Below are 72089 nucleotides of genomic sequence, written 5' to 3' on the forward strand. Positions count from 1 at the left end.
GACAGAGATTCCTACAGACAGGTAAGGTTTATACACTAAACAAATGTAAAAAAAAGAAGAAAAATATTTTTGACCTAAAATTATGTTAAACACAGTCCTTTTTACATGACTCTGCTCCCTTAATTCTTCCTAAGCTTCCTGTAGACTTGCACAGGTCACCCCTCATCTTGTCACAGTCCACTCATTCCTCAGCCCATTGTACAATGGCTTCTGCCCACTTCTCCATGGAACCTGCTCTACCAGTAACCTCCAGGCTGTCCCAGAAAGCAGTCATGTACTTCCTCCTGCCTCTCTGATCCTCACCCATCAATCCTGCAGAGTGACCTTCACCAGCTCTCCATCGTGGTCTCTGACTCATCACCCCATTCCACCTCAGCTCAGGACCACCTCTTTAGATCTCTGACTGCAGCTATCAGTAGGTCCTGGCTGTGTGTCGGAAGCTGATGATCCCTGAAAGGAAAGTGACCACAACACTCGGAGCGACCAAGAGATCTATTTGCAGCAGTGCAACAGAGGAGAAACGAGAGAGAGAGAGAGAGAGAGAGAGAGAAGAAGAAGAAGAAGAAGAAGAAGAAGAAGAAGAAGAAGAAGAAGAAGAAGAAGAAGAAGAAAGAGAGAGCAAAAGCAAGAGCAAGAGAGACAGAGAGAGTGAGAGAGCAAGAGAGAGAGGGGCCCAGCAGGAGGGAGTTTTTATAGCCCAAATCTAATGGTGCCTCTGGGTCTATAAGCTGCCTTGTTGGCACAAAAGGGGATTGAGTGTTCAGCCTTGAGTGGGGGTTGAATGTTGAGCTTTGACGCAAACAGGTGATAAAGGGCCAGACAGAAGGAGGTTTGAGTGCGTGGGCCATCCTGCAGCTAACATTTGTTCAGCCTGCCCTGCAGATAACATAGTTCAGCCTGTTCTGCACCTAACAATCCCAGCTTGCCTGCCTCAGGTCTGGATGTCTTCTTAAACTTTAGGATCCCTCTGCCCATCTACCTGCTGACATGTTTTCCTGGTCTTCCGCTGACCCCTTCAACTCCTGATGTGTAAGATGGAACCCTCACCTGGCTAGGCACTTGACGGTCACTTCTAAATTGGTGGAACTAGAAGCTAGAAATTAGTCAGGCACAGGAATTCACTGAGGGTGGGGGGAAAGGCAAGTCAAGGAAGATTGATGGTGATTTTTAGAAGGGAAAGGAGACAATAATGAGCTGTGTCTGGTATCTGGGTGTGGGTGGGTGAGGAGCCAGTGGCCAGGAAAGAGGTGAAGAAGAAGAGGTGGAAGTTAGATGAGGTAGAAGTTAGATGAGGAAAATTTACCAGAGACACAGAAATAGGAAATACATAAAGGAACAAATCACAACTGCCAAAGGAATAGACAGTTAGTAAATTTCCTTGTTCACAAATTTCCCTGGTATCTGTTACAGAAATCTTGATTTTTGCAGCAGTAGGAAGATACCTTAACCTGCTCATAATACAAGTGTGAAGGAAAACAAAAATTCTGACAGTCCAATTCAGTGTGATCATGAAGCCATCCATCTAGAAGACAAGAGCATTGATACTTAGCACCGGAATCAAAGCTTGAGGCTCACAGTAAGAAGACCTTCCCCCCAACACCAGACCTATTCACCAGAGCATGACCATATCCACCTCCCAGCAAGGGTGATCTCAAACTGGTATGATGGAATTACCTGTCTCAGAGAAAATGAAGATATTCATAGTTCTGCATGCAGAGACAGAGTTCAGAGTGCAGTTGCCCTTGCCTTTCAAACAATGGCCTTCCTTAAAAGAGCTGCAGACTGTGCACATGAGAGCTTGAGCTAGGGAAAATAAACATGAAGGCTTATTCCAGGATTGAATGGGTTGGAACCAGGTTGGGTGGGAAAACATTGGGGTCCAGTGACAAAACATTGCCTTAAAGTTCCTCAACATATTCTCAGTGGCCAGAAAAGTTCCCATCAGATTGGATCCATTGGTTCCTTAAGAAGTGTTGGTTTCAACACTGTAATTTTGATTGCATTGAAAATAAAGTGAAAGGTAGCACCCTGCCTATGATGCAATAAACAATAAGAGCATCTACCTATAGCAACCCTGAGGCCAAAGGTATCTTTAAAAATGGATGAGACCAAAAAAAAAAATACCTTAATTGACCCCAAAGAAGGAAGGCAAGCACAGAATTTCCTACCACACCTTCCTTCTGAAAAAAAGGCATCTGATACCCAAATTTACTTAAGCAGAAAGTTTACTTGCTATGAAAAAAAATGGTTGAAGATAAGCCATTCAGTGACCTCTTCCTGCTACATGGCTAGCCTAGATATAGGAAAGTCTTAAGCAATCATTGCCTGCCTCTTGGGGTCAGCCAGGCAGACTCTATGCCCTAAATTGACAAGAACATCCCTACCCAACCTCTCCTAGGGAGAGAGGAACCCCCCTCTGAGATCTGGGAAAGAGACCTCAACTCTGCCCTGCTAGGCATCCAGGTGAGCTCAGCACACACAGAGACTTCCATTTCTTGATGGTCAGATCATCACAGAGTCCTGCCCTTGGCCTCCTCCCCTCAACATGCACTAACTGCCCTGCATAGTCAGATCATCATCCTGAGTCTGCTCCCCAGCCACCTTCACCCTCTGGACCACACCTTGGAAGAACACAACAGGCAAAGGACCCAGCATCAGGAGCAGGAGAAGGAACTTGTCCATCTCAGTCTGGGATGGCAGAAGATGCAGCTGGGCAACTGAGAGTGGGCAGCCAAGTGCCCAGGAAGGACCAGGAAAGCTGCTCTTGTGCACAAGCGAGAACTGGCTGGAGGATCTGCTCTGAGCTGCTCCCAGGCTGTGGGCAGGCACTTCCTTTTACCCCCTCGCCAGTGGGTGTTTTGCCACCACCCAGGTTCAGGAGGTTCAGGACAGCTTCCCACAGAGCCAGCCCTTTTGGAGATTCTGAGGACAGAGGCTGTCCTGGAGCCCCTTCCTGTTCCTTTGTAGGTGCAGGCCAGGGTGTTCATTTCCGCTCTCCTCCCTAGGGTTGAGCCCATAGTCAGGACCATGACCCTCCCACTCCAACTTGGGGTTGGCAACTGTGGGGGATCCCAATAGCAGACTTTGCTCTGTAGTTCCTATAAACCAGAATCTGCATCCACTGCCACCGTGCAATATCTCATTTATGATGAATCTTCAGCCTGTCACACACAGTCAAATGAACAGCAAATAGCATCCAAACAACAAATGGAACAGGGACCTGATAGGGCCCAGGCTATTTTATAAACCAGTCCTTTGGCCCTTATTTGTCTCCATGTCAAACTCTCAGATGCAGCTGACCAAAGTGAAGTTTGGTTGATGGAGGTTCTTAGCCAGAGCTCTACACTCAACAGAAAGGCTGTGAGTTTCCACACACACGTCCTCATAGGCCTGGCCTAAGAAGATGTGGCACCCAAATCACCCAGGGTGTCCAATATGTTTCAAAATGTTTAATTACAATTTTCTACTGATATGCTCTAAAGTGTCTTCAGACTCCTCATCATGCTTCATAAAATAACCAAGACCCCAGGCTCTCAGCTTGCCTGGTCATTCAGCCAGCGGAGGTGAAAGACCATGGAACAAGTCCACAACTGTGCAGGCACCACAGAGCATGTCCCAGCTGGCAGGGGCAGTCTTGTGTCACCTCCCTCCTCTTCCCTCTAGACGACCCTTTATGGAAGGGCCCTTCACAGTCAGGCTCACCTGTGAGCAGAGCGCTCTGCCCAACACATGCCTGACGGACAGACGGAGGACTCAGTACTGCTTGCCAACTACACAAAGACAATAGGACAGATGGGTGAGTGCAGGATGGCTTGTGGCCAGGAAGCTACCACTGGAGAGTGAGCACCAGGATCCCCCATGCATCACTGCCTGAGAGTCTGGGCGCACTCCACACCTCGAGAGCACAGCTCTGGTGCACGAAAGCTCCCCTTCCCCACTGTCCCAAGACAATGGTCAATAGTGTGCAGAGCAGACACTGCAGGAGTGGCTGGGGGCATGAGTGGGGTGCTATGATGGCATGGTTTACCCAGACCCAAAACGGACAGTGTACTGTCACCACTCACCAGTGTGTTCAGCATGTGCCTCCAACAGTGACTCTGGAATTCCAAGGGTTCTCACAGTTTCCATTCCTGTCGCCACATCATAATTGTGCCATAAAAGGAGGTACAGAAATAGAAAATAAGAGTAAAGGATGTCAGCAAATTTTCATCGGAGCTACCAGTGAACAAACTTATTCCGTGAACATCAAGTTACTAACATTCTCTGAGGCCTTTGCAGACAATATATTATTGGCAGAATGTGTGTTGAGTAGGAATTGTTATGAGCTGTAAAATATGGGAACAGATCTTTAAAAAATAATATCTTCAATATACTGTGGAAATGCATGCTCATCCAACATCATATGGTGTCTTCTAATGAAGAAACATCATGGGTCCCTCACCGTGAATATTTTGTCATAATGTATCTATTGTGTCCAAGATGCTGTTAATTAAAACAAGTTGCACTTATACATTTACGAGGCATGGTCTTGGTCTGACTAGAAAAGTCAGCAAGAAGTACCTCAGGACAGGAACATAAATTGGTCATAAACAAAGACCATAAAATCTCCACTTACATATTTAATTTACTGGGCGCCCAAGAGGGGCTGCCCCCCAGATTCATAAAGTGAGTTGGGATCTAACATTCTCACCTCATGATTTTACTCCAAATTTAATTACTAATAAAGCCCCTTTTACTCCCACAGAGTGTCTGAGGCCCAGAGCAATTACATTGCCAGCATATTCAGAGGTTATGAGGCATAATCTGCTCTCCAATCCAGGAAGCTCTTCCTCTGACCATCCCAGAGAGTGGGTGGCCAGAACCACCACACACTTCCAGGCCCACGCCAACCCCATTAGATCTTCCATGATGCATCTCAACTGAGAACCACCAAGGGGAGTGTCCTGGTCAGAGCATAGACTCCTTAATCAGACATGTCTGCAAGAGGTGGAACCTAGTAAAGACATTGAGGTATTCAGTACTCACCCATACAAGGGATCACGCTGGTCTCACAGAGTGAGTTAAATTTTCCAGAGAATGGGTTGCGTTTTTTTAGTTGGCAATTTTCATGTGCTACAGACTGAACCCAGGGCCTCACATATGTTAGACAAGTGCTTTCCACTAAGCCATATCCACAACCCCAGAGTGGTTGTTTTAACATAGGGCTACCCAACATGCTTTGCACTTTTAAATCTCCCACCATATATTTTTCTCTCTCACTCAGTTCTACCCTGGCACCTGCTGGCATTATCCAGGTCAAAGACAAAATGATAGCAGGTGCAAAAAAATAAAAAAGGAATATGCTATTTTATGAGCAAATGATCAGGCTCCTCTCAGCACTGGCCCTTCACCAAATGCCAAAGTATCACAGTGAACAGGCATCCTATTGTAATGTGTTTGCACATGAATTTTGTGTAATTTTCATCAATTATGCACACAGAATATTCTCATGGGACCTGCTCATTCCATAAAACTGAATTAAAATATGTATGAAGATGTAAACAATCAGCATCTGGTTCTCAAATCCCTCCTGTCTGGCTCCCTTTACCAACCCCTCCAGTACATTTTCACTCCACCACCACCACCTAGACCTCCAGTGGCAACACTGACCAGACACCAGTGCTCCATGCGTGTTCCACCTGCATCCTTTCATCTGTCACCTCTTAGAAGCCAGGATTTTTAAAATCACATATGCCTCTGCAGCATGGATGGAGTGTGTGTGTGTGTGTGTGTGTGTGCGTGTGTTGGGGAGAGATATGAAACCAGGGCAGAATCCTGGGAAAATCAAAACTCTTGGTATCAGTTTCTCAAATGACTCCATTGCCTGATGTATTCGAGCCAAGCAGTGAGCATACTCCACAGCATGCTCGCCCTTCTCTACCCCTTGAGCATCATTCGCCAGACTCCATATCCCTTCCACTGACAGAAAGGAAGGACCCACAGTGGAGATACACTCCCACCCACTTGACTAAAGAAGTTGCCATCAACCCCATGCAATCATCAAAGTTGAGGTCAGGATCTAAGTGCTCTCATCTTGCCATAGGAATGAAAATTGAACTGTTCTGCCAGTGCTTAGTCTGCTACCCCCCCACACACACACACACACAAAACACTGGTGTGGACTAAGGCTGATTTCACAATCCACTGACATGGACTATGATGGCTGCTGGATTACTGATGTGCATGAGCGATACCCTCTGTTCTGTATACTTTCTAATAAACTATTGCTGCAGAAGTCAATTGTGTCTTGTGAATTTGATAAACAATCCAAACCTGAAATTCATTCAGGTAGTTTTTCATTAGGATCCTCCTTTGGGGGGGGGGGGCAATGTTAATGGAATGCATTAAAATGTCCTCAATGAAGACCAAAGTTTACCATAAAAATTTATATTTGACTAAAGGGGTTGGGAGATCTTCACCAACATAAGTAACTTTATTCTAGTTTTCTTTTCTAAGAGATTTTTGTTTTTCTTCTTATAGGTTTTGAACTTCAGGATAAAATATTTTCTTTAACTGGGATGATATGACTTATGTTCTTTAGGATATTGATGTAGAATGAATTGATTGATAGGCTTTCTAATATTGAACCATCCTGGTACTTCAGTTAAAATCTAAAATCCATCTAAATGCACATGTGTACAATTTGTATTTAATTCTGTGGCTAATATTTCAGTGGTATTTTGAATTAGAATCATAAATAAAAGGCCTTTATTTTCTCTTTTCTATAATCATTAAAATCAAATTCCCGCATAGATACAGCTTTGATTTCTCAGCATAGTTTTCAAAAGATAGTAATGAACCCTTTTAAAAAATTGTTAGAATTCACATATAAAGCCACCAGATCAAGATGGAGGAATAGAGAAGGTCACTATCCTGGCTGCTCCATGGTGTGAAAACAAGAAAGCAGACAGGCAGCTTCTTAGCCAGGTGGGTGGAAAAGCAGGGGAGGGAATACATTGGGACTTAATACTGGAGATCCAAAGCTGATTGGAAACTTAGAAGGTTGGATATAATAAAATAAGGAAGAAATCTCCAGCACCATTGCCAGGATCACAGCCGGCGGCACCAGGCAGAGGGGCCCCTCCATGAGACAGTGGAGGGATAAGGAAATTAAAGGAACCTGCATTTTTAGGAGACCTGAGGAATGTCTGGGTATGGAGAGTTTAAGAGATCAAAGACACTGCCCGACTAAACAGAAAGGCATTCAGCACAATATCCTAGTGCGGGAAAGAGCCATATCTCTCCCCTATGCTTGCAGAAGACAGAGGAAAGATCATTCTGTAGCCATGGAGCAGGGGCCAGCACTGGGGGGAGGCAATTTCTGGCAAACCCAAGTTTGGTCCAAAATACAACCCTGGCAAACCCACACTATACAACATCAAGTGTGCCTAAGTGACCAGGAGAAAATCAAATGTGGAGAAGGGTTTACACAGGGTAATACTGGTTGTGGAAACCTACCCAGCTCTCCCCCTCACCCTCCAATCAGGCTGTTTGCAGGACTGGCTGGGAGAGATGTGCCTAGCTGGGAACTTGAAAGGGCAGGGGTAAGAGAGGTTTAGTTTGGAGACTGAACCCAAGACCAGAAAATGTGGGGTCCACAGGTGATGGATTGGACTAAGAATTGGATCCTCCACCACATAGTGAAACCCAGGGGAGATTCCTGGGTGAAGTCTAAAGCATGGATTGGTAATTTTGGGACCCTGGGGGTGAGCTGATTTAAAATCCCCAGACCAACAGGTATTCAGTAAACAACCTGGAGCCTACTAAGCCTAAACCCCACCCCCAAAATTAAGACTACAGGGTTACCTCTCTCATTACAGCAATCCCACCCTGACGGTGGAGCAAGCAGCACACTGCTGACCACTCCACTGAACGCTGCTGGGAAGGGAAGCTGAGAATCTTATGAACTCCAACAGAAACAATTCTTTGACTTTTCATTGAGCGAGCTTCCCCCACCCCGCATTAATTGTGACCTTAATGGTTCATGGACATTTATACATGTTCATATTTTTTTTCTAATTTTTAGCATTTTTGAAGCCAGTTATTTTTCATGAATCAGTATTTTGAGAACTAGGATGTTGAATTAGTATATTTCAATTTTGTATTCCTTTGGGTTTTTTTATTTTTTATATATTTTCTCTCACTTATCTGTTTCCCTTGATTTCTTTCTCTCTTCTGCTAACAGCTGATCTCTATTGCTCTCTCTTTCACTATTTTTTTTACTTCTATCTTCTCTCCTCCCTCATACTCATCACATCCTACATCACTTCTGTTCTCTCCCTCTCCACCTTTCAAAATTGTAAACTCTTTGGCAAACTATTGTTTTACCATAAACAATGACTGATCAAATCATTTCTGTTTATTGTGGCAATTAGCATTGTAGATGTCATAGCAGGAACTATTTGTTTAATGCTGTATATTGTTTTCATAAGTTATTGTTATTATTTGTCTCCCTTAAATGGTGAGGTACTGGAAAACTTCAGGAACATAAGCCCACAGGGTAGAAACTCTACTGCCTCCAATCCATACTATTAGATGGGTAGACACACAAACAACATGAGAAAGGAAGGGAACAAGTCACCCCCAAACAAACCAAGATACTTCAATAAGAGAATCCATCAACATCAAAGTGGAAAAAACGTCAGAGAAGGAGTTTAGAATGTACATCACTAAACTGACCTGTGAGGTGAAAGATGTTGTAAGGAGTGAAATCGGAGAGAATACACAAGAAGTGAAATATCACTTCAATAAAGAGAGAGATTCTTTAAAAAAATCAAGTAGAAATCCTCAAATTATTAAATCAATAAACCAAATTAAAAATTTAATGAAAAGCATCAATAGACTAGACCACTTGGAAGTCAGAGTTTCAGGCAATGAAGACAAAATGTATAATCGTGAAAATAAAGTTGACCATGAAGAAAAGATGTTAAGAGACCATGAACAGAACTTCAAAGAAATATGGGATAGCATGAACCTATGAAATTTAAGACTTATCAGGATAGATGAAAGCTCAGACATACAAACCAAAGAAATGCAAAATAACTTTTTTTTTGCCTAATAATCTTTCAGTGAAATAATATCCCAAAATTTTCCAAACCTAAATGATGAAATGGAAAATCAAATACAGGAGGCTTATAGGATCCCAAATAAACAAAATTACAACTGACACATACCACAGCATATTGTTACAAAAATGCCTAATATATAGAATAAAAATAGAATTTAAAATCAATCAGAGAAAAACAAGAGTTCACACTTAGAGGGAAACTAATCCGGACCTCAGCTGATTTCTCAATGCAGATCATCAAAGCTAAGAGGTCTTGGAATAATATATACCAAGCTCTGAATGAAATGGATATCAGCCAAGAATACTATACCCAGCAAAACTAATCTTTAGAATTGATGATGAAATAAAAACCTTCCATGATAAGCAAAAGTTAAAAAAAAAATTGCAACTAGAAAGTCTTCACTACAAAACATACTCAATAAAATATTTTATGAAGAAGAAATGAAAAATAAAATTGAAAACAAGCAAAGGAAAGAACTGTCCTAGAAGAATAGACAAAGGAGAAGCTAATTCATATTTAAATTGAGAAATGATAGGGAATAAAAATTATTTCTCAATAATAACATTGAATGTAAATGGCTTAAACTCATTCATTAGAAGACATAGACAAGCAAATTGGATTAAAAAACAAAACCAAACAATATGCTATCTCCAAGAGACTCACTTCATAGGCAAACACATCCACAGACTGAAGTTTAAAGGATGGGAAAAAAATATACCATTCACATGGATAAACAAGCAGGAATTTCTATCCTTATATCAGATAAAGTAGACTTTAAGCCAAGTTAGTCAGAAGGAACAAAGAAGGATATTTCATACTGCTTAAGGGAATTATATATCAACAAGATGTAACAATTATATGTAAATATTTATACCCCCAAACAATGGGGCATCTATGTACATCAAATAAACCATTCTCAATTTCAAGAATCGAATAGACCACAATACAATAATACTGGTTGGCATTAACATACCTCTCTCACTACTCAATATAGCTTCCAAATTAAAGTAAATAGAGAACTAAATAGAACTAAAAAACTGTAATTAATGAATTAGACAATAGACATATATATAGAATATCTTATCCATCGTGACTGAATCCCTTTCTTCTCAGCAAAAGACAGACCCTTCTTTAAAATAGACAATATCTTAGGCCACAAAACATCTCTTAGCAAATGTGAAAATTAGAGATAATATCTTGCATTCTATCAGATCATAATTGAATGAAATTTGAAATCAATGATAAAATAAAAAATAGAAGCTACTCTAACACCTGGAGACTAAATAATACACTATTGAATGACCAATGGATACCAAAAGAAAATAGGGATGATATTTTTAAAAGTACTTAGAGGTAAATGAGAATATCAACACAACATATCAAAATATCTGGGATACTATGAAGGCAGTTCTAAGAGGAAAGTTCATTTCATTGAGCTCACTTGTAAAGTAAGCAAATAAGTAACATAACATTACATCTCAAAACCCTAGAAAAAGAAGATTATATCAACACCAAAAGCAGTAAAAGAAAGGAAATAATTAAAATCAGAGCCAAAATGAATGCAATTGAAACTAAAAAATCCCCAAAATTAATGAAACAGAAAGTTGGTTCTGTAAAAAAATAAATTACATTGACAAACCCTTAGCCACACTAACAAAGAGAAAGAGAAAACTCAAATTACTAAAATTCATGATGAAAAAAGAAACATCACACTGAACACTGCTGAAATAATAAACTGTTTTGAAAATCTATAGTCTAATAAAATAGAAAATTATGAAGACAGCAACCTATTTCTAGAGGCATATGACCTACCCAAATTCAATCAGGAGAACATAAAAAATTTAAACAGATCAATTTCAAGCAATGAAATTCAAGATGCCATCACAAGCCTACCAAAAAAGAAAAGCCCAGGACCAGATGATTCTTATTCTCTCAGGACCAGATCTTCAAAGAAGAACTTAACACAAGTCCTCCTCAAATTATTCCATGAAATAGAAAAGAAGAAAACACTTCTAAACTCATTCTATAAAGCTAGTATCACCCTGATATCAAAACCAAAGACACATCAAGAAAAGAAAACTCAGACCAATATCCCTGATGAACATACATGCAAAAATTCTTAATAAAATTCTGGCAAACCTTTAATTTCTTTCTTCTTTCTAATTGCTCTGACTAGAGTTTCAAGAATGATGTTGAATAGAAGTGGTGAAAGAGGATATCCTTGTCTTATTTCAGTTTTTAGAGGGAATGCTTGCAATTTTTCTCCATTAAGAATGGTGGTGGCCTTGGGTTTAGCATATATAGCTTTTACAACTTTGAGGTATATTCCTACTATCCCCAGTTTTTCTAGTGTTTTGAATATGAAGGTGTGCTGTATTTTGTGAAATGCTTTTTTGGCATCTATTGAGATGATCATATGATTCTTGTTTTTAAGTCTATTAAAATGATAAATTACCTTTATTGAATTCCATATGTTGAACCAACCCTGCATTCCTGGGATGACCTCACCTGATGATGGTGCACTATCTTTTAAATATGTTTTTGTATGCGATTTGCCAGAATTTTGTTGAGAATTTTTGTGTCTATGTTCACCAGGGATATTGGTCTGAAGTTTTCTTTCCTTGGTGTAACTTTGTCTGGTTTTGATATCCGGGTGATAGTAGCCTCATAGACTGAGTTTGTAAGGGTTCCCTCCTTTTATATTTCATGGAATACTTTGAGGAGTATTGGTGTTAATTCTTCTTTGAAAGTCTTGTAGAACTCAGCTGTGAATCTGTCTGCTCCTGGGCTTTTCTTGGTTGGTAGAATTTTGATGGTGTTTTCTATTTCATTACTTGAAATTGATCTTTTTAAAGCATGTATGACCTCCTCACTGGAAAAGAAGAACTCAAACTATCACTCTTTGCTGATGACATGATTCTTTATCCACTGAAAGAGAAATTAGGAAAACTACCCCATTCACAATAGCCTCAAAAACAAAACTGGGAATCAAACTAACAAAAGATCTCTACAATAAAAACTACAGAACACTAGAGAAAGAATGTGAAGACAACCTTAGAAGATGGAAATATCGCCCATGCTTTTGGATAGGCAGAATCAATATTGTCGGCGCCTGCCAGGTAGGCGGAACTGTGACCACCGACAGAAAAGGCCCAGTGGCCCGCGGAGGGGCAGAGCTTCCAATCACTCCTGCAAGGTAGGCAGGCCTGCGACCCACCGGCAGAAGAGGAGCAGCGGCCTGCTGAGAGGCAGAGCCGCCCCCTCCCCCTGCGCCGGCAAGGTAGACGGAACTGTGACCACCCACAGAACAGGCCCAGCAGCCTGCTGAGGGGCAGAGCCGCCCCCCACCCCCCCCCGCCTGCCAGGTAGGCAGAACTGTGACCACCGACAGAAAAGGCCCAGTGGCCCGCGGAGGGACAGTGCTTCCAATCACTCCTGCAAGGTAGGCGGGCCTGCGACCCACCGGCAGAAGAGGAGCAGCGGCCTGCTGAGAGGCAGAGCCGCCCCCTCCCCCCGTGCCTGCAAGGTAGACGGAACTGTGACCACCCACAGAACAGGCCAGACCTGCAACCGACAGACAGAACAGGCCCAGTGGCCTGAGGAAGGGTAGAGCTGCCCCCCCCTCGCCTGCAAGGTAGGCGGACCTGCGACCCACTGGCAGAACAGCCCCAGAGGCCTGCAGAGGGGCAGTGCCGCTGCCTGCGCCTGCAAAGTAGGCAGAACTGCGACCACCAACAGAACAAGCCTAGCAGCCCGCAGACGGACAGAGCCGCCGCCCGTGCCTGCAAGGTAGGCGGACCTGCTACCGACCGGCAGAGCAGGCCCAGCGGCCTGCCGGCGTGGTAGGCACATTGCCCCAATTGGAGGAGGGGCAGAGCTGCCGCCCGCGCCTGCGAGGGAGACTTTGCAACTATACAAGACCAATATAAATATATAGGGGGAAAATTCAATAGCACAACAGTTTCACCAAGTAGAAAGGAACGCGAACAGTATGAAGAGACAAGGAAAGAAAGGACCACAAGCAATGCAGGTCAACTCAACGTTACAAGAGGTAATAGCTGCAGCAGATGGAATGTCAGATAAAGAATTCAGGATATACATGCTTCAGATGATCTGGAGTCTCAAGGAAGACATCAGACAGCAAAATCAGACAATGAAAGATCACTTCAACAATGAATTACATAAACAAATCCAAGAAGCAAAAGATCAACTATACAGGGAGATAGAGGTTATAAAAAACAAACAAACAGAAATCCTAGAAATGCAGGAAGCAATAAACCAACTTAAAAACTCAATGGAGAATACTACCAGCAGAGTAGAACACTTAGAAGACAGAACACCAGACAATGAAGATAAAGTATTTCAACTTGAAAAGAACATAGACAGCTCAGCAAGACTGTTAAGAAACCATGAGCAGAACATCCAAGAAATATGGGATAACATCAAGAGACCAAATTTAAGAGTCATTGGGATACAGGAAGGGACAGAGTTTCAAACCAAAGGAATGAGCAATGTATTCAATGAAATAATACGAGAAAACTTCCCAGACTTGAAGAATGAGACAGAATCCCAAATCCTAGAAGCCTACAGGACGCCGAATGTGCAAAATCATAAGAGACCCACACCTAGACACATTATAATGAAGATGCCCAACATACAGAATAAGGAGAGAATTTTAAAAGCTACAAGAGAAAGGAAGCAGATCACATTTAGGGGTAAGCCAATCAGGATAACAGCTGATCTTTCAACACAGACTCTGAAAGCTAGAAGATCCTGGAATAACATATTTCAAACACTGAAAGAAAATGGGTTCCAACCAAGAATTGTGTTTCCAGCGAAATTAAGCTTCAGGATGGAAGATTAAATTAAAACCTTCCACGATAAACAAAAGTTAAAAGAATTTGCAGCTAGAAAACCATCTCTTCAAAACATCCTTGGCAAAACATTACAGGAAGAGGAAATGGAAAATAACAATGAAAACCAACAGTGGGAGGTAGGACAGTAAAGGGGGGAAAATAATCAAAGAGGAAAACAAACCATGTTTAGTAACATAAATAAACAAATATGGCTGGAAGAACAACCCATATCTCAATAATAACCCTAAATGTTAATGGCTTAAACTCACCAATCAAGAGACACAGGCTAGTAGAATGGATCACAAAACAAGACCCAACAATGTGCTGCCTACAGGAGACGCATTTGATAGGAAAAGACATACATAGGCTGAAGGTGAAAGGTTGGGAAAAATCATATCACTCATATGGACTTCGGAAACAAGCAGGAGTGTCCATACTCATATCAAATAAAATAGATTTCAAGCCAAAGTTAATCAAAAGGGATAAAGAGGGACACTACATACTGCTTAAGGGAACCATACACCAACAAGACATAACAATCATAAATATATATGCCCCAAACAATGGTGCAGCTATGTTCATCAAACAAACTCTTCTCAAGTTCAAGAGTCCAATAGACCACCATACAATAATCATGGGAGACTTCAACACACCTCTCTCGCCACTGGACAGATCTTCCAAACAAAAGTTGAATAAGGAAACTATAGAACTCAATAACACAATTAATAACTTAGACTTAATTGACATATATAGAATATACCACCCAACATCAAGCAGTTACACTTTTTTCTCATCAGCACATGAATCCTTCTCAAAAATATGTCACAGGGCAACTCTTAGACAATATAAAGGAGTAGAGATAATACCATGCATCCTATCTGATCATAGTGGAATGGAACTGAAAATCAACGATAAAAGAAGGAAGGAAAAAGAATACATCACTTGGAGAATGAACAATAGATTACTGAATGATCAATGGGTTATAGAAGACATCAAGGAGGAAATTAAAAAATTCTTAGAGATTAATGAAAACACAGACACAACATATCGGAATCTATGGGACACATTGAAAGCAGTTCTAAGAGGAAAATTCATTGCTTGGAGTTCATTCCTTAAAAAAAGAAAAAACCAACAAATAAATGATCTCATACTTCATCTCAAAATCCTTGAAAAAGAAGAGCAAAACAACAGCAAAAGAAGTAGAAGGCAAGAAATAATGAAAATCAGAGCTGAAATTAATGAAATCGAAACAAAAGAAACAATTGAAAAAATTGACAAAACTAAAAGTTGGTTCTTTGAAAAAATAAACAAAATCGACAGACCCTTAGCCATGCTATCGAAGAGAAGAAGAGAGAGAACTCAAATTACTAGCATACGGGATGAAAAAGGCAATATCACAACAGACACTTCAGAAATACAGAAGATAATCAAAAATTATTTTGAATCCTTATACTCCAATAAAATAGAAGATAGTGAAGGCATAGATAAATTTCTTAAGTCATATGATCTGCCCAGATTGAGTCAGGAGGATATAGACAACCTAAACAGACCAATATCAATTGAGGAAATAGAAGAAACCATCAAAAGACTACCAACTAAGAAAAGCCCAGGACCGGATGGGTATACATCAGAGTTTTACAAAACCTTTAAAGAGGAACTAATACCAATACTTTTCAAGCTACTTCAGGAAATAGAAAAAGAGGGAGAACTTCCAAATTCATTCTACGAGGCCAACATCACCCTGATACCTAAACCAGACAAAAACACTTCAAAGAAAGAAAACTACAGACCAATATCTCTAATGAACCTAGATGGAAAAATCCTCAATAAAATTCTGGCAAATCGGATACAAAAACATATCAAAAAAAATTGTGCACCATGATCAAGTAGGATTCATTCCTGGGATGCAAGGCTGGTTCAATATACGGAAATCAATAAATGTTATTCACCACATCAATAGACTTAAAAATAAGAACCATATGATCATCTCGATAGATGCGGAAAAAGCATTCGACAAAGTACAGCATCCCTTTATGTTCAAAACTCTAGAAAAACTAGGGATAACAGGAACATACCTCAATATTGTAAAAGCAATCTATGCTAAGCCTCAGGCTAGCATCATTCTGAATGGAGAAAAATTGAAGGCATTCCCTCTAAAATCTGGAACAAGACAGGGATGCCCTCTCTCACCACTTCTGTTCAACATAGTTCTCGAAACACTGGCCAGAGCAATTAGACAGACAAAAGAAATTAAAGGCATCAAAATAGGAAAAGAAGAACTTAAATTATCACTATTTGCAGGTGACATGATTCTATACCTAGCAGACCCAAAAGGGTCTACAAAGAAACTATTAGAGCTAATAAATGAATTCAGCAAAGTGGCAGGATACAAAATCAACACGCATAACTCAAAGGCATTCCTGTATATCAGCGACAAATCCTCTGAATTGGAAATGAGGACAACCACCCCATTCACAATATCCTCAAAAAAAATAAAATACTTGGGAATCAACCTAACAAAAGAGGTGAAAGACTTATACAATGAAAACTACAGAACCCTAAAGAGAGAAATAGAAGAAGATCTGAGAAGATGGAAAAATATACCCTGTTCATGGATAGGCAGAACTAACATCATCAAAATGGCGATATTACCAAAAGTTCTCTATAGGTTTAATGCAATGCCAATCAAAATCCCAACGGCATTTCTTGTAGAAATAGAGAAAGCAATCATGAAATTCATATGGAAAAATAAAAGACCCAGAATAGCAAAAACAATGCTAAGCAGGAAGTGTGAATCAGGCGGTATAGCGATACCAGACTTCAAACTATACTACAGAGCAATAGTAAAAAAAACAGCATTGTACTGGTACCAAAACAGGCGGGTGGACCAATGGTACAGAATAGAGGACACAGAAACCAATCCACAAAACTACAACTATCTTATATTTGATAAAGGGGCTAAAAGCATGCAATGGAGAAAGGATAGCATCTTCAACAAATGGTGCTGGGAAAACTGGAAATCCATATGCAACAAAATGAAACTGAATCCCTTTCTCTTGCCATGCACAAAAGTTAATTCAAAATTGATCAAGGAGCTTGATATCAAATCAGAGACACGCCGTCTGATAGAAGAAAAAGTTGGCTACGATCTACATACTGTGGGGTCGGGCTCCAAATTCCTCAATAGGACACCCATAGCACAAAAGTTAATAACTAGAATCAACAAATGGGACTTACTTAAACTAAAAAGTTTTTTCTCAGCAAAAGAAACAATAAGAGAGGTAAATAGGGAGCCTACATCCTGGGAACAAATCTTTACTCCTCACACTTCAGATAGAGCCCTAATATCCAGAGTATACAAAGAACTCAAAAAATTAGACAATAAGAGAACAAACAACCCAATCAACAAATGGGCCAAGGACCTGAACAGACACTTCTCAGAGGAGGACATACAATCAATCAACAAGTACATGAAAAAATGCTCACCATCTCTAGCAGTCAGAGAAATGCAAATCAAAACCACCCTAAGATACCATCTCACTCCAGTAAGATTGGCAGCCATTATGAAGTCAAACAACAACAAGTGCTGGCGAGGATGTGGGGAAAAGGATACACTTGTACATTGCTGGTGGGACTGCAAATTGGTGCAGCCAATTTGGAAAGCAGTATGGAGATTCCTGGGAAAGCTGGGAATGGAGCCACCATTTGACCCAGCTATTCCCCTCTCGGTCTATTCCCTAAAGACCTAAAAAGAGCATGCTACAGGGACACCGCTACATCGATGTTCATAGCAGCACAATTCACAATAGCAAGACTGTGGAACCAACCTAGATGCCCTTCAATAGATGAATGGATTAAAAAAATGTGGCATTTATACACAATGGAGTATTACTCTGCATTAAAAAATGACAAAATCATAGAATTTACAGGGAAATGGATGGCATTAGAGCAGATTATGCTAAGTGAAGCTAGCCAATCCCTAAAAAACAAATGCCAAATGTCTTCTTTGATATAAGGAGAGTAACTAAGAACAGAGTAGGGACGAAGAGCATGAGAAGAATATTAACATTAAACAGGGATGAGAGGTGGGAGGGAAAGGGAGAGAGAAGGGAAATTGCATGGAAATGGAAGGAGACCCTCAGAGTTATACAAAAGTACATACAAGAGGAAGTGAGGGGAAAGGGAAAAATAATACAAGGGGGACAAATGAATGTCAGTAGAGAGGGCAGAGAGAGAAGAGGGGAGGGGAGGGGAGGGGAGGGGGGATAGTAGAGGATAGGAAAGGCAGCAGAACACAACAGACACTAGTATGGCAATATGTAAATCAATGGATGTGTAACTGATGTGATTCTGCAATCTGTATATGGGGTAAAAATGGGAGCTCATAACCCACTTGAATCAAAGTGTGAAATATGATATATCAAGAACTATGTAATGTTTTGAACAGCCAACAATAAAAAATTAAAAAAAAAAGAATCAATATTGTCAAAATGGTCATACTACCAAAACTGTTATACAGATTTAGTGCAATTCCTATTAAAATTCTAATTACATTCTTCATAGAAATAGAAAACACAATCATGAAATTTATTTGAAAAATAAGAGACCCAGAATAGCAAAAGCAATCCTTAGCAAGAAAAGCGAAGCAGGAGGCATCACAATACCAGAATTTAAACTATACTACAGAGCTATAGTAACAAAAAATGGCATGATACAGAATAAAAGACAGAGACAACCCTACACAAATACAGTTATCTCATATTAGACAAAGGTGTCAAAACGTTCCCTGGAGAAAAGATAGTCTAGGCTCCCATTCGCCTGCGTCTTGCAGACAAACTGCTGTGACTCAGCACTAAACGATCCCAATCCCGCTGAGACAACTTGTCGGATTTTCCTGATCCTGCAGAGGTTAATACCAACCGAGCCTCCATAGGCAGTGGCCACAGGATTGAGACGGGGCTTGGGAGAGCCAGTCAGGACCCACCCGTTGCATCAGTCACCCAGCAAAGGGAACGATCTGTTGCCATTCGCATGGGATATCACCATGGCAGAGAACTGACGTCACCAGAATGTGGTAGAGGAGATAACTTCATTGAAACCAGCGGCGGCAGGTGTGTAACCCCCTAGCCCCCCCCTCCACACAGTGGGGAAACCTCAAGGGCCCATCCCAGCTCTCCTGTGAGCACGATAGTCAGACCCAGGGAACAGCGGCACGGGACCCGCAGTGTGGGACCCCCGGCTACCGCTCCCACCAGCGCTGACAACTGAGGTCTCTTGCACCAGTTACCGGGGCGTGGTTACCGGAGGGCAAGCAATATACGCCGTAGGGCTCTCAGCCCCATGCTCCACAACCTTAGGGTCTGAGGGACTGGCAAACAGGGAGAGTGTGCCCAGTTGTTCAAGAAAATAGGGCTCCCGGGAGCAGCAGACCTGGCGTGTAGCCAGTATTGTGGTGAGCATCACCGATGAGCAGGACCTGGCTGGAGGAAAAGTGGGGAAGTGTCTAGACACAAGAAAGGGCCCTAGGCACTCAGGATTGGAGACCCCCCCCCAGTCGGGGAGGAGGAGCTGCTGAACAGTGTTTGGTTCCCGCATATTGAGAGGAGAAGCTTGGCCCAGTGGGCACAGCTCCACCTACTGGAAGAGAAGTTAATTGAACTCTAAGACTGCATTTTTAAATTTTTTTTATTTGGTTATTTTTTAATTGTTTTTTATTTTTTATTTTATTTTTATTTTTTTGATTTTTTTAAATTTTTTCTTTTTTTATTTTCTATTTTTTTCTTTTGTCTTTTCATTTCTTTTCAATTTCCTTATTCCCCTTTCCTTGAATTCTACCTGTTTACTCTCATTCTCTTTAGTGACTTCTTCCCTTCCCTTATAATACCTTTCCTCCCATGCATCATGATGCTGTTTATGTGTAATTTACTAAATATGTATAGGTAAATGTTCCAAGGCATTATATAGTGCTATCAAGTCCCTAGCTACCCCCAAATACTCCAGACCATTCTCCTGTTAATATCCCTCATCAGTAGAGCAACCTTCCAAGGTTGCCAAGAGATACCAACCTCAATACCATCACATCATTCGACCTAAATATAAGTCCCAAGACCAAATTGCAGACTGCTATATGCCATAAGAATCCTTACACAGTTTAGGAAACGAATGAATCTGCATTAAAGTGCAACAAAACTCATCATCTCTAGTCATAGTCTCCCATCACAAAAGAGAGACTCCAGAGACACACAAAACCAAATAAATTTATAACAGTAAACAGTAACTCAGCAGTCAAACAGAACAAGAAGTAACATGAGCAGCATGAAAAAGCAAGGAAGAAAAGGAGTACAAACAATGCAGAAGAGCCTAAATATACAGAGGACCTAGAGGCATCAGAAAAATGGTCAAATAAAGAACTCAAGGAATACCTTAGACAGATGGAATGGAATCTTAAAGAGGACATGAGACAGCAAATTCAAATAATGAAAGAACACATTGAAAATGAATTACATAAACAGATAAAAGAAATAAATAAGCATCTTTATCAGGAGATAGAGATTATTAAAAAATCAATCAATAATTCTAGAAATGAAGGAAACTATAAACCAAATTAAAAACTCAAATGAGAGTATCACTAACAGAGTGGAGCAAGTAGAAGCCAGAACATCAGATAATGAAGACAAAATATATCATCTTGAAAAGAGTCTAGCCAACTCAGAAAGGCTGGTAAAAAATCACGAGAAAAACATCCAAGAGATATGGGATAACATAAAAAAACCAAACTTAAGAGTCATTGGGATAGAGGAAGGTATAGAGGTTCAAACCAAGGGAATGAGCAACCTGTTGAATGAAATAATTATAGAAAACTTTCCAGATATAAAAAAGGAAATGGATGTACAAATTGTAGATGCATACAGGACACTGAGCATACAAAATCATAGTAGACCAACGCCAAGACACATTATTATGAAGATATCCAATATACAGAACAAAGAGAAAATATTAAAAGCTACAAGAGAAAGGAGGCAGATTACATTCAGGGGTAAACCGATAAGGTTAACAACTGATTTTTCATCACAGACGCTGAAAGCGAGAAGATCCTGGAACAACGTATTTCAAACAATGAAAGACAATGGATGCCAACCAAGAATTTTGTATCCAGCAAAATTAAGCTTCAGGTATGAAAACGAAATAAAAATCTTTCATGATAAACAAAAGTTAAAAGAATTTGCAGCCAGAAAACCAGCATTGCAAAGAATCTTGAGCAAAACACTACACAAGGAAGAAATGAAAAACAATAACCAAAACCAACAGTGGGAAGTACTCAGTAAAGCGAGAGGGCGGAGGGAAAGCTAATCATGGAGAAACAAACCAAATTAAAATATATAAAAAAAATATAGATAATCAAACATGGCTGGAAGTACAAACCATATATCAACAGTAACTCTAAACGTTAATGGCTTAAACTCACCAATAAAGCGACATAGGCTGGTAACATGGATTAAAAAAACAAATCCAACAATATGCTGCCTCCAGGAGACACATCTGATTGGAAAAGACATACACAGGCTGAAGGTGAAAGGTTGGGAAAAAACATACCATGCACACGGTCCTCGTAAGCAAGCAGGGGTGGTCATCCTCATATCGAATAAAATCGACTTCAAGACTAAGTTAATCAAAAGGGATAAGGAAGGACACTATATACTGTTAAAAGGAACCATTCACCAAACAAGGCATAACAATTATCAATATTTATGCACCAAATAAGGGTGCAGCGACGTTCATAAAACAAACTCTCCTCAAGTTCAAGAATCAAATAGACCACAACACAATAATTATGAGTGACTTCAACACACCTCTCTCACCATTGGACAGATCCTCCAAACAAAAGGTGAATAAAGAAACTATAGAACTCAATAACACAATCAATAACGTAGATTTAACTGACATATAGAATATATCAACCATCATCAAGTGGATATACTTTTTTCTCAGCAGCACATGGATCCTTCTCAAAAATAGACCATATATTATGCCATAAGGCAACCCTCAGTAAATATAAAGGGGTGGAGATGATACCATGCATTTTATCTGATCATAATGGAATGAAACTGGAAATCAATGATAAAAGAAGGAAGGAAAAATCCTACATCACATGGAAAATAAACAATATGTTACTGAATGATCAATGGGTTACAGAAGACATAAAGGAGGAAATTAAAAAATTCTTAGAGATAAATGAAAATACAGACACAACATATCGGAATCTATGGGACACAATGAAAGCAGTTTTAAGAGGGAAATTCATTGCCTGGAGGTCATTCCTCAAAAAAAGAAAAAACCAACAAATAAATGAGCTCACACTTCATCTCAAACCCTTGAAAAGGAAGAGCAAAACAACAGCAAATGTAGCAGAAGGCAAGAAATAATTAAAATCAGAGCGGAAATCAATGAAATTGAAACAAAAGAAACTATTGAAAAAATTGACAAAACTAAAAGTTGGTTCTTCGAAAAAATAAATAAGATCGACAGACCCTTAGCCATGCTAACGAAGAGAAGAAGAGAGAGAACTCAAATTACTAACATACGGGATGAAAAAGGCAATATCACAACAGATGCTACAGAAATACAGAAGACAATTAGAAATTATTTTGAAACCCTATATTCCAATAAAATAGAAGATAGTGAAGACATCGATAAATTTCTTAAGTCATATGATTTGCCCAGACTGAGTCAGGAGGATACACACAATTTGAACAGACCAATATCAATGGATGAAATAGAAGAAGCAATCAAAAGACTACCAACCAAGAAAAGCCCAGGAACGGATGGATATACAGCAGAGTTTTACAAAACCTTTAAAGAAGAATTAATACCAATACTTTTCAAGTTATTTCAGGAAATAGAAAAAGAGGGAGCTCTTCCAAATTCATTCTATGAGGCCAACATCACCCTGATTCCAAAAACAGACAAAGACACTTCAAGGAAAGAAAACTACAGACCAATATCTCTAATGAACCTAGATGCAAAAATCCTCAATAAAATTCTGGAGAATCAGATACAAAAACACATCAAAAAAATTGTGCACCATGATCAAGTAGGATTCATTCCTGGGATGCAAGGATGGTTCAATATAAGGAAATCAATAAATGTTATTCACCACATCAATAGACTTAAAGATAAGAACCATATGATCATCTCGATAGACGCAGAAAAAGCATTCGACAAAGTACAGCATCCTTTTATGTTCAAAACACTAGAAAAACTAGGGATAACAGGAACTTACCTTAACATTGTAAAAGCTATCTATGCTAAGCCTCAGGCTAGCATCATTCTGAATGGAGAAAAATTGAAGGCATTCCCTCTAAAATCTGTAACAAGACAGGGATGCCCTCTATCACCACTTCTATTCAATATAGTTCTCGAAATACTGGCCTGAGCAATTTGACAGACCAAAGAAATTAAAGGCAGAAAAATAGGAAAGGAAGAACTTAAATTATCACTATTTGCAGATGATATGATATTATACCTAGAAGACCCAAGAGGGTCTACAAAGAAACTACTAGAACTAATAAATGAATTCAGCAAAGTGGCAGGATATAAAATCAACACGCATAACTCAAAGGCATTCCTGTATATCAGCGACAAAACTTCTGAAATGGAAATGAGGAAAAACACCCCATTCACAATATCCTCAAAAAAACCAAAATACTTGGGAATCAACTTAACAAAAGAAGTGAAAGATTTATACAATGAAAACTACAGAACCCTAAAGAGAGAAATAGAAGAAGATCTTAGAAGATGGAAAAATATACCCTGTTCATGGATAGGCAGAACTAACATCATCAAAATGGTGATATTACCAAAAGTACTCTATAGGTTTAATGCAATGCCAATCAAAATCCCAATGGCATTTCTTGTAGAAATAGATAAAGCAATCATGAAATTCATATGGAAAAATAAAAGACCCAGAATAGCAAAAGCAATTCTAAGCAGGAAGTGTGAATCAGGTGGTATAGCGATACCAGATTTCAAACTATACTACAGAGCAATAGTAATAAAAACAGCATGGTACTGGTACCAAAATAGGCGGGTGGACCAATGGTACAGAATAGAGGACACAGAGACTAATCCACAAAGTTACAACTATCTTATATTTGATAAAGGGGCTAAAAGCATGCAATGGAGGAAGGATAGCATCTTCAACAAATGGTGCTGGGAAAACTGGAAATCCATATGCAACAAAATGAAACTGAATCCCCTTCTCTCGCCATGCACAAAAGTTAACTCAAAATGGATCAAGGATCTTGATATCAAATCAGAGACTCTGCGTCTGATAGAAGAAAAAGTTGGCTCTGATCTACATATTGTGGGGTCGGGCTCCAAATTCCTTAATAGGACGCCCATAGCACAAGAGTTAAAAACAAGAATCAACAAATGGGACTAACTTAAACTAAAAAGTTTTTTCTCAGCAAGAGAAACAATAAGAGAAGTAAATAGGGAGCCTACATCCTGGGAACAAATTTTTACTCCTCACACTTCAGATAGAGCCCTAATATCCAGAGTATACAAAGAACTCAAAAAATTAAACAATAAGATAACAAATAACCCAATCAACAAATGGGCCAAGGACCTGAACAGACACTTCTCAGAGGAGGACATACAATCAATCAACAAGTACATGAAAAAATGTTCACCATCTCTAGCAGTCAGAGAAATGCAAATCAAAACCACCCTAAGATACCATCTCACTCCAGTAAGATTGGCAGCCATTATGAAGTCAAACAACAACAAGTGCTGGCGAGGATGTGGGGAAAAGGGTACACTTATACATTGCTGGTGGGACTGCAAATTGGTGCAGCCAATTTGGAAAGCAGTATGGAGATTCCTTGGAAAGCTGGGAATGGAACCACCATTGACCCAACTATTCCCCTTCTTGGACTATTCCCTAAAGACCTTAAAAGAGCGTATTATAGGGATACTGCTACAACGATGTTCATAGCAGCACAATTCACAATAGCTAGACTGTGGAACCAACCCAGATGCCCTTCAATAGATGAATGGATAAAAAAATGTGGCATTTATACACAATGGAGTATTACTCTGCAATAAAAAATGACAAAATCATGGCATTTGCAGGGAAATGGATGGCACTAGAGCAGATTATGCTAAGCGAAGCTAGCCAATCCCTAAAAAACAAATGCAAATGTCATCTTTGATATAAGGAGAGCAACTAAGAACAGAATAGAGAGGAAGAGCATGAGAAGATCACCACTAAACAGGGATGAGAGAGGGGAGGGAAAGAGAAAGAGAAGGGAAATTGCATGGTAAAGGAAGGAGACCCTCATTGTTATACAAAAATCACATATAAGAGGAAGTGAGGGGAAAGGGGAAAAAAACAAGAGAGAGAAATGAATTACAGTAGATGGGGTAGAGAGAGAAGATGGGAGTGGAGGGGAGGGGAGGGGAGGGGGGATAGTAGAAGATAGGAAAGGCAGCAGAATACAACAGACACTAGTATGGCAATATGTAAAAAAGTGGATGTGTAACCGATGTGAATCTGCAATATATATACGGGGTAAAAATGGGAGTTCATAACCCACTTGAATCAAATGTATGAAATATGATATGTCAAGAGCTTTGTAATGTTTTGAACAACTAATAATAATAATAAATAAATAGAGAAAAGATAGTCGATTCAACAAATGGTGCTGGAAGAACTGGAAATCCATATGTAGCAAAATGAGATAAAACCTCTATATCTCACCCTACACAAAAATTAACTCCAAGTGGATCAAAGATTTAGGCACTAGGGCAGAGATTCTACACCTAATAGAAGAAAAAGTAGGCCCAAATCTTTACCATGTCACCCTAGGATCTGACTTCCTTAACAACACCCCTAAAGAGCAAGAAGTAAAATCAAAAATCAATAAATGAGATGGGTTCAAATTTAAAAGCTTCTTTTCAGCAAAGGAAACAATCAATAATGTGACAAGAGAGCTTATAGATTGGGAGAAAATCTTTACCACATGAACCTCTGATAAAGCAGTAATCTCTAGGATATAAAAAGAGCTCAAAAAACTTAACACCAAAACCACAAATAACCCAATCAATAAATGGGGAAAGTAACCGAACAGGCACTTCACAGAAGAAGAAATATGATCAGTCAACAAATATATGAAAAAAAAAATATTCAACATCTCTAGCAATTAGAAAAATGCAAAAAAAAAAAAACTACACTGAGATTTCATCTTCTTCTAGTCAGAATGGGAATTATCAAAAATATAAGTAACAATAAATGTTGGTGAGCAGGTGGGGAAGAAGGTTTAATCCATACACTGATGGTAGAACTGCAGATTGCTGCAACTACTCTGGAAAGCAGTATGGAGATTCCTTAGAAAACTTGGAATGGAACCATCATTTGATCCAGTTATCACACTCCTCAGCATATACCCAAAGGACTTAAAATCAGCATACTAGAATGACATAGCCTCCTCAATGTTTTTAGCAGCTCAGTTCACAATAGCTATGCTGTGGAACTAACCTAGGTGCCCTTCGACAGAATAATGGGTGAAGAAAATATGATGTATATACATTATGGCATATTACTCAGCTATAAAGAATAATGAAATTATGGCATTTTCCAGTAAATGGATGAAACTGGAGACTATCATGGTAAGTGAAATAAGTCAATCCCCAAAAAACAAAGGCCAAATGTTCTCTCTGATATGTGGATGCTAACACACAATAAGGGGAAGGGAGGGAAAAATAGAAGTTCATTGGGTTAGACAAAGAGGAATGGAGAGAAAGAAGGGGAGATGATAATGAGAAAGACCATAGAATGAATCAGACATAACTTTGTTATGTTCATATATGAATACATGACCAGGGTAACTCCACATCACGTACAACCACAAGAATGGGAAGGTATGCTCCATGTATGTGTATGTGTTCAAATACACTCTATTGTCATGTATATCTAAAAAGAACAATTTAAAAAAACTCACAAACAATCCAAAAAAAGCCACCAGTCTTTTTAAACTTTATTTGTGCATTTGCTATGGCTTGAATGTCTATATCCATGTACTCACTCAGTCCATATGTTAGGAACTAATAATCACTGTGATAATGTCAGGAGATAAGGCCTTTGGGAGTTGATTAGGTTGTGGAAAAAAATGTCATGAATGACATTAGTGCCCATATAAAAGGCCCCAGGGAGCTGCCTTGCCCTATCCACCATGTGAATCTATAGAACATATGCCATCTGCTCCCCACCTGTGGATGCTAATGAGGAAGCATCATTCCAGTCTCTCTTCCCACTGCTGCAAGTCTAAGCAGAATCTCCTAAGGAGTCCCAACAGTGTTGGAAGCTCTTCATCAGAGGGCAAAGTTTCTATAAGGGTCTGGGAAAACTTTCTAAATAATGGGGAACACCCAAACTGCATAGTGAGGAGAGATCCAGACACCAAGCGCTCCAGGAACCATGGGTTTGTCCCTTATGCCATTACAGAGGAGATAGATGAAGCCATGAGTGCATTGTCACACAGGGCTGTGTCAAGAGAAGCTTCTCAAAGACCAGGGGCCCATTTAATGGTGGAAAAGATCTTTGTGGTTGGCACGAAAGACACTGAAGAACCTCACATACAAGATTATTATTTTTTCCATTTTTTATTTGTTTTAATTAGTTACACATGACAGGACAATGATCTTGACATATCATACATTTGAATCAGATGGGGATTCAAGATTATTTTGAACACTATGGGGAAATGAAGTAGCGGAAATCATAACTGTTCAGGGCAGTGGCAAGAAGAGGGGCTTTGCTTCTGTGACCTCTTTTGACCTTGACTCCATAGACAAGACTGTCATCCTCCTTTATACTTAAAGCATAAATATGAACTCTCTGGACATACTGTGAACAGACACACTGGAAGTAAGGAGTCCCTATCAAAGTCAGAGGTGGCTGCAGCTTCACCTAGCCAAAGAGGTTGAAGTGGTTCTGGGAGCTTTGGTGGCAGCTGAGGAGGTGCTTTTGGTGGTAATGACTACTTTGGCTGTGGAGGAAACTTCAGTGTAGTGATAGGTTTGTGGGCAGTGGGAAGGGCTACAATGGATTTGCTAATGGTGGAAGCAATGATGGAGGTGGTGGAAGTTATAATGATTTTGTCAATTACAACAGTCCGTCTTCAAATTTTGGGCCCAGGAAAGGAGAAAAGTTCAGAGCTGAAACTCTAGTCCCTTTGGTGGTGGGAGCCAATACTTTGGCAAACCATAAAACCAAAGTGGCTCTCGCAGTTCCAGCAGCAGCTATGACAGAAGGTTCATTTACTGCCAGGAAGCAAACCTTAAATAAGAAGAGATCCAGAAAAATGGCAGAGAAGCTATAGGTCACAACACTTGAGTGAACTCAGTCATGCATGCTGGTTGAGGACCTAGCAGCTATGCTGAAGACGTGGTTTAGATGACATTCATTTGGATGGAAAAAAATTCACGAACTCTATTTGTAACTAACTGCATTACTGGTTATTTTAGTTTTTGTACTATGGAAAGTATGAAGTATTCCAAAAAACAGTTTTAACGTAAATTTTAATTTCTGAATCTATGCTATTAGTGAAATGTAAGCCTCTGATCATTATGCCAAACAAGTGTGTCTTTAAAAAAGAGAGAGAGAAGAAAAAGTAAAAAACAAGAAATTATCATCTATGAACCAGGAAGAGCACCTTCACAAAATACCACATCAGTGGACTCCTTCACCTTGAACTTCACAGACTTTGAAACTGCTAGAAATAAATTTCTGTTTATAAATTGCACAATTTATGGCATTTTATTGTACCAGCCTGAAAGTGTTAAGACAGCATTTTAAAGAGGGTGTTTCGCAATTATTTTAAAATTTTTCATGTGATTTCATAATGAAAAGCCATCCTCTGGGCTTGGGATGTGACTCAGTGGGTTGAGTGTTATGTCTAGCATCTTCTTCAATCAATCCTGGAACTCTGTAAACTTTGTTCAGATGGCTCAACCTAAGCAAACTGAAAATAATGAACTGTAATCTTTAACTGAGAACTTGTATGTCTTGCTAAAAAAAATATACCAGGCAGTAAGAATAGAGGTGTATACAGCAAGAGAGACAGTTTGCCACTGGAATAAAGGCATGTTGTACAGTAAAGGAGAAAAATGCCAACACTTGTTTTTAGTGTCCCCATACCTACTGTCCAAAGCCATTCCATACTTTGTTCTCAAAGTTCCTGCAAACACACAATGCATGTGAACATTAACAAAAGAAGACATTTGTGTGTACCTCATATCTATAGGGGTGAGAGATTGAAAGACTCACATGTGGTTTAATATTTAAAAATCTATCAATCAATATACACCACATCAATATGTAAGGAGATAAAGCACATATTGGTCTCAATTGGAGAAAACATCACTATAGCTACTTGGGAGGTTGAAGCAAGAGGATCACAAGTTCAAAGCCAGACTTGAAAACCTAATGAGACTCTGTGTCAAAACAAAAAGGACTGGAGATGTAGCTCAGTGGTAGTGTACCCCTGGATTCAATACCCAGTAGCAAAAAACAAAAATGAAAAGAAAAATAAAAACCATTTTATGTGGTTCAAAACCTGTTTATGAACACACACTTTGAATTATCTTACATCTACAATGTACCATCTAAAAGCCACCCAAGTCCCATGGAGGGGCAAATTCAGGCTCAGGGTATACCATCCCTGATTACAATGTACCTACCATAAACCCTTTCCAGTTTACTTGGGCCATGCAGGGGAAGGAGCCTAAAAGTATTTCCTCCCTGCTGGCATTTCCTGCACCATCTTCACATTTCCCCACCACCCCAGGCACAGAAAGGAACAACAAGAATTTGGAAGAGTATTACTTCTTAAGGATCCCAGTGATGGAGATTCATAGGGAGCCCAATCACTCACCAAAACCACTGCACTGTGACCTAGAGGAGGACAGTGTTCTCTGTTTACCCAGGACACAAGGAATGTCCACTCCTCTGCCATCAACTTATCCCTGCTGATCTCAGAGCAGTGGTGCAGCCAAAGAACCAGAGATCTGACTTCAGAACCTGCCCCTGTGTGCAGGACCTCTGCTCCTGGGGCCTTGAACAAGCTGGTGGGGTGGGGTGGGGTGGCTGACCTGCTCTGCTCTGCTCTGCTCTGGTGAGCCTGGAGAAGAGGAGACAATAGCAGTATATTCCTGGTTCTCCTACCCCTGACCCCTCTCATGAAAGAGATGGTCTAGGAGAGAGACTGAGAGGGTGAGTTTCAGCAAAATCTGTCTCTATTGCTCTAAGACAAATCAGGAATCTGAGGCCTTGTCTTGTAGCCTTATTTCAGGCCTTCAAAGAACAGTTGCTATTCAATATGATATTTAATGTGTGATTCTCCCCTTTAAATATATATTTCATAGAAATATATTACATACATATTTATATAATTGTGTGTGTTTATGAGGAGAAGGATAGTAGGAATACATCAAGTTTTTTAAAAATCTCTCTAATGATAGGTTTGAGTAGAGTTTTTTCAATAACTTTTAATTTTACAAGTTTTGATTTACAGAACTGTGTTATTGGATTTTCATCAGTGAAAAAAATATCTGATGAGAACAACTTAGAAGAGAAAAAAACACATTATTTTGGCCCATTGTTTCAGAGGTTCAGTCCATGGTCAGCCAACTCCATCACTCTGGACCCAAAGTGAGGCAGAATACCATGGCAGAGGGGCGTGTTGGAGAAGTGCTGCTCCATTGTCCATGGTGGCCAGAAAGCAGAGAGAGGGGGGGAAGAGGCCACAGGGAAGAGGACCCCTTTCGGGTCACACCCCCAGTGACCCACCTCCTCTGGCCACACTCCACCTGTCTACATTTACCAACTAGTTATTTAATTCAATCCACTATGAACTATTAGGTTACAGCTCTCACAATCCAATCCCTTTATCTCTGAACATTCCTGCACTAACACAGGAGATTTTAGGGACATCTCATATCTAAACTATAACAAGAACCATTTCAGACATAGTTCTGAAAGATCCTTTGTACTTGCCACCAGTTTGCTCAGCAATTAACAGCTTACATGACATAGTACATGTACATAGGCCATTCTCTATAGTGGTTCAATCAACCTGCATTTTCTTTAGCTCTAGCTTAGGTCACTTTGAGAGGCAAAAAAAAATTTTTTAAATACATAAATGTGATATTCTGAAATACAAAAATACTTTTAAAAGATTTTATTTGTTCAAAAATCTTTAATTTCATAAACATCAACCAAAGATGAATTTATTTTTATCAGTCTTTAAAAGAGAAACATAAAAATAAGAATTTCTTTTTAATTTATGAATGGGTAACTTAAAATTATATACAATAAATGACCAAATATGTTAATAATATTCTGTACTTTTGCATCATACTGGTGAGGAAAATAGAATGAAGAAATGGATAAGGAGACAGGGAGTTTAATGTGAAGATTAGAAGACAAAACAGGGCCCCATGCCATCAGGGCCCAGAGTTCTGGAGGAAGAGCCACCCCACATTGGGGTTCCTTATTCACCAAAGCGTGGCTCCACAGCCCAACATCAGGGGACATATGCTTGACGCTGCCACTGCCACAAAACTGGGGTAGCACCACTTCTATCAAGGGACAACAATAAGGACCTGGTAAGACATCACCAAGGTCCCTGTGGGCCTGGCTGCATCAAAGGTTTCTCTACTAGGGGCGCTAACCGTTATCCTATTGCTGAGGTAACAGGGAGTCTTGCATGAGGTTGCCTATCTCTTGTTTCTCTTACTAACAGCCAACTTCTTATGATTGCCCTCTCACTACTCATATAATCTAATACCTGCATATTCTCACATTCTACCTCATAAATATCTCAGCCAACCCCCCAGTACTCCCTTTCACCATCACAAACTGTAAACCATTATGCAAATCTATTTATTATATGGTAGAAGATAACCAAATTCATAATTTCTGATTATAGTGACAAAACTATAAATGTAAAAATAGAAGCTAACTGATATATGGCTGCTCATTGGGTACATTGAGTGCTGTAATATTGATCTCTCCCTTAAAGGTAAGGTATTGATAACCTGCAGGGACACTATGAGACAATGGGGCAAAAGCTGTAATACCTCAGATCCACACTACAAGGAGGAACATACATAGACATCATGAAAATACAAGGGAGGAAAGTGCCCCAAACAAACCAAGATACTACAACAATAGAATCCATGAATAGCAAAGGAAGACCAATTTGGATCTCCACAGATTTTTCAACCCAGACTCTCAAAGCTAGGAGATTCTGTAACAACAAATACCAAGCTCTAAAAGATAATAGATGCCAACCAAAAATCTTATATCCAGAAAAATTAAACTTCAAATTTGACAATGAAATAAAAACCTTCCATGATAAACAAAAGCTAAAAGAATTTATAGTAACAAAGCCTGCACTACAAAACATTCTTGGCAAAATATTCCATGAGGAGGAAATGAAAAACAACAATGAAATTCTGCAAAGGGAAGAACTACAATAGAGGAAAAGCCAACCAAAGGAGAAACCAAGTCAAGCTTAATACCAAAAATAAACAAAAATGACCAGTAATACAAATAATGTCTCAATAAGAACCCTAAATGTTAATGGCCTAAACTAACCAATCAAAAGACATAGGCTGGTAGATTGGATTTTTTAAAAAGACCCAACAATATGCTGCCTTCAAGAGACTCATCTCATAGGAAAAGACGCCCACAGACTGAAGGTGAAAGGTATATAATTCACATGGTCTACATAAGCAAGCTTCATACATGTACTTAGGGTAATGATGCCTAACTCATCCTCATATCAAATAAAGTAGACTTCAAGCCAAAGTTAATCAAAAGGGATAAAGATAGACATTTCATACTGCTTAAGGGAACCATACATCAACAAGACATAACAGTTATAAATATATATGCTCCAAACAATGGAGCATCTATGTTCATCAATCAAATTCTTCTCAAGTTCAAGAGTCAAATAGACCACAACACAATGATTCTGGATGAGTTTAACACACCTCTTTTACCAGTGGAAAGATCTTCCAAATGAAAGCTAAATAAAGAAACTATAGAACTCAATAATACAATCAATAACTTAGACTTAACTAACATATATAGAGTATATTATCCATCAATGAGCAAATACACTTTCTTCTCAGCAGCACTTGGATCCTTCTCTAAAATAGACCATATATTATGCCACAAAGCAAATCTTTTTTTTTCTGATGCATACCTTTATTGGCATCTACAATTTTTCATCAAGATAAATTCCTAGAATTAAAATTACCAAAATAAGAGATATTCACATGGTTAATACCTATGGTAAATAATATCAAATTTTTCAGACACACACCAAAAAAGAAAAAGAAAAGAAAGAAAGAAAACACTTTATCATTATAGAAAATCTTCTTAAAAGAACTTTCTATTCTCCTCCTTTCCAATATTTTTTTAATTTTTATGTTTTATTTATTTCTTACATAGATGACAATAGTGGAGTGCATTACATTCATAATTATCCATTCCCAACACAATACACCTTTATACCACCATTTATCATATCTCTGTTTGTATATAAGGTATGTTAACACCAAATTCACATCTTCATACATGTATTTTGTATAATGATGACCCTCTCCTTCCATCTCCTAGCTATTCCCCTTCTCCCTCCCTCTCCCTCTCACCCCTATTCCCTATCTAGAGGTAATTTTCCTCCCATGCTCACCCTCCCTACTGCACTTTGAGTCACACCCCTTATATCAGAGAAAACATTTGGCATTTATTTTGGGGGGATTGGCTAACTTCACTTAGCATAATCTTCTCTGATGCCATCCATTTCCCTGCAAATGCCATGATCTTGTTCTTTTTTAGTGCTGAGTAATATTCTATTGTGTATAAATGCCACATTTTTTTAATCCATTCATCCACTGAAGGACATCTAGATCGGCTCCACAGTTTAGCTATTGTGAATTGTGCTGCTATAAATATTGATGTGGCTGTGTCCCTGTAGTATGCTGTTTTTAAGGCCTTTGGGTCTAGTCCGAGAAGGGGAATAGCTGGGTCAAATGGTGGTTCCATTCCCAGCTTTCCAAGGAATCTCCATACTGCTTTCCAAATTGGCTGCACTAATTTGCAGTCCCACCAGCAGTGTATGAGTGTACCTTTTTTCCCTGCATCCTTGCCAACACTTTTTGTTGTTTGTCTTCATTATGGCTGCCATTCTTACTGGGATGAGATGATATCTTAGAGCAGTTTTGATTTGCATTTCTCTGATTGCTAGAGATGATGAGCATTTTTTGTATATTTGTTGATTGATTGTTTATCCTCTTCTGAAAGTGTCTTTTCAGGTCCTTGGCCCATTTATTGATTGGATTATTTGTTTTTTTGGTGCTTATCTTGTTGAGCTCCTTATATACCCTAGAGATTAGTTCTCTATCTGATGTGTGAGGGGTAAAAATTTGTTCCCAGGATGTAGGCTCCCTGTTCACCTCACAGATTATTTCTTTTGCTGGGAAAAAAAAACTTTTTAGATTGAATCCATCCCATTTGTTGCTTCTTGGTTTTAATTCTTGTGCTATAGGTGTCTTATTAAGGAAGTTGGGGCCTAGCCCCACATGATAAAGATTAGGGCCTACTTTTTCTTCTATTAGATGCAGAGTTTCTGGTTTAATTCCTAGATTCTTGATCCATTTTGAGTTAACTTTTGTGCATGGTGAGAGATAGAGATTCAATTTTATTTTGTTGCATATGGATTTCTAGTTTTCCCAGCACCATTTGTTAAAGATACTATCCTTTCTCCAGTGCATGCTTTTGGCACCTTTGTCTAATATAAGATAGTTGTAATTTTGTGGGTTAGTCTCTGTGCCCTCTATTTTGTACCATACCAGCCCGTTTTGGTGTCAATACCATGCTGTTTTTGTTACTACTGCTCTGTAGTATAGTTTAAGGTCTGGTATAGCAATACCACCTGTTTCACTCTTCCTGCTTAGAATTGCTTTAGCTATTCTGGGTCTCTTATTTTTCCAGATGAATTTCATGATTGCTTTTTCTATTTCTATGAGGAATGCCATTTCCTCCTTTCTAATATTAACATGATTTTAAACTTTGTTAGCTTAATAGATTAAAATGTAATTTATTGCTACTTTAAATTTCAAAACTAGAAACTGTAAAGAATTTCCTTTTATATATTTATTTATTTATTATTAAATTATTTATTATAATTTGTTATACTAAAGGTGAAAGGTTGGTATAAAATATACCATTCATTTCATATTACACATATACAGCACAAATTTTTTAAGTCATTGATTGAACACATATATCTTCACACCATTCGTGTCTTATACATGTACTTAGGGTAATGATGTCTAACTCATTCCACCATTATTCCTATCCACTTTCCTCCTTCCTGCTTCTCCCTCCCCTTTTCCCTATCTAAAGTTCCTCCATTCCTCCCATGCTCTGCTCCCCATCACCATTATGAGTCAGCATCCTCATATCAAAGAAAACATTCGGCCTTTGGTTGTTTGGTTTTGGCTTACAAAGCAAATCTTAGTAAATAAAAAAAAAAAAAGTAGAGATACTACCTTGCATTCTATCAGAACACAATGGAATTAAATTAGAAATCAATGATAAAATAAAAAATAAAAGCTACTTAAACACCTGGAGACTAAGTAATATACTATTGAATGAATAATGGATTGCAAAAGACATCAAGGAGGAGATTAAAAAATTCTTAGAGGTAAACAAGAACACCGATACAACATATCAAAATATCTGGGACACTATGAAGGCAGTTCTAAGAGGAAAGTTCATGCAAGAGTTCATTCCTTCAAAGAAGAAAAAGTCATAAGTGACCTAACATTACATCTCAAAGCCCTAGAAGAAGAAGGACAAATCAACTCCCAAAGCAGTAGGAGTCAGGAAATAATCAAAATCAGAGCTGAAACAAAAGAAACAATTGAAAAACTTGACAAGACAAAAGGCTGGTTTTTTGAAAAAAAATAAAGTTGATAAACCATTAGTCATGCTAACAGAGAGAGAAAACTCAAATTACTAATATCTGTGATGAAAAAGGAAATATTATGATGGACATTACAGAAATACAGAAGATAATTAGAAATTATTTTGAAAATTTGTACTCCAATAAAATAGAAAATATTGAAGGCATCAGCAAATTTCTAGAGTCATATGATATGCCCAGACTAAATCAGGATGATATACACAATTTGAACAGATCAATTTCAAGCAAGGAAATAGAGGATGCCATCAGAAGCCTACCAACCAAGAAAAGCCCAGGACCAGATGGATACACAGCTGAGTTTTACAAGACCTTTAAAGAAGAACTAACACCAATATTCCTCAAACTATTTTATGAAACAGAAGAAGAGGGAACACTTCCAAACTCATTCTATAAGGCCAATATCACCCTGATTCCAAAACCAGACAAAGACACATCAAAGAGAGTAAACTTCAGACCAATATCTCTAATAAATATAGATGCAAAAATTCTGGAAAATTGAATACAAAAATATATCAGAATGATAGTACACCATGATCAAGTGGAGTTCATCCCAGGGTTGCAAGGTTGGTTCAACATACGGAAATCAATTAATGTAATTCATCATATCAATCGACTCAAAGATAAAAATCATATGATCATCTCAATAGATTCTGAGAAAGCAACTGATATAATACAGCATCCCTTCATATTCAAAACACTAGAAAAACTAGGGATAATAGGAACATACCTAAACATTGTAAAGGCTATCTACGCCAAGCCTAGGGCCAACATCATTTTAAATGGAGAAAAATTGAAAGCATTCCCTCTAAAAACTGGAACAAGACAGGGATGCCCTCTTTCACCACTTCTATTTAACATAGTTCTTGAAACTCTAGCCAGAGCAATCAGACAGATGAAAGAAATTAAAGGAACATGGATAGGAAAAGAAGAACTCAAATTATCACTATTTGCAAGTGATATGATTCTATACCTAGAAGATCCAAAACATTCCACCAGAAATCTCCTAGAACTAATAAATGAATTCAGCAAAGTAGCTGGATATAAAATCAACATCCATAAATCAATGGCATTTTTGTACATCAGTGACAAATTTGCTGAAAGAGAAATTAGGACAATCACCCCATTTACAATAGCCTCAAAAAAAAAAAAAACAACTTGGGAATCAACTTCACGAAAGCGGTAAAAGGCCTCTACTATGAAAACTACAACACACTAAATTAAAAAATTAAAGAAGGCCTTAGAAGATGGAAAGATTTACCTTGTTCTTTGATAGGCAGAATTAATATTGTCAAAATGACCATACTACCAAAAGCACTATACAGATTCAGGGCAATCCCAATCAAAATCCCAATGACATTCCTTATAGAAATAGAAAAGGCAATCATGAAATTCATCTGGAAAAATAAGAGACCCATAATAGTCAAAGCTATTCTTAGCAAGAAGAGTGAAGCTGGTGGCATCACTATTCCAGACCTTAAATTATACTGCAGAGCAATAGTAACAAAAAAAAGCATGGTATTGCCACCAAAATATACCTGTAGACCAAGGGTACAAGATAGAGTGTCTAACCCACATAACTACAGTTATCTTAGATTAGACAAAGGCACCAAAAATGTCCACTGGAGAAAAGATAGCCTCTTCAACAAATGGTGCTGGGAAAACTGGAAATCCATATGTAACAAAATGAAATTAAACCCCTATCTCACCATGCACAAATCTCAACTCAAAGTGGATCAAAGACCTAGGAATTAAACCACAGACCTTGCTCCTAATGGAAGAAAAAGTAGGCCCTAATCTCCATCATGTTGGATTAGGCCCCAACTTTCTTAATAAGATTCCTATAGTGCAAGAATTAAAACCAAGAATACGTAAATGGGATGGACTCAAACTAAAAAGCTTCTTCTGAGCAAAGAACAATCAGTGAGGTGAATAGAAAGCCTACAGAATGGGAGCAAATCTTTATCACAAGCACATCAGATAGAGCACTAATCTCTAAGATATATAAAGCACTCAAAAACCTTAACACCAGAAAAAAACAAATAACCCAATCAATAAATGGGCCAAGGAACTGAACAGACACTTCTCAGAAGATATACAATCAATCAACAAACATGAAAAAATGTTCAACATCTGTAGTAATTAGAGAAATGCAAATCAAAACTACTCTAAGATTTCATCTCACTACAGTCAGAATGGTAGCTATCAAGAATACAAACAACAATAAGTGTTGGTGAGGATATTGAGGGAAAGGCACCTCACACATTGCTGGTGGGACTGCAAATTGGTACAACCACTCTGGAAATCAGTATGAAGATTCCTTGGAAAACTTAGAATGGCTTCACCATTTGACCCAGCTATCCCTCTCCTTGGTCTATACCCAAAGGTCTTAAAAACAGCATACTACAGGGACATAGTCATATCACTGTTTATAGCAGCACAATTCACAATAGCTAAATTGTGGAACCAACCCAGATGCCCTTCAGCAGATGAATGGATAAGGAAACTTTGGTATATATACACAATGGAACATTACTCAGCAATACTCTTTATTAAAAGAGAATAAAATCATGACATTTGCAGGTAAATAGATGAGTTGGGGAATATAAGGCTAAGTGAAGCAAGTCAATCCCAAAAACCCAAAGGCCAAATGTTTTCTTTGATATGAGGATGCTGACTCATAATGGTGATGGGGAGCAGAGCATGGGAGGAATGGAGGAACTTTAGATAGGGAAAAGGGGAGGGAGAAGCAGGAAGGAAGAAAGTGGGTAGAAATGATGGTGGAATGAGTTAGACATCATTATCCTAAGTACATGAATGAAGACACAAATGGTGTGAAAATACTTTGTTTACAATCAATGACTTGAAAAATTGTGCTCTATATGTGTAATATGAAATGAATTGCATTCTACCATCTTGTACAACAAATAAGAATAAATAACTTAATTTAAAAAAAAAAAGACAAAACAGCAGAAGAAATGTGTATTAGGAGTGATAAGTGTTTTTAAAATACTAGAAAGCAAATAAGATGGCGGCAGGGTGTTGTATGAAAGGAGAGAAGGATAGCACTCCCCTTGACAAAGATGGAAGAGGCCCTTGGGCCTGACAACACACATACAGTTAAGGCACAGCCACCTACTTATGGCATCTAACCATCATTTTTTCTCTAGCAATTAAAGAAATGCAAATCAAAACTACTCAAAGATTTCATCTCCCTCCAGTCAGAATGGCAATCATCAAGAATATAAGCAACAATAAGTGCTGGGGAGAATGTGGTGAAAAAGGTACACTGATTCATTGCTGGTCGGACTGCAAATTTGTGCAACCTCTCTGGAAAGCAGTATAGAAATCCTTAGAAAACTTGGAATGGGGGCTCAGGATATGGCTCAAGTGGAAGCGTGCTTGCCTGGCATGCGTGAGGTACTGGGTTAGATCCTCAGCACCACATAAAAATAAAATAAAGATATTGTGTCCACCTAAAACTAAAAAATAAATATTAAAAAAAAAAAAACTTGGAATGGAACCACCATTTGACCCAGCTATTTCACTCCTCAGTCTATACCCAAAGGACTTAAAATTAGCATACTACAGTGAAGCAGAAACCTCAATGTTTATAGCAGCTCAATTCACAATAGCTAAACTATGGAAACAACCTAGATGCCCTTCAAAAGATGAATGGATAAAGAAATTGTAGTATTTATATACAATGTAATATTACTCAGCCTTAAAAAGAATAAAATTATGGCATTTATGGGTAAATGGATGGAGTTGGGTAATATCATGGTAAGCAAAATAAGCCAATCCCCCTCCAAAAGGCCAAATGTTTTCTCTGATAAATGAATGCTTATGCATAATTTGGGGGTGACATGAGAAGAATGGAGGAAGTTTGGATTAAGCCGGGGCAGGGGCGGGGGGGAGGAGGGGGGAAGAGAGTGGAATGAGATGGACATTATTATCCTATGTATGGATATGATTGCATGAATGGTATGACTCTTCATCATGTACAACCAGAGAATTAAAAAGTTGTGCTCTATTTGTGTAAAAAATAAAATTAAAAAAATTAAGATGAAATAAAACCTTTTTCTAAATCAAAAAAGAAAAGGAAAAGGTGGTGGCAGAGATTCCTACAGTCCTCATGAGAAAAGCACCTGATACTAAGAATGATGACTGAAGACTAAACTTTTATGCATAAATGAATATTAAGATCAATATTTTTTAAAGGCACTCTTTGATTTTTCTCAAGCTTCCTGTAGACTTGCACAGGTCACCCCTCATCTTGTCACAGTCCACTCATTCTTCAGCCCACTGTACCGTGGCTTCTGCCCACTTCTGCATGGAACTTCCTCTACCAGTAACCTCCAGGCTGTCCCAGAAAGCAGTCATGTACTTCCTCCTGCCTCTCTGATCCTCACCCATCAATCCTGCAGAGTGACCTTCACCAGCTCTCCATCGTGGTCTCTGATTCATCACCCCATTCCATCTCAGCTCAGGACCACCTCTTTAGATCTCTGACTGCAGCTATCAGTAAGTCCTGGCTGTGTGTTGGAAGTCGATGATCCCAGCTTGCCTGCCTCAGGTCTGGATGTCTTCTTAAACTTTAGGATCCCTCTGCCCATCTACCTGCTGACATGTTTTCCTGGTCTTCCACTGACCCCTTCAACTCCTGATGTGTAAGATGGAACCCTCACCTGGCTAGGCACTCGACATTCACTTCTAAATTGGTGGAACTAGAAGCTAGAAATTAGTCAGGCACAGGAATTCACTGAGGGTGGGGGGAAAGGCAAGTCAAGGAAGATTGATGGTGATTTTTAGAAGGGAATGTAGAAGGGAAAGGAGACAATAATGAGCTGTGTCTGGTATCTGGGTGTGGGTGGGTGAGGAGCCAGTGGCCAGGAAAGAGGTGAAGAAGAAGAGATGGAGTTAGGTGGAGATATCAGAGATATCACGTCCTCAACTGAATACATATAAATTGACCAGAGACACCTGGGACAGGAAACAGGTAAAGGAATTGGCTGTCAGTGAACAAATTGTTTCGCTATCTTTCCATGATATCTGTTACAGAAATTTCGACTTCTGCAGCAAAAACTTGCAACCCTCAGATATCCACGAACCAATCTCCAAGCCTTACATGGTTTAGAGCAGTCCAATATAGTGTAGTTGTAGAAAAAGCCATCTGGAAGAGAAGAACATTCACATTAGTGCCAGAAACTAAAACTTGGCCTCAAAGTAAGAGACTTTCCCACACACCAAGTCTGGTCTTCAAACTAGAAACATATCCACTTCCTGGCAAGGGCTCCCTCATATTTCTCAGTAGCATTCCTTTTTTTTTCTTTATCTTTTCCTTCTTTGTGGTTATTTTTTTAACTTATTGTTTTAGATACCTTTTAAAGTGAAAGAATAGATATCCCGCGTTCTGCATTCGCCGCCCTCCTTCAGGGTGCAGTTGCCTTTGCCTTCCACACATTTGCCATTCTTGAAAATGTTGCAGACCATACACACTGTGGCGTGAGCTGAGAAAAGGGGACATGAAGACTGAGCCCAGGTATGAGCCCACAGGGAGAAACATGGGTAGGACACACATTCAGGCACAAAGCATGGCCCTAAGTACTCCATACACAGTTTGGGCAAGAACTGCATTAGATTGATTTCACTAAATCTTAAGGATATGGAAGCTCTGACCTGTTGAACTCAAATTACATTAAGCATAAACAAATTGGTTTAAACTTTTAATATGCAAATTTGTGGTATGTTAACAATTTCCCATGAAAATTATTTTTTAAATAATAAATAACATTTAATAAGAAAATTAGATGCTACTTGTTGGTATGAAAATACTGGGGGGGGGGCTGGGGATGTGGCTCAGTGGTAGAGCACCTGCCTGGCATGTGTGATGCACAGGGTTCGATTCTTAGCACCACAAATAAATAAATAAAGATCCATTGACAACTAAAAAATATTAAAAAAAGAAAAGAAAAGAAAATACTGGGAGGTGAGATGTAAGGAGATAGGATGGAGCAACTTCAAGTCTTATACTTAAACAACAATGAGAGATTCTGCCTCCCTAAATCTCATTCCCTAAATCCAAGCTAATCTCCTCCTAGTACTATTACTGTGCTCACTCTTCAAATTTAGGGAAAAATTTAGGGAAAATTTATGACATGAGAGATACCCCCTTAGTATAGTGCTATGAGCAGAACAAGGTCTGAGCAGCTATGTAAAGCTATTGTGAGTCCAGAATCCATGGAGAAGTGGATTCGGCACAGGACTGTGCTGGCTTGAAAGTTGGGAGGAATATTTGAGTGCACACACGTTTTACAGCACAGCACAGTTATCCACATGACATCCACCTATAAGTGGAAAACGATGCATGTGCTATAAAAAACTGGTTGAAGATAAGCCATTCAGTGACCTCTTCCTGCTACATGGCTAGCCTAGACAAGGAAAGTCTTAAGCAATCATTGCCTGCCTCTTGGGGTCAGCCAGGCAGACTCTATGCCCTAAATTGACAAGAACACCCCTACCCAACCTCTCCTAGGGAGAGAGGAACCCCCCTCTGAGATCTGGGAAAGAGACCTCAACTCTGCCCTGCTAGGCATCCAGGTGAGCTCAGCACACACACAGACCTCCAATTCTTGATGGTCAGATCATCTCAGAATCCTGCCCTTGGCCTCCTCCCCTCAACATGCACTAACTGCCCTGCATAGTCAGATCATCATCCTGAGTCTGCTCCCCAGCCACCTTCACCCTCTGGACCACACCTTGGAAGAACACAACAGGCAAAGGACCCAGCATCAGGAGCAGGAGAAGGAACTTGTCCATCTCAGTCCGGGATGGCAGAAGATGCAGCGGGGCAACTGAGAGTGGGCAGCCAAGTGCCCAGGAAGGACCAGGAAAGCTGCTCTTGTGCACAAGCGAGAACCGGCTGGAGGATCTGCTCTGAGCTGCTCCCAGGCTGTGGGCAGGCACTTCCTTTTACCCCCTCGCCAGTGGGTGTTTTGCCACCACCCAGGTTCAGGACAGCTTCCCACAGAGCCAGCCCTTTTGGAGATTCTGAGGACAGAGGCTGTCCTGGAGCCCCTTCCTGTTCCTTTGTAGGTGCAGGCCAGGGTGTTCATTTCCGCTCTCCTCCCTAGGGTTGAGCCCATAGTCAGGACCATGACCCTCCCACTCCAACTTGGGGTTGGCAACTGTGGGGGATCCCAATAGCAGACTTTGCTCTGTAGTTCCTATAAACCAGGATCTGCATCCGCTGCCACCATGCAATATCTCATTTATGATGAATATTCAGCCTGTCACACACAGTCAAATAAGCAGCAAATAGCATCCAAACAACAAATGGAACAGGGACCTGATGGGGCCCAGGCTATTTTATAAACCAGTCCTTTGGCCCTTATTTGTCTCCACGTCAAACTCTCAGATGCAGCTGACCAAAGTGAAGTTTGGTTGATGGAGGTTCTTAGCCAGAGCTCTACACTCAACAGAAAGGCTGTGAGTTTCCACACACACGTCCTCATAGGCCTGGCCTAAGAAGATGTGGCACCCAAATCACTCAGGGTGTCCAATATGTTTCAAAATGTTTAATTACAATTTTCTACTGATATGCTCTAAAGTGTCTTCAGACTCCTCATCATGCTTCATAAAATAACCAAGACCCCAGGCTCTCAGCATGCCTGGTCATCCAGCCAGCGGAGGTGAAAGACCATGGAGCAAGTCCACAACTGTGCAGGCACCACAGAGCATGTCCCAGCTGGCAGGGGCAGTCCTGTGTCCCCTCCCTCCTCTGCCCTCTAGACGACCCTTTATGGAAGGGCCCTTCACAGTCAGGCTCACCTGTGAGCAGAGCGCTCTGCCCAACACATGCCTGATGGACAGACGGAGGACTCAGTACTGCTTGCCAACTACACAAAGACAATAGGACAGATGGGTGAGTGCAGGATGGCTTGTGGCCAGGAAGCTGGTACTGGAGAGTGAGCACCAGGATCCCCCATGCATCACTGTCTGAGAGTCTGGGTGCACTCCACACCTCGAGAGCACAGCTCTGGTGCACGAAAGCTCCCCTTCCCCACTGTCCAAAGACAACGGTCAATAGTGTGCAGAGCAGACACTGCAGGAGTGGGGGGGGCATGAGTGGGGTGCTATGATGGCATGGTTTACCCAGACCCAAAACGCACAGTGTACTGTCACCACTCACCAGTGTGTTCAGCATGTGCCTCCAACAGTGACTCTGGAATTCCAAGGGTTCTCACAGTTTCCTTTCCTGTCGCCACATCATAAGTGTGCCTTAAAAGGAGGTACAGAAGTAGAAAATAAGAGTAAAGGATGTCAGCAAATTTTCATTGGAGCTACCACTGAACAAATCTATTCTATAGGGTTATTTTACCAGCAATATTGTATCTTCTCAAACTTCAAGAATGCAGTAAAAATAATAATATCAAAAAGGAAATGTCAACTGGGAATGCTGGGCAAAGAGTACACAAAAAGAAAAACCATGATACACAAGGCCCTGGGTGCAATCCCCAGCACTGCAATAGATAAATAAGTGAATAAATTAGAATGAGCCATTCAAATCTTGTGGAAATTTATTTATGTATTTATTCACGTATGTTTCTCAAAAAGACATCTGAGATAGCCAACTTATAAAAATAATTATCTTAGAATGATATTGGTCAAATTATCTTGTCATATTGTATGCATGTATAAATATGTAACAATTAATCCCACCTATTATGTATAATGTGAACCAATTTAACAAACTGGAAAAAAATTCATTTTGGCTCACAAGTTTGGCAACTCAATCCATGATCAGCTGACCTTATTTCCTTGGGCCTTTGGTGAGGCAGCACATCATAAAGGAAGCTATGGCAGAACGAAACTGCTCACCCCTTGGCAAGGGAGTAAAACAGAGAAAGGAAGAACCAGAGTCTTAAAAAACTTGTGAGGGCTCCCAATGATCTAAAGACCTTTCACTAGGTGCCCCCTCTTAAATTTTCCACCACCTTCCAATGGAAACAAGCTGTACATGAAGACTTTAGTACCTGGGCTTTGGGGCAACACTTATCCAAACTACAACATCATTGAACATCCTGATGGGGTTCCTAAAAAGAGGATAGTAGTGGATCCTTTACTCTGGAATACTTTTAGCATGATGGCTCTAATCTGTGTAAGTTGCTTATGATAAGCAACTTAATTTTAAATTTTAAAAATGATGGGAATGGTTCCACTAGAAAACGTCTGTTACAGGTATCTAATAATAGTCATGTAAAACATGTGTTTCATACCTAAGATTGCTCAATGCAATTTGTACCTGATACCATGTATGAATCTGACACTATGTATGAATCATTCAAAAACCGTATCAGTTAAGTCTTTACCACCAAAAGCCATGATCACCTCACAGCAGAATACCCTGCCTCAGATTCTGAAGCCTTCCCTGCCCTTCATGTACTTGTCTCCAGAAACTTCCCAAACATATTTCCATAATGTATATGGGTTTATACAGGAGAGTAATTGTTATTTTAATGGCAGAGTTATGCTGGATAGTACATAGCCATAAATGAGACATTTTGAAAGTTTTGTGGCTATTCAGAAGTAAAGTTATGTGTGTGGCCAGGGGATGAGGGGCCCTTGAAGAATCAGGAGCTTCACTGATGTCATATACTAAATGTAGGAGAGACTAATAGTCCTGTTTCATGCCTCTACTCCAAGCCTAATTGCTTAACTATCCCATTTACTCCCCCAAAATGTCTGGAGCCCAGGGCATATTACACTCAGAGATCACAAAGCACAATCTCTCTCCCAGAGCACAACCTCCTCCTCTCATTCTTCCAGACAGTGGGTGTCCAGGGCCCCTACAAATTTCCAGGCCCACACCAACCACATCAGATCTACCAGTGAGACATTTAGGCTGAGGCCCAGTGAGTGCCCTGGTCAGAACACAGACTCCTAAATCTAATTCATCTAGCCTTAAAGCCTGGTTCTACCACTTACTGGCTATGAGGCCTGGCAACAAGTTGTTGTATCTGTATTCCTTAGTTTCCTCAAGGAAATAGAGAAAATAATGGCACTTACATCTTAAGTTTGTTGTTAGAAATGCTTGATATTATTGCGTAGGTTTCTTAGCCAATATGTAATACAAATGGTTTCTTCTCTTCTTCATATTATTCTTCTATTTTATTATAAACAACACATCCCCCACCAATTTTTATTTTGTTTTACTTGTTTGCTTATTTATTTTGGTGCTGGGAATTGGACTCAGTGCCTCATTCATACTAAGTATATGGTTTACTAAATTTGGGCTCTAGCCCAAAATTCATATTTCAATTTGGGACTGGGAAGCAAAGGGATCCTAAATATAGGGACCACCTTTCTCTTTTGTGAACTTTTGCTTATCCTAGCAGCCATTCTCAAAGTTACCTCACTCCCATGCACATATACTGATTCATAAAGTCCTTTGTACTCTTATCAGGCGTTTACAGAGACATCTATTTCTTCATCTAACACCACACAGGAAGCATGACTTTCTTTGCCAGCAAAAACAGAACCCAGCTCCCAACTCTATTCCATCTCAAGTTCTCCCACCCCTGGTCTATCTTGAGCAGTCACCGTCTCATCCCAAGGCCACAGGACAAGGCAATGAGCACTCTACTTCCAAGTGGCTTCCCATTAAGGAATACTGTAATATGGTGTGGCTATGGTTTGAATTTATTCCCCCAAAGTTTATGCATTTGGAAATGATCCCCATTTCAACATTGTTGAAAAATGAAACCTTTAAAAGGCGATTAGGTCATTTTGGCTTTGCCCTCACAAATAGGTTAAGGTCATTGTCATAACCATGGGTCCTTATTGGGAGTGGGAATTGTTATAAAACTGAGTTTGGTTCCTTCTTGCTCTCTTGCCTTTTTGCCTTCCACCATGGGACAACACAGCAAAAAACAACACTTGCCAGATGTAGGCCTCTTGATCTTGGACTTCCTGGCCTCCAGAACCATGAAACAAATAAATTTCTGTTCTTTATAAATTACCCAGTCTCAAAAAAAAATTTACCCAGTCTGACACATTCAGTTAAAGCAGCACAACACAGACTAAGATGGCAGATTTGCCACAAGTGCACTTCATAGTTCTCAAATGACATCGGGAGATATGACATCTTCTTCCATTGCCTGATCACCTGGTCCTCAGGTATCTCTATTTACCAGTTGGTATGTTCTAATGGAGGAGTTCCTTCCTTAGGCAAGTTGAGTCTACCTTATCCATATATCCACTGGTCATAATCCCCATAACTCTCTGTATGGCTGTTTGCAAGCATCCTCACCACCTCCTCCACCAGCACCACTCTCATCCAAAGTCTGTTCAGCCTGGTATCCTTTACGCTGCCCTTGCTCTGCAGGCAAGTTTGTGTGATGCTTGTTCTACCTGAGAGAAGGTGGGGGTGGGAGCAGGAGGGATGGAGTGAGGCAGAAACAACGTGCGGGACCACAAGGCTTTGTGTGTCAGATTCCCAGCAGACATCATTAGGCTACAGATTATCTCCAGGATTATATGTCAAGAAGACAACAATGGGCTGGGGTGTAGCTCAATGATAGAGCATTTGTCTAGCACAAGTGAGGTACTGGGTTTGATTCTCAGCACCACATATAAATAAATAAAATTAAAGGTCCATTGACAACTAAAAAAAAATTTTAAAGAAGACATAACAATTGTAAATATTTATAACCCCCAAAATGGAGCATATATGTACATCAAACAAACCCTTCTCAATTTCAAGAATCAAATAGACCTCCACAATAACTTGGGTGACTTCAACTCACCTCTCTCACCACTGGATAAATCCTTCAAACAAAAACTAAATAAAGAAGCTATAGAACTAAAAAATACAATAAATAATTTAGACTTAACAGACATATACAGGATATTTCATTCAGCAATGACTAAATACTCTTTCTTCTCAGCAGCATATGAATACTTCTCTAAAATAGACTGTATTGTAGGCCACAAAGCAACTCTTAGCAAATACAAAAATATAGAGATAATATCTTGCATTCTATCAGATCATAATGGAATGAAATTAGAAATCAATGATAAAATTAAAAATAAAAGCTACTCTAACACCTGGAATCAAAATAAGACACTATTGAAAGACCAATGGATAGCAGAAGAAATCAGGGATGAAATTAAAAAATACTTAGAGGTAAATGAGACTAGCAGCCCAACATGTCAAAATCTCTGGGTCACTATGAAGGCAGTTTTAAGAGGAAAATTTATTGCATTGGCTCATTCATTAACAGAGTAGAAAGTCAACAAATAAATAACATAATATTACATCTCAAAGCCCTATAGAAAGAAGAACAAATCAACAACAAAAGCGATAGAAGATAGGAAATTATTAAAATCAGGGCTGAAATCAATGAAATTGAAACAAAAAAATCAACGAAAAAAAAAGTGAATCTTTAAAAAATAAATAAAATTGATAAACCCTTAGCCATGCTAACAAAAATGAAAGAGAAAAGACTCAAACAACTAAAATCCATGATGAAAAAGGAAATATCACAACAGACACTACTGAAATAAGAAACTATTTTGAAAATTTAAACCTTAATAAAAAAGGCAATCTTGAGTACATCGACAAATTTCTAGAGGCATATAACCTACCCAAATTGAATCAAGAGGACATAGAAAATTTACACAGATAAATTTCAAGCAATGAAATTTTTTTAAAATTATTTTTCCCTGATGTTCGTGAAGAGAGTGAGTACTTGAAACTGTGCCATCTGTCAAATGATCCTTTGGGCCCTCTGCTGGAAAAGTAGAATCAAGCCTCAAATAATGCTTTTTTAATTGTATCCTCTAGTATTACAGATGTAGGACAGTACTGTTTCATACTCTGTGAATGTAAAACCTCTTGTACCTATTTTAAGATATGTAATAGTGACCATGCTTTATCAGAGCTGTTGTTAATAATGTTACTCTAGAATGTTTTCTTTTCAGATGATGATTGAGAAGCTAAATTAAATGGTGCCAGCTATCACAACATAAGGGGGGGGGGACTATTATTCACATACCATTTTCACCTCCCTCCAAAACAGGAAGTTCTCCCACCTCCCTCAAAAACAGAAAAAGTTTCATGAAGAAGGGGGCTTACTTTAAGGGACTCTCCAGAAAGGGAAATGGAACAGAGCTGAAGGTGGTCCTGAGGTGAGAGTCATTAGTGAAAGAGCCTGAGTTTTCCCGTAGGAGGCACTGATAGCAGACCCACCCTGCAAACAGTGGTCCTTGCCTCCACACAGAACTTGTATAAAGCTAAGTCCCAAGATAGCTTCCTTGGATTGGCAGCCTGCTACAGCATCCCTTCCTGAGGAAGGGAACACACTGTCAGTGCTGAGTATGACAGTGTGCTCTCTGCTCTGCCTCCTGGTGGTGAGTCTGGGTGAGCGCTGGCCTGCGAGTGAGGATGGTGGCGGTGTGGGAGTGGTCAAGGAGCTAAGCTGGCTCAGTGCAGACCTGTGTATGACCCCTGACCACCCAAGGAAGAATTGGCACTCAGAAGTCATGTACTATATTTTCATTATCTTTTCATAAAACACATTTAAAAAAAAAAAAGGTCTGAGACTGGATACAGTGTCACATACCTGTAATTCCATCTACTTGGGAGGCTGAGGCAGAAAAATTGCAAGTTGGAGGCCAGCCTGGGGAACTTAATGAGATCCTATCTCAGAATGTAACTGAGTAATAGAGCACACCTGGATTCCATCCTCAGTACAGAAGGAGGAGGAGGAGGAGGAGGAGGAGGGGGAGGGGGAGGGGGAGGGGGAGAAAGAATAGTCGTAGGTGTATTAACACAACCTGTAATCCAAGCTCCTTGGGAGACGCAGGCAGGAGGATGACAGTTGAGAGTCTTCTAGGCTCTGCAATTTAGTGAAACCATGTCTCAAAAAAAAAATTTTAAATGGGGCAGGGGATTATAGCTTAATGGTAGAGTATCTCTGTGTTCTACCACCAGTACCACATGAAAGAGAGGAAGGGAGGGAGGGAGAGAGGGAAGGGGAAGAAATGGGAGGGAAATGGAGGTGAGAGGAGGAGAAAGGAATAGAAAAACGGGATGTTGCTCAGAGATTGAACACTTGCCTAGTATGTGAAAGGCCTAGGGTTTGACCCTCAGCACTGCAAAAACAAGCAAATAGATGAACAATAAATAAAATACTATATAAAAACAATAATATGGTGACCAACTCATTCTATTTAATACTAGGACTTTCTAGACTTACGGGATTTCAAAAAATCCCTATTTCCTATATATGTTTCCCATATATTTCGTGTATATAGTGATATATCTATTTCTATACATGACAATAAATATGGAAGAATAGAAACTATAATATTACTATAATACTTATATTGACTAACTTTGGTCACTGGCTATTTTAAATTTTAATGCATGGTTTTATATTATTTTTAACTTGTTTACAGTGGCCAAGATTTTGTAGGGTTTTGTTTTGTTTTGTTTTTCATAGCAGTGTTGGGTTCACAGCAAAATTGAGTGGAAAATACAGAGTTCCAATACATCCTCTACCGTAACACATGCTCAGCCTCCCTCACTTTTCAACATCCTGCACAGAGTGGTACTTTTGTTACAATTGACAAAGCTACACAGACACATCATTATCACCCAAGTCCACAGCTTATTTTAGGGTTCAGTCTTGGTGTGGTACATTCTGAGTTGAGATAAATGTCAAAAGACTTTTGCCCACTAGGTTGTTACCAAACCAGGCTCATTTTGCCAGCCATACTATGTACCAGTAAGTGGATCAATGAGTTATTCAAAAGAGAGTTTATTCACAAGGCAGCCAAAGTAGAAATGGAAGACCCAACTCTCAAATCCACCTTCCTGAGGATAGGATGTGAGGATATTTATGGAATAAAGAAGAGGGCGATTTAATAAGGCATGGGGAAGAGTAATTGGAGGTGAAGGAATTAGTGGTCCATGCATGAATAATTATACCTCATGGCTCTTCATGGGACACTTGTTCAGAAAATGGCAGTATTAGCATGATGTATAGGTGTTTATGGCACCCTGCTGTTCAAAGGTCTCCCATCAGACACCTGTACAGGTTCAAGTACAGAGTCAGTGTTTCCAACATAAACATCCTTTGAGTCCCTGAAAAGCAACCAAGGCAACTGTTATCATCAATAACCCACACAACAGAGGTATAATCTACAGCAAACTAGTGGGATATTATTACTCAGCTGTGTGACCTCCAAAATTAGTGATTTTTAAAGTCAATTAAAAGCAAGTGAAGCTGTAGGGTTTATTCAGGTCCCCTGCTCTGTTCTTGGTTTCCCAGTGACAAAGTTTTAGTTTGCTAAATGGGGGAGTTGGTAAAATTACAAATTCTATTCATAGGCCCTGTCTTCATCATCTAACTTTCTTGTTTAGGACCCATATGGCCTGAAGAAAGTGGGTTTGGTTATCAGTCTTTTTTGTGTTGGTGCTTTTGTGTTGCAACAGAGAGAAATGATCAGAACCAGACCTAGCCAGACTTGCTTGTCTTCCATCTCTTGTCTTTCTTGTTCTCATTATTAAAAAAAAAAAAATCAGGGGCTGGGATTGTGGCTCAGTGGTAGAGCGCTTGCCCAGCCCATGTGAGGCCCTGTGTTCTATCCTCAGCACCACATAAAAATAAATAAAATAAGTAAAGATATTGTGTACAGTTACAACTAAAAAATAAATATTAAATTTTTAAAAAAAAATTTCATGTAAAACATATTTAATCTTATCAATCCAAGCATCAAAATCAGCTTGTTGAAGTTTTTCATTAGAATTAAGATGTTTTAAACTAATTATAAGTGCACATTAATTAAAATCAGGAAAGACTTTTTAAAATGGATTCAATAATAAACTAAGTAATAAGAATATCCTTCACTTTCACATCAACTTCTGTTTTACAAGACAGATAAAGAATGGAAAGGAGGAATAGAGAAGGGAAAGAATGAAAAGAAAAAGAAACAGAAGTTTATAAAAGATGATCAAGACAGGGACATAGAAAAGAGAAAAAATAAAGAAATTATAACGATGCAAAAAGAGTAATAACATGATACAAACATGTCACAATAAATCTCACTATTATCATGTGTAATTATAATGTACAAATAAAAATTATTTACAAAATTTTTTTAAAGAATAATAAGTTAAATAAAAGTTGGAATTCTTACATTCATAAGACAAACTTTCCACACTAATGAAACGAAAGATAAACAAATTTATTTTTGTCTAAAAACATGCCAAAATCTATTTTTGCCTAAAAGATCTGCCCTTTGATCAGCTCTCTCTCCAGCTGCTGCTCCACTGACTCATTCTCTTTCCATTCTCTCTTCCTTAAAGAGTTGGCCACATGCTTTCTGTCCATGTCTTCTCTGCTTACTCTTTAGTTCGCTCTAATCTGGATTCTGCCTCCACTTCTCACCTGAACTTGCTCTGACCTAAGTCATCAGTGATGACCAAAGTCATCCCCTTACAATTGGGCCCATCTAAGTCCTTGGACAATGTTACCCATCACCATCTCTTAGAACTTCTCTCTTGAACTCCAGATCCTGTTTCTTTTTGTTATTCTCATTCTGAGAGTGTTTCCTTCCACCAACCCTTTAACTGCACTGATCCCGCTGTTCCTGCCATCATCCCTTGGTTCCATGAGCACCCACCTACCTATCATGAATTTAGTAGCATATACATCCTTGGTTTACACGTAGCTACTTATGATCCCTAGCTGTGACGTTATCCCAAATCTTCACACTTGTTTCACCATCTCTCTGACCCATAATTTTTCACATAGTTGATAATGAATTCATTGTCTTTGCTGAGAAACTATGTTCCCTCCAGATTTAGAAAACAGGTAACAAGAATAGTAAAGAACTACAACAAGTGAAATATAAGAAAATGCAAATTGGGGAGAATAGATGGCTCTTTGGATAATAGAAAAGAAGCAGAGAGGCAGAACAGAAAAGGGTGTTTTATAGGCTCCAAGGAAGGAGACAGTGGCTATGGAGAGAAAAATCCACCCTAAAACAAGAAGAAATTCCTCGACAGAGTGAGCATATACTGCAGACTGGAACACAAGCTAGAAGAAACAGAGCTAAATAATATCTCAGACTTTTGAATTTTCCCGAGGAGGAAGCAAAAAAAGAGAACAACCTACGACTTCTGAGAAGAATTTGCAATCAGTTCCCTTTACCTTTCTGACATTGACCATTTAAAAAATTCTGGCAGACCATGCATATATGGTTGAGTCTGAGAGAACAGACTTGTCGAAGCCCAGCCCTTGGGTGGATAGACTAGAAATCCTCTGGCTGGGTTAAATTTAGGAATTTCAGATACCTTGGAATGAGCCTAAAAAGTACCCACTCTACACCATGAAATTCCTCCTTACAGTGCTTCCACTGGGACTTCAAAGTGTGGGCAGGGGTGCTTATACACAGGTTATTCCCACCTCCGTTAAGTAATAACCCTGACAAGATTCAAGTGTCCCAGACTTTAGCAGGTTAATTTCACAAGCAGTGAGAATGGAAAGAAGATAATTGAGGAGATGAGAAAACTTGGTCCACTTCAGACTTGCACATCCAAGGATCCCTGGGCAAATGAGGAAGCATAAGAAATCCAGGCCTGACGAGGAGCGCCAATAGTGACCCTACATCTAGCTATAAGACAGACAGGCTTTTGACTCCTTGACCAAGACCTACCCATCTCCATGTGGGAAGAGTACACTTGCAATTGAAGTGCAATGAATGTGTTTGCTGTTGAAATGTAGCTTCGAGACAAGTCTTTTGGTAGCTCCCCCAAACAAAATGTTGCTGTAAGCCCTATCTTGTGAAAATGAACTGTCTCTGTCTTGCTGCAGCCCCACCACTTTAAATCATGAAGGGCCCCCACTTTCATCCTGCCTTTAGTCAATAACTCCCTGACAATGAGCTCTTCAGAAGGTCCTAAATCCCTGCTCAGACAGAGGGACAGGGTCAGGGTTCAGGTTGCACAAAGTCCATGTGACTCCCATTGCTACTGATCACATCAGCCTGGGACTCAATCCCCACCTTTCCTCTACCTCTGGCCTCCACCCCTTGCCCCATCCCAGCCTAGGGACTCACATACTAGTGAGGAGATAAAGAAATAAATAAAAAACAAAAAACAGGGAAGTCTCCCAGTACAAGAAGCAGCAGCAATAACTGGTCTATCTCTTCTGAGGATAGCAGGAAGAGGAGAGGAGAGATGGCTTGGGATAAGGAACCACACTTGAAAAGGCTGCAACAGCATGAGATAGGAGGAGACTGAGGGCTCCAGCCAGCATTGCCCCCATACCAGAGGCAAAAGCTTTCTCTTAGACACAGGCCTGTAGGTAGGCTCTGTAATGAACCAGGCCCTTTGGCCCAGTGGACAAAGGGTGCTCCCATGGTCTCTGCCAGCTTCCATGAGGTTGCCGTTGGATGGAAGGGAGCCATGCTAGTTGGACAGATATGCTGTCCTCCCTATCTAGTAACAAACCTCTCCTAAGTATTCCAGAGCCCAATAAACTTGTCCAATAGAAGTACTCAAATGCCACTTGTCTGACCAAGACTTGTGCAGAAATGCCTAACTCTTCTTGGTCTCACTTTTCTCACCTCCACTATCCATCTCCTCATTTGACCTCAGGCCAATATGGGACTTTCTAGGTTTCTGCCTATCAGGAGCTCCATGTATCTTAGCAAAACAGGGACACTCTGGGTCCTTCTCCTTCCTCTCATGCCTTTTTCCCATATTTTTTAAGAGGTCCCTACAAGTTCCCTCACTCTGTTACAGCTCCCCCAGTTCTGCCTCCACCTTCACACACAGCAGAACCTTTTGAAAAGGCTTTCTGTATCGCTGTTATCCCCCATCCATCCCTCATTCTCTTCCATGCTCTGCCAGTCCCAGTCAGGTCGCATTCCTCTTCCGTGCTGAAACTGTCCCTGCCAGGCTCCTCATTGACCTCCATGTTAGCAAATCCAGTGGTGACTGCTCTGTCCACATGTCCAGAGCCCTCTGCAGGCTTTATCCTTGTTGGCTCTTGCTTCCTTCCTGAAACCAGCTCTCCTCTGGGCTGCCATGATGCCACGCACACACACACACCCCTAGCTATAGCTACCACCTCAGTCTTTCATGGAGAGGAACAAAGACGATATGTCAGTTCCACAGCTCTAAAAGAGATGTCCCACGTTTACAGGACCGTCTGTCATTTCCACGTATTGATTCATCAAACTCTCCTCCAGTGAAAAGTTCATGTGCCAAATTCCCACTTTCTTTCTGCTGCCTCCCTTGGGCATCAGTAATCTCATTTGCCAAGATGGTGAAATGAGAGCTTGTAGAGACCTCAACACCAACTTCTCTGACAATGCAAGGAGCGTTCTCCTCTCCAGGTTTCCTGACTGGGACCACCAATGTCTCCTGAAACAGAATACCCCAGCCTTCAGGCCTACGACTGCTACTCCCTTCACAAGCTTTGTGATAGAGCCAACCTCCCTCTAACTAATTTCTCTACTTCTCTACTTCCTCACTCACTCCACGAGCCACTGATGTCTGGTTCCTGCCACAATGACCAGTGACCTCCAGTCACCAGAGTCAGCTTAACTCTTGTCTGTCCTGGTCTCACAAGATCACTCAGATCCATGTCAAGTGATCCCTTGGCCTGACTCTGTTTCTTGGGATCTGACATCACTCCTTCTTGGTTCTCCTCCTTTCTGCATCAATCTCCGACTCAGTCCCCTTCACTCATCCCACAAATGCTGATCTCTCCAGTGTTTCTCCCTCAGTTCACAGCTTTTCTCAAACAGCACATGGGAAAAAAATCTCTTTAACTCTTATAATAGTGGTTCTTGGGATGCTCATAAATACTCTTGGGATATATGTGACCATCTATTTACAGGCTGATAGCCTCAAAACTATTGTCCTGGCATCTTTTGGGGTCCTCACACTTCTCTGTTTAACTTCTTGCTGACATCGCCATCTGGATATTCCTTTGATCCATCAGATTCATTGTGTCCAAAAGAGAACTAACCAACCCACCCCAATATAAAGTTACTTTCTCCCTTAAATTCCAGCCTAAATGTGACCAATCACCTCCAAATCCAGTTCACTTCATCATGCTCATCTCTGGTCAATCAACAAGTCTTAACCCGCTAAACATTTTGTAAATCTGTTCTCTCCTTCACATATCTACTAATGATGTGTAATAACTTGGCACACAGAGTACCCTATGGCCTTGTCCGTATTTCCTCTCCCACGTTTTCCTGCTCACTGCTGTGTGGTTGCTCATGTACACTTTGCTCAGACCTAGTTCCTTGGTCTTAAAATACTTTCTTTCTACAATGTCTTGCCCTCCACTCTTTTTTTTTCATGTTTTTTTATTAGTTGTTCAAAACATTACAAAGCTCTTGACATATCATATTTCATACATTAGATTCAAGTGGGTTATGAACTCCCATTTTTACCCCAAATACAGATTGCAGAATCACATCGGTTACACATCCACATTTTTACATAATGCCATATTAGTAACTGTTGTATTCTGCTACCTTTCCTATCCTCTACTATCCCCCCTCCCCTCCCCTCCCATCTTCTCTCTCTACCCCATCCACTGTAATTCATTTCTCTCCTTGTTTATTTTCCCATTCCCCTCACAACCTCTTATATGTAATTTTGTATAACAATGAGGGTCTCCCTCCATTACCATGCAATTTCCCTTTTCTCTCCCTTTCCCTCCCACCTCATGTATCTGTTTAATGTTAATCTTTTCTTCCTGCTCTTCATCCCTGCTCTGTTCTTAGTTGCTCTCATTATATCAAAGAAGACATTTGGTATTTGTTTTTTAGGGATTGGCTAGCTTCACTTAGCATAATCTGCTCTAGTGCCATCCATTTCCCTGCAAATTCTATGATTTTGTCATTTTTTAGTGCTGCGTAATACTCCATGGTGTATAAATGCCACATTTTTTTTATCCATTCATCTATTGAAGGTCATCTGGGTTGGTTCCACAGTCTAGCAATTGTGAATTGTGCTGCTATGAACATCGTTGTAGCAGTATCCCTGTAGTACGCTCTTTTAAGGTCTTCAGGGAATAGTCCAAGAAGGGCAATAGCTGGGTCAAATGGTGGTTCCATTCCCAGCTTTCCCAGGAATCTCCATACTGCTTTCCAAATTGGCCACACCAGTTTGCAGTCCCACCAGCAATGTACAAGTGTACCCTTTTCCCCACATCCTCGCCAGCACTTGTTGTTGTTTGACTTCATAATGGCTGCCAATCTTACTGGAGTGAGATGGTATCTTAGGGTGGTTTTGATTTGCATTTCTCTGACTGCTAGAGATGGTGAGCATTTTTTCATGTGCTTGTTGATTGATTGTATGTCCTCCTCTGAGAAGTGTCTGTTCAGGTCTTTGGCCCATTTGTTGATTCGGTTATTTGTTTTCTTATTGTTTAATTTTTTGAGTTCTTTGTATACTCTGGATATTAGGGCTCTATCTGAAGTGTGAGGAGTAAAAATTTGTTCCCAGGATGTAGGCTCCCTATTTACCTCTCTTATTGTTTCTCTTGCTGAGAGAAAACTTTTCAGTTTAAGTAAGTCCCATTTGTTGATTCTTGTTATTAACTTTTGTGCTATGGGTGTCCTATTAAGGAATTTGGAGCCCGACCCCACAACATGTAGATCAGAGCCAACTTTTTCTTCTATCAGATGCAGAGTCTCTGATTTGATATCTAGCTCCTTGATCCACTTTGAGTTAACTTTTGTGCATGGCGAGAGGAGGGGATTCAGTTTCATTTTGTTGCATTGCCCTCCACTCTTATCAACATTTGACTCTGAATAATCCTTCTACATTTTACTTAACCATCAACTTGAAGAAAGGTTTATTTTAGTTCACCATTTCAGCCCATGGTTGTTGGACCCTGTTGCCCTTGGGGTTGTAGCAGCACAGTACATCATGGCAGGAATATGTGGCACCTGGAGAGCATAGAGAGAGAAGGAAGGGAATGGGACCTAATATCCCCTTCGGGGTCACACTCCCAAGGACCTAGCTTCTGCTAACAAGACCCATTTCCTAAAAGTTCTACCTCCTCTCAAGAACATCCCTGGCTATGGACCAAGCCTTTGACACATAGGCCTCTGGGTAACATTGATTTTAGGAGGAAGAGATATAAGGCTGGGGGCATAGGGTGATAAGCACTTGGGGAATTTCTTGGGCAGCTGCAGATATCTGTTAAGAAACTTATAAAAAGGCTATTTTTAAATCAGGACTTACTTACGTGACTGGGGTCCATGCTTCTCCAAAGAAGGAAAAAATGTCTGATTGATGTTTTGATTAGATTAAGGCTGCCTGAATACCTCATGGACACTGAATGCCTTATCAAGGATTGGGCAAGGGGCTGACTTCCTTAAACCTATAGATCTGTATAAACCCCTAGACAATAGCCACCATAGCCACTCTTTGGTATCCCTCTCTTGAGACCCCTCCCTCTTTGGGAGCTCTGCTTTCTTTCTATTACTCTAATAAATCCTGTTACTTTGCTCTCACCCTTGTGTCTGTGAATTTTATTCTTCAAATTCATGAGACAAAGAATCCAACCCCACACTCTGTGCTATATCAAGATCCAGACTATAGCACTTTGTTTTTTGTTTGTTTGTTTGTTTGTTTGTTTTATTTTGTTTGGTTTTTCTCAGGGGTCACTTTTTTTTTTCCATTGATGAATCCCTAGCCCCTAAAATAGTACCTAGAACATAATAGGCCTCAATACCTGTGGGATGAATGAATGCTCACCACAATCACATAAAATTCACAGATGAGATACCAATGTTGAAGATAGTGAATAATGTGCCAAGTAGGTGTTGGGGCCAGAGAAGAGCCCAGGCTGGTCTGTCACTTCAATCTGCTACACTTGACTATCTGGCCTTCATTTGCTTCTTTCTACTACTACTTCCTCTTTCCCTCTTTCCTGCTTCTCTTCCCATCTACATTTCTTTTCTTTACCTTTTCTACTTCCATATTTCTTTTTCTCTTTCACCTTTGTAGCTTCCAAATTCTACTTACATGATTTGCTGTTTTGCAACCATTTTTTCCTTTGTCTCTCCACTCAAGGAGGTTCTGAAGTATAACACCCGCAGGAGTAGAGTACTCCAGTATTAATGAATGGGTCTCCACCAGACAAAAGGATGAAAGACTGATTTCTGTCACTTACACAGGATTTTTTTTAACTGAATGATGATCATTGCCTATAGTTGTCTATTTCATTAAACAGCTGTGCCACCATTGATTTAAAATTTCCATGAGAAATTATACCCCAATTGGATGAGAAATTATATCCCAATTGTTTCAAATGTATGAATTGCCAAGATCATTTTTATGTCATGTGTAGCTAATAATAAAAAAATAAAAATAAATGGCTTGTATAAAAAAAAATTCCCCTATCACTGAATATTTATACTGTTTCCTATTTTTTCCTTTTTTTGAGAATTTTTTTGATAGAAGAAATGTTATAATAAAAAAATCTTTTTTTTCCTTTTTTACCAAATTATCCATTTAAAAGAGACAAAATAGTTAATACATGCAAAAAAGTTAAACTGTAAAAAATGGTATAGAGTTTTACATTTTTTAAAGCAAATTTCAACCTCAAGGCACCCCCTACCAATCTTCTAATTCTTTGTATATACTTCAAAAAATATTCTATGTTTATACAAGAATATAGGCTTATGGATTCCTACTTTTATGCAAATGATATTCTTGTAGGAATTATGAACTGCCAAAATTCAAATGCTGAAGCCTTCACCCCTCAGAATCTCAGAATAAACTATATTCACAGAAAGGGCCTTTAAAGGGGTAATGAAGTAAAATTTAGGCCATTAGGTCAGTCCTGATCCAATTTGACTGGTGCCCTTCTAATAGGATATTTGGACACATAAGAGATGCCAAATGTACATACACACAGAAGAAAACTCATGTGAAGACACAGCCAACTATAAAACAGGAGAGAAGCCTTAAAAGAAACCAGACATGCTGAAATCTTGGTCTTAGACTTCTGGCCTCCAGAACTGTGAAAAGATACACTTTTGTTCTGGAAGACACCCAGTGTGTAGTATTTAGTTATGGCAACCCTAGTGGCTCATGTAAATGTCATCTCATACCCCTCTTCTGTATCTTGTTTTTTCCTCTCAAAATACGTCCTAGTGAGTGCAAAAATACTTACCATGTTCATTTTAGTGACTATATAATATTACCTGATGGGGGTACACCATAAGTTATTTATTTATTATTCATTCATTCATTCATTCATTCATTTTAGTACCGGGGATTGAAGCCAAGGACTCTTAACCATTCAGCCACATCCCCAGGCTTTTTTGTATCTTTTATTTAGAGACAGGGTCTCACTAAGTTGATAAGGCTGGCTTTGAACTCATAATCCTCCTGTCTCAATCTCCCAAACAGCTGGGATTACAGGTGTGTGCCACCATGCACAGCACCATGAGATATTTAACCAGCTACATATTTCCTTTGAAAAACAAAGCTTCAATTAATATTCATGCACAAAATTCTTTATGGATGTATATACATATGGTTATAACTATAGGATAAATTTGTAAAAATAAAATCACTGAGTCAAACAGTATGTGCACTTAAAATTTTGTAGACATTGTCAAATTATTCTCTAAATTATAACAATTTATAATAATCTATAAAGTGCTAACATTTGTTACACTAACCTTTTCTATACACTATAAACTTTTGTAAGTTCACCAAACTAATGGTAGAAAAAAAATTATCTCTGTGATTTTAATATGCATATCTGTTTTTATTTCACAGAATTACTGAGATGACAGTTAATTATTTTGCACATATATTATTTATTAACAGAAAAAAAATAATCTTTGTCAAGGAACAAAGACAAAAATGGGATTTTTTTTCAATTTTTTTATTTGTTCTTTTTAGTCATACAGGACAGTAGAATGTATTTTGACATATTTTATATATATATATATATATATATATATATATATATATATGGAGTATAACTTTCCATTCTTGTGGTTGTACATGATGTGGAGTTACACTAGTTATGTATATTTACATATGAACATAGGAAAGTTATGTCCATACATTCTAGTGTCTTTCCTATTCTAATTCCCCTTCCTTATAAGAAGGAAAGAGAAAGGCAAGAGAGGGAAAGTCCTGTATCCTTGAACACATAAACAACGAAAATGGTTTTAGTTTAGTTCAGTTTATAGAATCACCAGAGACTCTGGTAAACCAATAAGATAAACCTATCGTGAATCATGCTTGTCAAGCTGACTGTTAAATGTGTCAGGCTTGTTATTTTTACCTTGCCTATTATAATTAGGTTCCCAATTTCCCTCTTCAGATTTTTAACATTTTGCATTTTCCATTCTGTGCATTTTTGGCTTCTGTTTCTAACACAGCCCTCTGAGGTTTGGAAAATGAGACTGCCCATTCTCTACCATGTAGATAAAGATCTTATTATGTCTGGAATTTAACACAATTCAATGTCCAGGATCTCTCTCAACTGTGACAAGCTAAACAACCACCAAGGTCATTAAATCTAAATATATTTTCAGGAGCTAAAGATGAAAAGAGGTGTATTAGATCAGTACCCAACCTAGTTAGTTAACAGAAAACAGAGAATTTTTAAAAAGAGGAAACTTGATTCAGAATATGAGTTTCACACACAATGAAAGAGACAGAGAAGACAAGATGTAAAACACTGGCAAGGTTAACAGCACTCCTAGGTAGCTAGCGCGAGGAGATTGTCACTAAGTCAGGGCTGGATGACTCAGCACCAGCTGGAAATCTGCTGTCCTGTACTGTGGGCAGCACCACTGAGAGATACAGCCACTATCACAGTCACCGCCTAAGGCAGAAAGAGAGAAGGAAACTTTCCCCAGGGTCCCTCCTCCTACCTCCCGCACCAGAGGAAAATTAAGGAATGGAGCTGCAGGCAAATGGCCCCTGGGCAGTAGGAATGTGTTTTGAGTTGTGTGGTCAAAGAGCAAGAAAAATAAAAGGAATGAATTTTCTGGAATCTTGGGTTGAAGTACTCACTTTGCAAATATCTAACTGTATGAGGTTGACGATATAAATGAGCTTTTCTAAGTTTTCTCCATCAGTTCAGATGAGATCATTTCTACCTCACTCAAAACATTGAGGGAAGAATGAAAATAAGAATCTGAGGCCAGGGATGTGACTCAATGGTAGGCCACTTGCCTACCATGCACAAGGCCTGGATTTGATCCCCAGCACTGCAAAAATAAAAATAAAATAAATAGAAATAAGACTCAGTGATGGATTAGAACGAGAGGCCCAAATAATAATTTCTAAAATGTTCATATGTATGTGTGTATATCTGTGTGTTTGTGTGTATATATGTATATGTTTCTGTGTGTGCATGTACATGTGTACATGTACATATATAAACACATATATTTCCTGGTTCTGTCCGCTTAAAGGGTCTAGAAGCAAATATACCCCAGTAGCCAATGAGCACACCTCATGTCTAAATCTTGGATTCTAGCACCACTTCCCACTAAAAAAAAAAAAAAAAAAAACTGTAGTTCCTCAGAGAAATGTATGATTTAAGAACTGGAGTATGAAAGGCATAAAGTAACTTAACATATCTTCTTATGTCAAAAAGGATGGGCTCATAAAAAATGCAAGGGGCATGTCCCCAGAACAAAGGGGCCAACTGGAGGGGGCTCCCACAGGCCAAATGTGAGTAATGTGAAAACCAGAATAATTAATGATGGTAATGAATTATAAAACAATAAAAATATAAATCTTGAGTTTTACTGATAATAAATTGAGGTCAAAATAATGGGGGAAGAAGCAAGCTTTTCACTTACAGTTAATGTTTAGTGCCAGTTGATGAAATTAGAGATAGTGCTGGAGATAGGAATAAAATATATTTTTGTACCCATAATAGCAAAGCATCATCATGATCCTAATATTATCACACTTGGGTAAGTCTAAAGGGAGATTTTTTTTTTATAACAAGCAGGACATTTGTATGATCTCAGAAGCAAGCATATTCTCAGGGGTGACTTTAATGGAGAAATCAAACCTCATGACTTGTTGTTGAACCTCATCGGTGAGGGGCAGATAAACATCTTGTGGCCTGGACATGACTATGATAAGGACACAATATCATCACTCCTAGAATAATCTGTCCAGGAACATCTGATATGAATTTAATCATGAGGAAATATCATGAGACTTTGGAATAGCTCCACTACCTCACCTTCTGCCTCCTCCTGGTCTCTCCCCCAGGGTCTGTGACCACAGAATGCAAAGTCTCTGCTTTGTATTGCCAAAATGCATGCCTTCAGGCGAAGGGAACCTACACCCTGAAAAAGAATGAGTCCTGTGTGTGACTAAAAATCATGAAGAAAATAGAAGATGGAATTGCAGCCTACAAGGACTTTAGAATCCATCCCTGAAAAGCTAAAGCTAAACCAGCCCCCAAGAAGGATGGAAAGCAGCAAAATCCAGAGAGTTAAAGCCATGGGAGAAGAGAAGCAGAAGCATAGAATTTAGAGGACATTTTTCTTGAGGCACTAAGAAGTACCAATGGTAATTTTTAGGTAAACAGAACATATATTTGTTGTATCTAATGAAAATGACTTTTAGTCTCTCACCATCTCTTGTTTTTTTTTTCTTTTGCAAATATTATATGGTATTTCATGAAAATTGAAAAATCTACCTAACTGGAGACAAGGATAAGAGAGAGCTTTGAAATTTAATAACTGTTCAAAAATCTAGTAGAATTTAATACATTTAAAAATATTCTTCGTAGATCTGGTCTATATAGATCAGATTTGCACATAAAACTTTCAAACCAAAGTACTACCAGTGATATATTTTAAGTCTAGTTGTGAACTTCAACTAGTCAAACTGAGTTACTAAGTCTGTTGAGATGTTGATATGTACTAATAAAAATGTGATTGAATATGACTCCAAATATCTATCCAGAAGGGCTTTGTATATAATTTAATTGTGTAGCAACCAGTTTTATATGTAGTCATAGCTATACCTGAATTATACCATTAAGTTAATTTTAATGGAAATATACATAATTTTCCAGGCATGGTGGTGCATGCCTATAATCCCAGCAACTTGAGGGGCTGAGACAGAAGGATTACAAGTTCAAGGCCAGCCCCAGCAATTTAAGAAGGCCCTAAGCAACTTGGTGAGATCCAGTCTCAAAACTAGAAAATGTACTTGGGGCATCCTCAGTGATAAAGTGCCCCAGGTTCAGTCCCCAGTGTGTGTGTGTGTGTGTGTGTGTGTGTGTGTGTGTGTGTGTGTGTTGGGGGAAGTACCTGAAGTAGGTTTTGTAAGAAAAGAATCTTGGAGGCACCAGGAGATGAAGTAACCTTGTTGATCTCTCTCCTACACTAGAAAGTAAGAAATTGTCATTCTGGGTGTCAGAAGAACTTCAGGCCTCTTGTCTTTCATGGGAAGCATATCATTGCAAATACCAGATGCTGCCAAAATAAAGGCTTCTGCAATGAATCTTAGCAGTGGTCCTCTTCTCTCTCTAGATCTTGCTGCTTCCCCAGGATGAGGGTTCCCAACTGGCTCTGTGTGAGCAGTGAGGTGGGGGCACATGGCCAGGGCCCTGAGATTGCTCTCCTGTCAGAGATCCTTTGAGATGATAAAACTCTTTTGCAAATTCTTTCTATGGTGGGCAAATGAACCCACTCAGTCTCTTTCCCTTTTCCTGATAAATCCCTGTTTCCTCCTTTTCTTTCCTCAACAAAATTCATGTGCATCAAATATCAGAGTCATATTTTGGTTTTCTAAATTTTATCTCCCATCCAAGTCATTCTGTGTATCCAGATGTCTGCTTTAAACTTCAACTGGGGAGAAGAGAAGGAAAATAATGGAAGAGAAGAGATAAAGAAATATAGAAAAAGAAATGAGAAAGAAATGGGGAAAGGAGGATGGGCTGAGTTATTCACAAAGGAAATGGGATGAGTCAGCTAACAGTTGTCAAATACCCACTGTGTGCAGAAATATGAATAGGATTCAGGGTTTCGGAGCTGACTGGCGGGCTGGGAGGCAGAAATGTCACAGATCTCTGCTTCCCTGCAGGATGGAGAAGTCTCCTGAGATCCTAAGAGAAAGTAAGTCTTGACATGAAGGATCTTGACCCCGTAACCATCTGAGTCATTGAAGGGAGGAGTGATTCTGAAGCCTGTCTGTCCCAAACACCTAAGTCAGCTTTAGGAAAAGAGGACTTTATTAGAAAGCGGTGTCCCATTAGGAACTATAGGACATTGGGGCACACCCTAAACCTACCAGGAGTTCCTCTCGCAGAGATAAAATAAAGGGCAGGAAAAGAATCTCCCCAACCTTGGCTCAGACACCTGCACAGTTTGGGCTCTTAAAGAGTCAGGAGCTTGCAGGAAGCTGTGGTGCGGGGCAAAAGGCTGTAAAACTCAGTAGTTGTGCCAGGACCCAGAAAAGGGGCAGTGAGGCCTGACCATAGCAGCAGGGCCTGGGGAAGCACACCAAATATTCCAAGAACTGGTAAAACAGGGACTACAAAAGAAACAAGTAGGAAATAGAAAGGTACAGTGTAGATAGCACAGGAAAGACGAATATGTGAATGAGGCCAGCACAATAGCACCCAGTCTGGTGTTTCTAACCCTTGTTGCTCTCTTTTCCTGTGTAAATTCACAGTTTGTATATGAAAGATGACATTTCACAGTTTGTATTCACAGTTTGAATACAAAATGAATAATCTAATAATTCACATTTTGTATTCACAGTTTGTACATGAAAGATAACATTTATTTGAACATTTTCTAGTTTCTTGTCTACAAGGGAAGGGTCCAGGTCTTTATCCTTTCTTATGCAAGGCACCTAGCTTGGGGTCTTGGATATATCGGTATTCAATATATCTTTTCTCTTTATGCTCACCATGAAATTTAATCACATAAAGAAATGCATGACATATTAATAAAAATCTTTATATATAAATCTGACATTCAATATGATATAAATTATATAAGATATATATGTGTAAAATTACATTTATGTATGTGTAATACTTGTATCATATATTTTATAGTTGTATGTTACACATAGTAGATTAATTCTTTTTTTCTTTTTTCTTATTTGTTCTACTTAGTTGTACATGACAGCATGATGCATTTCAATTTATCATACACAAATGGAGCACAATATTTCAATTCTCTAGTTGTACACAGTGTAGATACACACCAATTGTGCAATCATACATGTCCCTAGGGTAATGATGTCCATCTCATTCCACCATCTTTTCTACCCCAATGATGCGTCCCCACCCTCCACTTTACACAATTCAAAGTTTATTCAATATATCTTATTTAAAAGAATGCACAGCCCAGGTGGTACAGTCCTGTAATCCCAGAGGCTTGGGAGGCTGAGTCAGGAGGATGGCAAATTCAAGGCCAGCCTCAGCAATTTATCAAGTCCCTAAGAAATTTAGCAAGACCCTCTCTCAAAATAAAAATAAAACAATAATGACTGGGAATGTGGCTCTGTGGTTAAGTGCTCCTGGGTTCAATTTCAGGTACCCCTCCCCAAAAAAGAATGCACAATACCTCTAAGTACATAAAGAAGTATTATTAGGTGTGGTAGGTAGTACATGCCTGTAATTCCAACTACTCAGGAGACTGAGATAGGAAGATTGAGGGTAAGCAATATAGCAAGACCCTGTCTCAAAAAAAAAAAAAAAGGACTTTGGAGTGCCCTTGGGTTCAATTCCCAGTGCCACAGATAAACACACACACACACACACACACACACACGGTATTTATAGGTGAAGTGAAGTGGTATCTGTGACTTGCAAGGTGGAGAGATATAAAGCAAGGTTATCAAAATGTTAATCATTGTTTAAATGGTGAAACTGAGGTAAGTAGAAGGGTATTTATTATACTTTGAATAGGTGGATTTATTATGTTATTTTACAGGGGTATTTATTATACTGTTTTCTCTACCTTTGTGTTTTCTTAAAAATTTCTAATGAAAGCTTTAAAATGATAATACTAATACTTCTTACATCCTAAAATGTGTGACATAATGCACTGAGTGCTCAATATATGCTATCTCTTATAATCTATATAACATCCCTGTGAAATGTGTTGTTCTATTTTCCTTAGTTTACTTTTTTTTTTAAACTGGACTTTTCATGAAAAGTTGTGTAACCAGTCCAAGTTGCTACATGGTGGCAGAGTGAGGATTACAGCCAGATTGCCCTTAGCTTCCTGCATCGCATATGTAGAGATATGACGAAGAGGAACATGGTTCATGGAATCTGCATCCATGTTGCAACATCATGATCATCATGAAGAATACAAAATAGGCATCCAACTATGGAAAGATTGAGACTTGGCTAAGCACCCCAGCAGACAGAATCTCACTGTCTTCCATGTTTTTGCCTTAAAAGTCTGATGTTGTAGAGAAAATAACCTATTGATAGAGAGTTTCTCAACTTAGCACGCTTGACAATTTGGACCAAGTATTTTTATGGTGTGGAAGCTGCGTTACGCATTGCAGTAGGTTTAGCAGCATCCCCACCTCCATCTGATATATTCCAGTATGACATATTCTCCACTCCCATTTATAACAACAAAAACTAACTTCACTTTATCAAAATCCCCTGTAGTGCAAAATTACTCCAGATTGAAGACCACTAAGTCTCTTAAATTCTTTCTCTACTTCAGTTGTCTTATAATTGTCTTCAAAAATTTTCTACATGTTATTTGGAAAATCCTCAGTGCTACAACATCCTTATCCTTTTAGGGTAAATATTATTTGAAGAATATAGTCAATATAGCACATAATAGGCCCTTAAAAGTAATTAATGAATGGAATAAGTTGCCAGATCTGGTAAGATAGGAAAAGACCAAATGGAACAATATCATTTGGAGGCCAAATTGGTATGGTTAAAAAATCATGAAAGATTACTTTATTTGAGGTTATATAAGCTAACTATAAAGACAAATTCAGATAAAAACTTTCAGAAATAAAACCTGCTAAGGTGGCAGTTTTTCAGACTTTGACCTCATTATGTTTCAGTTTTTGTCAATTTCAAGATAAAGAAAATTGGATCTTTACCTAGCTGGCATAAATACCTCACACTTCCAGGGAAGGGTGAAGTACTTCCTGGCATGTTATCTGTTTTAATTCAAGGACACACTGTCCTTACTGTTTTCCCCCTTCCTTCCTTCCTTTCTTCCTTCTTCTCCACATTTTGTCCAGGACATAGCTTTACGTTGTACCAATATCTTTAGAGAGAAGACATGAAGTAAATACCAGATTACCATCTTGACTCTTACTACTTGACTCATTTCCCTAAGAATAGCCTTCTTCTTGCCCATGCTTTACCCTATTTTGCCCTTTTTGCTAAGAACTTTTAGCACCCAAAATGTTTATCTTCATCTAACCATGAGATTACAATCTTTCTTCCACCAAATTTTTCAAAAATTCAGGAAGAAGATCAATACCAGCATCTGGATATATTTGTGTATGATTCTCCATGGGTTAAACCCAGAATCTCTTCTGGATACTAAGGGCAAAGTAATATGTTAGATAGTTCTGATTCAGGCCCAATATCAACACTCATCACATCTATGGTTAAAGAAGGATATATAACCTCTCAAATCATTGTTTCCTTTTCTGCCTTATAGGAAAGGATTGGCTTTGACCAAGGATATAAAATGCCTCAGCTAGCATGTGCTTAATAAATATTAGTATTCTTCCATACCATAATACTTTGAAAATCCAAGGCTTAGCAAAGGCCTTCCCTAACTACCCTCAGCTTGGTCAAAGTCTTCCTGCCTATGGGCACAATGAGCACCTTTGCTCTGCTGTGCTGTTCTTGATCTCTAACAAGGCACCTACTTCTCCCAATGGCATAGAATGCCGATTGAGGGCAAGAATCTTCCCTCAAAAGATATACTGCTGAATTAAAAGAACTGGGACTCAATAACACTTGGTTAGAGTTGCAGCAGTGAAAAATAACCTTTCTCTGGGCTCCAGACAAGTTCCTAGCACCTCCTGTAGAAATTCCTGCCCCACAGTTTAGGACAGTCCCAAACTGCCTTATTCCATGCAAGGAAGGTCACAGACTTATAACTGTTACCAAGAAAGTGTGTGAAGTTTCCAGAAAGCCAGACTCAATACTCAAAATGTATTCTAGAGTTTCCCTCAATCCCACAAGCTTTAAAGGAGAAAAATCTAGGTTCCCTCCAGGGAGTTAGAGGATCACAGGTGCATGCTCAGTGGTCAAACACTGCCCCTCTCAGAAGATCAGAGACTCAGATAAACACCACAACTGGCCAGAAGACCACAGGAAACATCCCTTTGTTTTAAATGAATGCCCCATGGCAGAGTCATAGAAGAAGGGCTGAGAAAGTCATGGATCATTTGGGCTTCAGGGTATGTTCTGAGGACAGGAGAGAACACTACCTTCTAACCAGAACATGAGATTCATGGGCAGATAGGGAAAAGGTACACAGATCAGAACAAATTGTCTAGTTACCCTCAAAGGAATAGCAGCACAGTTATTAGCTGTGCCTGGGTGATTCCAAAAAAGTTTGCCAAAAACCGAGATTTTTTTTTTCAACCTAAAATAGGGCATCTAGGGAAAACATGGCTCATGTCATATAAAATAATAAAAGACTGGACTTGTTTACCATAAGATCAGGAATAAGACAAGGAAGCCCTCTCTCGCTACTTCAAAACTGTACTATATAGGTTCTAGCCGGGACAAGAAATGAGAAAAAGAGATAAAATCATCTAAATTGGAAAGAAAGAAATAAAAATATCTTTGTTTGCAGTTGACAAAGTCTCATACATAGAAAATCCAAAGGAATACACACACACACACACACACTCACACTCACACACACGATACTAGAGCTAATAAGTGAATTCATCAATTTTTCAGGATGTAAGATCAATATATAAACATTAATTATATTTATACACATGAAAAAAATGATGACCTGAAAATTAAATTTTTAGAAAAATGTTTTTTCAGTTCCAAGCAAAAAGAGTAAAGTTGGAGGTACCACAATACCCCCAACTTCAAATTATACAACAGAGCTTCCAAGCAGGAACAGCTTGGTACTAGCATATAACAGACATGTAGACCAATGGGATAGAATAGAAGACACAGAGACAAGCCCACAGAGCTATAGTATTCTAATTCCCAATAAAGGGCCCAAAACTTATGCTTCAGAAAAGACAACCTTGTTAGAAATGTTGCTGGGGAAACTAGATATCCATATGTAAAAGATTGAAAGTAGATACCTCTCTCTTACCCTACACAAAACTCAACTCAAGATGGAGAAAAAAAGAAAGACCTAGGAATAAGACCAGAAACTTTGCAACTATTAGAACATAGAGGAAACATTCCAACATACAGACATAGGCAATGACTTTCCAAATATGGTCCCCACAGTTCAGGAAATAATACTAAAACTCAAGAAATGGGATGGCATCAAGCTAAAAAGTTCTGCACAGCAAAGGAAATGATAGCATGAAGAGAGAACCTACAGAATGGGAGAAAAGCTTTTCCAGCCATTCATCTGACAGGATTAATATCTAGAGTACATAAGAACTCAAAAAAATCAACAATAAAAAAATCAACCTATTCAATAAACAGGCAAATTAAAAAAAAAAATTGGCTTCAGCAGTCTGGCTGCAGCAAAATAACTGGGGGGGGGGCGGGGAGGGGGCGGGGTCCAGTGACAAGCAACTTGTGAAGGTTGATGCAGCAGGAGTCGGAGCCGTTTATTGTAGGACAGTAGGGGTATATATACATAACTAATTACACACAGCTTATCTTAATTAACATAAACTAGATATAGCAGTCAACCAATAAGGAATCATCATCTTAATGATTACACGCAGCTTAACTTAATTGACATAATCTAGACACAGTAGTCAGTCATTAAGGAATCTCTATCATCTTAATGGCTCGCTGGCGTTATTTCTTCTCAAACCACTCCTCTTGGCAAAGTGCCAGGCGCCATCTTGACTTGTTTACGGACCCTAACATCTGGCCAACAATTATATGAAAATATAATCAACATTTCTAGTCATCAGAGAAATGCAAATCAAAACCATACTGAAATTTCATTTTACTTCACTTAAAATGGCAATCATTAAGAAGACAAATAATAATAAATGCTGGTAAGGATGTGGGAGGAAAAGGAACTCTTATACACTCCTAGTAGGAATATTATACTAGTTATAGTCACTATGGAGTTCAATATGGAGGTTCCTCAAAAGACTAGAAATTCAATCACCATATGATTCAGCTATACTTCTCTTCAATATTTATCCCGAAGAATTCAAGCCATGTTTATAGCAGCACAATTCACAATAGTCAACAAAGTCCCTCAATAGATGAATGGATAAAGAAAATGTGGTATAGATACACCGTGGAATTTTATTCAGCCACGAAGAAGAACAAAATTATGTCATTTGCAAGAAAATTGATGGAACTGGAGAGCATCATGTTAAGAAAAATAAGCCAAACTCAGAGAGTCAAGGGTCATATGTTTTCTCTCATATGTGAAATTTAAGAGAAAAATAAATGATCTCATGAAAATGGAAGACTAGTAGGGCATAGGATGAGGATCAGGTGCAGAGAGAGGGAAGGGCAAGAGGGAAGTTCTGGAAATTGAAATTGATCGAATTATGTTCTATGCATGTGTCAATATATCACAATGAAACCCACTATTCTGTATAATTATATACACCAATTAAAAATGCTCTTTACAAGACAATTCAAAGAAATAAATAGGAATAAATTTTTAAAATAAATGCAAGAATAGTTCTGTACACTGAAAATTATATAACATCATTGGAAGAAAATAAGAAAGACTAAATAATAGTTACTCCATGTTCATGGGTTAGAAAACTTAATTTTGTTAATGTTGTGAGAAATAGAAAGTTAGGTGGTCCATTTTCAATTGGATTTCATGTTACAATCATTGCCTTAATTGGGTCCAATTGT

General features: G+C 39.2%; 1 non-coding gene across 1 annotated transcript; it reads left to right on the forward strand.

Moving 5' to 3' along the window:
- The first annotated feature begins 39060 nt into the window (after window positions 1-39060).
- LOC124085264 (U6atac minor spliceosomal RNA) lies at window positions 39061-39185 on the forward strand. The gene has a single exon (XR_006849387.1). It is a non-coding gene; the product is annotated as a U6atac minor spliceosomal RNA (small nuclear RNA).
- The last annotated feature ends 32904 nt before the right edge of the window (window positions 39186-72089 follow it).

The sequence above is a fragment of the Marmota monax genome, unplaced genomic scaffold (genome assembly GCF_021218885.2).
Source record: "Marmota monax isolate L192 unplaced genomic scaffold, Marmota_monax_Labrador192_F-V1.1 WCK01_AAM20220418_F8-fsc00062, whole genome shotgun sequence".
NCBI lineage: Eukaryota > Metazoa > Chordata > Mammalia > Rodentia > Sciuridae > Marmota > Marmota monax.